The 72,089-nt window shown below is 37.8% G+C and overlaps 1 protein-coding gene across 1 annotated transcript; it reads left to right on the top strand.

Annotated features, from left to right (window-relative positions):
* Nucleotides 1-19,114: 19,114 nt before the first annotated feature.
* LOC147181174 (solute carrier family 22 member 23-like) lies at nucleotides 19,115-69,598 on the top strand. Its single transcript, XM_086081460.1, has 10 exons — nucleotides 19,115-19,975; nucleotides 35,831-35,934; nucleotides 36,017-36,171; nucleotides 51,979-52,147; nucleotides 53,698-53,825; nucleotides 56,773-56,875; nucleotides 59,203-59,438; nucleotides 60,735-60,767; nucleotides 61,419-61,542; nucleotides 64,401-69,598. The coding sequence occupies exons 1-10, from the start codon at nucleotides 19,268-19,270 to the stop codon at nucleotides 65,467-65,469; spliced, it is 2,829 nt and encodes a 942-aa protein (XP_085937586.1). The 5' UTR covers nucleotides 19,115-19,267; the 3' UTR covers nucleotides 65,470-69,598.
* The last annotated feature ends 2,491 nt before the right edge of the window (nucleotides 69,599-72,089 follow it).

Genomic DNA, 72,089 nt, shown 5'->3' with positions numbered 1-72,089 from the left:
AACTAGGGTTAGGGTTTCAAAGTAGGGTTTAAAATTAGGGTTAGGTTTTCAAAGTAGGGTTTAAAACTAGGGTTAGGGTTTCAAAGTAGGGGTTTAAACTAGGGTTAGGGTTTCAAAGTAGGGTTTTAAACTAGGATTAGGCTTTCAAAATAGGGTTTAAAACTAGGGTTAGGGTTTCAAATTAGGGTTTTAAACTAGGGTTCGGGTTTCAAATTAGGGTTTTAAACTAGGGTTAGGGTTTCAAATTAGGGTTTTAAACTAGGGTTAGGGTTTCAAATTAGGGTTTTAAACTAGGGTTAGGGTTTCAAAGTAGGGTTTTAAACTAGGGTTAGGGTTTCAAAGTAGGGTTTAAAACTAGGGTTAAGGTTTCAAAGTAGGGTTTAAAACTAGGGTTAGGGTTTCAAAGTAGGGGTTTAAACTAGGGTTAGGGTTTCAAAGTAGAGGTTTAAACTAGGGTTAGGCTTTCAAAATAGGGTTTAAAACTAGGGTTAGGGTTTCAAATTAGGGTTTTAAACTAGGGTTAGGGTTTCAAATTAGGGTTTTAAAGTAGGGTTAGGGTTTCAAAGTAGGGTTCAAAACAAGGGTTAGGCTTTCAAAATAGGGTTTAAAACTAGGGTTAGGGTTTCAAATTAGGGTTTTAAACTAGGGTTAGGGTTTCAAAGTAGGGTTTTAAACTAGGGTTAGGGTTTCAAAGTAGGGTTTAAAACTAGGGTTAGGGTTTCAAAGTAGGGTTTAAAACTAGGGTTAGGGTTTCAAAGTAGAGTTTTAAACTAGGGTTAGGGTTTCAAAGTAGGGTTTAAAACTAGGGTTATGGTTTCAAAGTAGGGTTTAAAACTAGGGTTAGGGTTTCAAAGTAGGGCTTTAAACTAGGGTTAGGGTTTCAAAGTAGGGTTTTAAACTAGGGTTAGGCTTTCAAAATAGGGTTTAAAACTAGGGTTAGGGTTTCAAATTAGGGTTTTAAACTAGGGTTAGGGTCTCAAAATAGGGTTTAAATCTAGGGTTAGGGTTTCCAAGTAGGGTTATAAACTAGGGTTAGGGTTTCAAAGTAGGGTTTAAAACTAGGGTTAGGGTTTCAAAGTAGGGTTTAAAACTAGGGTTAGGGTTTCAAAGTAGGGTTTAAAACTAGTGTTAGGGTTTCAAAGTAGGGTTTAAAACTAGGGTTAGGGTTTCAAAGTAGAGTTTTAAACTAGGGTTAGGGTTTCAAAGTAGGGTTTAAAACTAGGGTTAGGGTTTCAAAGTAGAGTTTTAAACTAGGGTTAGGGTTTCAAAGTAGGGTTTAAAACTAGGGTTAGGGTTTCAAAGTAGGGGTTTAAACTAGGGTTAGGGTTTCAAAGTAGGGTTTTAAACTAGGGTTAGGCTTTCAAAATAGGGTTTAAAACTAGGGTTAGGGTTTCAAAGTAGGGTTTAAAACTAGGGTTAGGTTTTCAAAGTAGGGTTTAAAACTAGGGTTAGGGTTTCAAAGTAGGGGTTTAAACTAGGGTTAGGGTTTCAAAGTAGGGTTTTAAACTAGGATTAGGCTTTCAAAATAGGGTTTAAAACTAGGGTTAGGGTTTCAAATTAGGGTTTTAAACTAGGGTTCGGGTTTCAAATTAGGGTTTTAAACTAGGGTTAGGGTTTCAAATTAGGGTTTTAAACTAGGGTTAGGGTTTCAAATTAGGGTTTTAAACTAGGGTTAGGGTTTCAAAGTAGGGTTTAAATTTAGGGTTAGGGTTTCAAAGTAGAGTTTTAAACTAGGGTTAGGGTTTCAAAGTAGGGGTTTAAAACTAGGGTTAGGGTTTCAGAGTAGGGTTTAAATCTAGCATTAGGGTTTTTAAAAGTAGGGGTTTAAACTAGGGTTAGGGTTTCAAAGTAGGGTTTAAAACTAGGGTTAGGGTTTCAAAGTAGGGTTTAAAACTAGGGTTAGGGTTTCAAAGTAGGGTTTAAAACTAGGGTTAGGGTTTCAAAGTAGGGGTTTAAACTAGGGTTAGGGTTTCAAAGTAGAGGTTTAAACTAGGGTTAGGCTTTCAAAATAGGGCTTTAAACTAGAGTTAGGGTTTCCAAGTAGTTTTTTAAACTAGGGTTTCAAAAGTAGGGTTTAAAACTAGGGTTAGGGCTTCAAAGTAGGGCTTTAAACTAGGGTTAGGGTTTCAAAGTAGGTTTTAAACAAGGGTTATGGTTTCAAAGTAAATGTTTAAACTAGGGTTAGGGTTTCAAAATCGGGTTTAAAACTAGGGTTAGTGTTTCAAAGTAGGGTTTAAAACTAGGGTTAGGGTTTCAAAGTAGGTTTTAAAACTAGGGTTAGGGTTTCAAAGTAGGGGTTTAAACTAGGGTTAGGGTTTCAAAGTAGGGGTTTAAACTAGGGTTAAGGTTTCAAAGACGTGTTTTAAACTAGGGTTAGGGTTTCAAAGTAGGGTTTAAAACTAGGGTTAGGGTATCAAAGTAGGGTTTTAAACTAGGGGTTTAAAACTAGGGTTAGGGTTTCAAAGTAGGGTTTCAAACTAGCGTTAGGGTTTTTAAAGTAGGGGTTTAAACTAGGGTTAGGGTTTAAAAGTAGGGGTTTAAACTAGGGTTAGGGTTTCAAAGTAGGGTTTAAAACTAAGGTTAGGGTTTCAAAGTACGGTTTAAAACTAGGGTTAGGGTTTCAAAGTAGGGCTTTAACCTAGGGTTAGGGTTTCAAAGTAGGGGTTTAAACTAGGGTTAGGGTTTCAAAGTAGGGTTTAAAACTAGGGTTAGGGTTTCAAATTAGGGTTTTAAACTAGGGTTAGGGTTTCAAAGTAGGATTTAAAACTAGGGTTAGGGTTTCAAAGTAGGGTGTTAAACTAGGGTTAGGCTTTCAAAATAGGGTTTAAAACTAGGGTTAGGGTTTCAAAGTAGGGCTTTAAATTAGGGTTAGGGTTTCAAAGTAGGGTTTTAAACTAGGGTTAGGGTTTTAAAGTAGGGGTTTAAACTAGGGTTAGGGTTTCAAAGTAGGGTTTTAAACTAGGGTTAGGGTTTCAAAGTAGGGTTTAAAACTAGGGTTAGGGTTTCAAAGTAGGGTTTAAAACTAGGGTTAGGGTTTCAAAGTAGGGTTTTAAACTAGGGTTAGGGTTTCAAAGTAGGGGTTTAAAACTAGGGTTAGGGTTTCAGAGTAGGGTTTAAAACTAGCATTAGTGTTTTTAAAGTTGGGGTTTAAACTAGGGTTAGGGTTTAAAAGTAGGGCTTTAAACTAGGGTTAGGGTTTCAATGTAGGGTTAAAACTAGGTTTAGGGTTTTAAACTAGGGTTTTAAACTAGGGTTAGGGTTTCAAATTAGGGTTTTAAACTAGGATTAGGGTTTCAAAGTAGGGTTTAAAACTAGGGTTAGGCTTTCAAAATAGGGTTTAAAACTAGGGTTAGGGTTTCAAAGTAGGGGTTTAAACTAGGGTTAGGAATTCAAAGTAGGGTTTAAAACTAGGGTTAGGGTTTCAAAGTAGGGAATTAAACTAGGGTTAGGGTTTCAAAGTAGGGTTTTAAACTAGGGTTAGGGTTTCAAAGTAGGGTTTAAAACTAGGGTTAAGGTTTCAAAGTAGGGATTAAAACTAGGGTTAGGAATTCAAAGTAGGGCTTTAAACTAGGGTTAGGGTTTCAAAGTAGGGTTTAAACTAGGGTTAGGGTTTCAAAGTAGGGAATTAAACTAGGGTTAGGGTTTCAAAGTAGGGTTTTAAACTAGGGTTAGGGTTTCAAAGTAGGGTTTAAAACTAGCGTTAGGGTTTTTAAAAAAGGGGTTTAAAGTAGTGTTAGGGTTTAAAAGTAGGGGTTTAAACTAGGGTTTCAAATTAGGGTTTTAAACTAGGATTAGGGTTTCAAAGTAGGGTTTAAAACTAGGGTTAGGCTTTCAAAATAGGGTTTAAAACTAGGGTTAGGGTTTCAAAGTAGGGGTTTAAACTAGGGTTAGGAATTCAAAGTAGGGTTTAAAACTAGGGTTAGGGTTTCAAAGTAGGGAATTAAACTAGGGTTAGGGTTTCAAAGTAGGGTTTTAAACTAGGGTTAGGGTTTCAAAGTAGGGTTTAAAACTAGGGTTAGGGTTTCAAAGTAGGGATTAAAACTAGGGTTAGGAATTCAAAGTAGGGCTTTAAACTAGGGTTAGGGTTTCAAAGTAGGGTTTAAACTAGGGTTAGGGTTTCAAAGTAGGGAATTAAACTAGGGTTAGGGTTTCAAAGTAGGGTTTTAAACTAGGGTTAGGGTTTCAAAGTAGGGTTTAAAACTAGCGTTAGGGTTTTTAAAAAAGGGGTTTAAAGTAGTGTTAGGGTTTAAAAGTAGGGGTTTAAACTAGGGTTAGGGTTTCAAAGTAGGGTGTAAAACTAAGGATAGGGTTTCAAAGTAGGGTTTTAAACTAGGGTTAGGGTTTCAAATTAGGGTTTTAAACTAGGGTTAGGGTTTCAAAGTAGGATTTAAAACTAGGGTTAGGGTTTCAAAGTAGGGTTTAAAACTAGGGTTAGGGTTTCAAAATAGGGTTTAAAACTAGGGTTAGGGTTTCAAAGTAGGGCTTTAAACTAGGGTTAGGGTCTCAAATTAGGGTTTTAAACTAGGGTTATGGTTTCAAAGTAGGGTTTAAAACTAGGGTTAGGGTTACAAAGAAGGGCTTTAAACTAGGGTTAGGGTTTCAAAGTAGGGTTTTAAACTAGGGTTAGGGTTTCAAAGTAGGGTTTTAAACGAGGGTTAGGGTTTCAAAGTAGGGTTTAAAACTAGGGTTAGGGTTTCCAAGAAGGGCTTTAAACTAGGGTTAGGGTTTCAAAGTAGGGTTTAAAACTAAGGTTAGGGCTTCAAAGTAGGGCTTTAAACTAGGGTTAGGGTTTCAAAGTGGGGCTTAAAAATAGGGTTAGGGTTTCAAAGTAAATGTTTAAACGAGGGTTAGGGTTTCAAAGTAGTGTTTAAAACTAGGATTAGGGTTTCAAAGTAGGGCTTTAAACTGGGGTTAGGGTTTCAATGTAGGGTTTTAAACTAGGGTTAGGGTTTCAAAGTAGGGTTTAAAACTAGGGTTAGGGTTTCAAAGTAGGGTTTAAAACTAGGGTTAGAGTTTCAAAATAGGGTTTAAAACTAGGGTTAGGGTTTCAAATTAGGGTTTTAAACTAGGGTTAGGGTTTCAAAGTAGGATTTAAAACTAGGGTAAGGGTTTCAAAGTAGGGTTTTAAACTAGGGTTAGGGTTTCAAAGTAGGGTTTAAAACTAGGGTTAGGGTTTCAAATTAGGGTTTTAAACTAGGGTTAGGGTTTCAAAGTAGGGTTTTAAACTAGGGTTAGGGTTTCAAAGTAGGGTTTAAAACTAGGGTTAAGGTTTCAAAGTAGGGTTTAAAACTAGGGTTAGGGTTTCAAAGTAGGTGTTTAAACTAGGGTTAGGGTTTCAAAGTAGAGGTTTAAACTAGGGTTAGGCTTTCAAAATAGGGTTTAAAACTAGGGTTAGGGTTTCAAATTAGGGTTTTAAACTAGGGTTAGGGTTTCAAATTAGGGTTTTAAAGTAGGGTTAGGGTTTCAAAGTAGGGTTCAAAACAAGGGTTAGGCTTTCAAAATAGGGTTTAAAACTAGGGTTAGGGTTTCAAATTAGGGTTTTAAACTAGGGTTAGGGTTTCAAAGTAGGGTTTTAAACTAGGGTTAGGGTTTCAAAGTAGGGTTTAAAACTAGGGTTAGGGTTTCAAAGTAGGGTTTAAAACTAGGGTTAGGGTTTCAAAGTAGAGTTTTAAACTAGGGTTAGGGTTTCAAAGTAGGGTTTAAAACTAGGGTTATGGTTTCAAAGTAGGGTTTAAAACTAGGGTTAGGGTTTCAAAGTAGGGCTTTAAACTAGGGTTTGGGTTTCAAAGTAGGGTTTAAAACTAGGGTTAGGGTTTCAAAGTAGGGTTCAAAACAAGGGTTAGGCTTTCAAAATAGGGTTTAAAACTAGGGTTAGGGTTTCAAATTAGGGTTTTAAACTAGGGTTAGGGTCTCAAAATAGGGTTTAAATCTAGGGTTAGGGTTTCCAAGTAGGGTTATAAACTAGGGTTAGGGTTTCAAAGTAGGGTTTAAAACTAGGGTTAGGGTTTCAAAGTAGGGTTTAAAACTAGGGTTAGGGTTTCAAAGTAGGGTTTAAAACTAGTGTTAGGGTTTCAAAGTAGGGTTTAAAACTAGGGTTAGGGTTTCAAAGTAGAGTTTTAAACTAGGGTTAGGGTTTCAAAGTAGGGTTTAAAACTAAGGTTAGGGTTTCAAAGTAGAGTTTTAAACTAGGGTTAGGGTTTAAAAGTAGGGTTTAAAACTAGGGTTAGGCTTTCAAAATAGGGTTTAAAACTAGGGTTAGGGTTTCAAAGTAGGGTTTAAAATTAGGGTTAGGTTTTCAAAGTAGGGTTCAAAACAAGGGTTAGGCTTTCAAAATAGGGTTTAAAACTAGGGTTAGGGTTTCAAATTAGGGTTTTAAACTAGGGTTAGGGTTTCAAAGTAGGGTTTTAAACTAGGGTTAGGGTTTCAAAGTAGGGTTTAAAACTAGGGTTAGGGTTTCAAAGTAGGGTTTAAAACTAGGGTTAGGGTTTCAAAGTAGAGTTTTAAACTAGGGTTAGGGTTTCAAAGTAGGGTATAAAACTAGGGTTATGGTTTCAAAGTAGGGTTTAAAACTAGGGTTAGGGTTTCAAAGTAGGGCTTTAAACTAGGGTTAGGGTTTCAAAGTAGGGTTTTAAACTAGGGTTAGGCTTTCAAAATAGGGTTTAAAACTAGGGTTAGGGTTTCAAATTAGGGTTTTAAACTAGGGTTAGGGTCTCAAAATAGGGTTTAAATCTAGGGTTAGGGTTTCCAAGTAGGGTTATAAACTAGGGTTAGGGTTTCAAAGTAGGGTTTAAAACTAGGGTTAGGGTTTCAAAGTAGGGTTTAAAACTAGGGTTAGGGTTTCAAAGTAGGGTTTAAAACTAGTGTTAGGGTTTCAAAGTAGGGTTTAAAACTAGGGTTAGGGTTTCAAAGTAGAGTTTTAAACTAGGGTTAGGGTTTCAAAGTAGGGTTTAAAACTAGGGTTAGGGTTTCAAAGTAGAGTTTTAAACTAGGGTTAGGGTTTCAAAGTAGGGTTTAAAACTAGGGTTAGGGTTTCAAAGTAGGGGTTTAAACTAGGGTTAGGGTTTCAAAGTAGGGTTTTAAACTAGGGTTAGGCTTTCAAAATAGGGTTTAAAACTAGGGTTAGGGTTTCAAAGTAGGGTTTAAAACTAGGGTTAGGTTTTCAAAGTAGGGTTTAAAACTAGGGTTAGGGTTTCAAAGTAGGGGTTTAAACTAGGGTTAGGGTTTCAAAGTAGGGTTTTAAACTAGGATTAGGCTTTCAAAATAGGGTTTAAAACTAGGGTTAGGGTTTCAAATTAGGGTTTTAAACTAGGGTTCGGGTTTCAAATAAGGGTTTTAAACTAGGGTTAGGGTTTCAAATTAGGGTTTTAAACTAGGGTTAGGGTTTCAAATTAGGGTTTTAAACTAGGGTTAGGGTTTCAAAGTAGGGTTTAAATTTAGGGTTAGGGTTTCAAAGTAGAGTTTTAAACTAGGGTTAGGGTTTCAAAGTAGGGGTTTAAAACTAGGGTTAGGGTTTCAGAGTAGGGTTTAAATCTAGCATTAGGGTTTTTAAAAGTAGGGGTTTAAACTAGGGTTAGGGTTTCAAAGTAAGGTTTAAAACTAGGGTTAGGGTTTCAAAGTAGGGTTTAAAACTAGGGTTAGGGTTTCAAAGTAGGGTTTAAAACTAGGGTTAGGGTTTCAAAGTAGGGGTTTAAACTAGGGTTAGGGTTTCAAAGTAGAGGTTTAAACTAGGGTTAGGCTTTCAAAATAGGGTTTAAAACTAGGGTTAGGGTTTCAAATTAGGGTTTTAAACTAGGGTTAGGGTTTCAAATTAGGGTTTTAAAGTAGGGTTAGGGTTTCAAAGTAGGGTTCAAAACAAGGGTTAGGCTTTCAAAATAGGGTTTAAAACTAGGGTTAGGGTTTCAAATTAGGGTTTTAAACTAGGGTTAGGCTTTCAAAATAGGGTTTAAAACTAGGGTTAGGGTTTCAAATTAGGGTTTTAAACTAGGGTTAAGGTTTCAAAGTAGGGTTTTAAACTAGGGTTAGGGTTTCAAAGTAGGGTTTAAAACTAGGGTTAGGGTTTCAAAGTAGGGTTTAAAACTAGGGTTAGAGTTTCAAAGTAGAGTTTTTAACTAGGGTTAGGGTTTCAAAGTAGGGTTTAAAACTAGGGTTAGGGTTTCAAAGTAGGGTTTTAAACTAGGGTTAGGCTTTCAAAATAGGGTTTAAAACTAGGGTTAGGGTTTCAAATTAGGGTTTTAAACTAGGGTTAGGGTTTCAAATTAGGGTTTTAAACTAGGGTTAGGGTTTCAAAGTAGGGTTTTAAACTAGGGTTAGGGTTTCAAAGTAGGGTTTAAAACTAGGGTTAGGGTTTCAAAGTAGGGTTTAAAACTAGGGTTAGGGTTTCAAAGTAGAGTTTTAAACTAGGGTTAGGGTTTCAAAGTAGGGTTTAAAACTAGGGTTATGGTTTCAAAGTAGGGTTTAAAACTAGGGTTAGGGTTTCAAAGTAGGGCTTTAAACTAGGGTTAGGGTTTCAAAGTAGGGTTTTAAACTAGGGTTAGGCTTTCAAAATAGGGTTTAAAACTAGGGTTAGGGTTTCAAATTAGGGTTTTAAACTAGGGTTAGGGTCTCAAAATAGGGTTTAAATCTAGGGTTAGGGTTTCCAAGTAGGGTTATAAACTAGGGTTAGGGTTTCAAAGTAGGGTTTAAAACTAGGGTTAGGCTTTCAAAATAGGGTTTAAAACTAGGGTAAGGTTTTCAAATTAGGGTTTTAAACTAGGGTTAGGGTTTCAAAGTTGGGTTTAAAACTAGAGTTAGGGTTTCAAAGTAGGGTTTAAAACTAGGGTTAGGGTTTCAAAGTAGAGTTTAAAACTAGGGTTAGGGTTTCAAAGTAGGGTTTAAAACTAGGGTTAGGGTTTCAAAGTAGGGTTTTAAACTAGTGTTAGGCTTTCAAAATAGGTTTTAAAACTAGGGTTAGGGTTTCAAAGTAGGGTTTTAAACTAGGGTTAGGGTTTCAAATTAGGGTTTTAAACTAGGGTTAGGGTTTCAAAGTAGGGTTTAAAACTAGGGTTATGGTTTCAAAGTAGGGTTTAAAATTAGGGTTAGGGTTTCAAAGTAGGGTTTAAAACTAGGGTTAGGGCTTCAAAGTAGGGCTTTAAACTAGTTAGGGTTTCAAAGTAGGGTTTAAAACTAGGGTTAGGGTTTCAAAGTAGGGCTTTAAACTAGGGTTAGGGTTTCAAAGTAAATGTTTAAACTAGGGTTAGGGTCTCAAATTAGGGTTTAAATCTAGGGTTAGGGTTTCCAAGTAGGTTTTTAAACTAGGGTTTCAAAAGTAGGGCTTTAAACTAGGGTTAGGGTTTTAAAGTAGGGTTTTAAACTAGGGTTAGTTTTTCAAAAGATGGTTTAAAACTATGGTTAGGGTTTCAAATTAGGGTTTTAAACTAGGGTTAGGGTTTCAAAGTAGGGTTTAAAACTAGGGTTAGGGTTTCAAAGTAGGGTTTAAAACTAGGGTTAGGGTTTCCAAGTAGGTTTTTAAACTAGGGTTTCAAAAGTAGGGTTTAAAACTAGCGTTAGGGTTTTTAAAGTAGGGGTTTAAACTAGTGTAGGGTTTCAAAGTAAATGTTTAAACTAAGGTTAGGGTTTCAAAGTAGGGGTTTAAACTTGGGTTAAGAATTGAAAGTAGGGCTTTAAACTAGGGTTTGGGTTGCAAAGTAGGGTTTAAAACTAGGGTTAGGGTTTCAAAGTAGGGAATTAAACTAGGGTTAGGGTTTCAAAGTAAATGTTTAAACTAAGGTTAGGGTTTCAAAGTAGGGGTTTAAACTAGGGTTAGGGTTTCAAATTAGGGGTTTAAACTAGGGTTAGGGTTTCAAAATAGGGTTTAAAACTAGGGTTAGGGTTTCAAAGTAGGGTTTAAAACTAGGGTTAGGGTTCCAAAGTAGGGTTTAAAACTTGGGTTTGGGTTTCAAAGTAGAGTTTTAAACTAGGGTTAGGGTTTAAAGTAGGGTTTAAAACTAGGGTTAGGGTTTCAAAGTAGGGTTTTAAACTAAGGTTAGGGTTTCAAAGTAGGGGTTTAAAACTAGGTTTAGGGTTTCAAAGTAGGGTTTAAAACTAGCATTAGGGTTTTTAAAGTAGGGCTTTAAACTAGGGTTAGGGTTTCAAAGTAGGGTTTAAAACTAGGGTTAGGGTTTCAAAGTAGGGAATTAAACTAGGGTTAGGGTTTCAAAGTAGGTTTTAAAACTAGGGTTAGGGTTTCAAAGTAGGTTTTAAAACTAGGGTTAGGGTTTCAAAGTAGGGGTTTAAACTAGGGTTAGGGTTTCAAAGTAGGGGTTTAAACTAGGGTTAAGGTTTCAAAGTAGGGTTTTAAACTAGGGTTAGGGTTTCAAAGTAGGTTTTAAAACTAGGGTTAGGGTTTCAAAGTAGGGTTTTAAACTAGGGTGAGGGTTTCAAAGTAGGGGTTTAAACTAGGGTTAGGGTTTCAAAGTAGGGTTTTAAACTAGGGTTAGGCTTTCAAAATAGGGATTAAAACTAGGGTTAGGGTTTAAAATTAGGGTTTTAAACTAGGGTTAGGGTTTCAAAGTAGGGTTTAAAACTAGGGTTAGGTTTTCAAAGTAGGGTTTTAAACTAGGGTTAGGCTTTCAAAATAGGGTTTAAAACTAGGATTTGGGTTTCAAATTAGGGTTTTAAACTAGGGTTAGGGTTTCAAAGTAGGGTTTTAAACTAGGGTTAGGGTTCAAAGTAGGGTTTAAAACTAGGGTTAGGGTTTCAAACTAGGGTTTTACATTAGGGTTAGGGTTTCAAAATAGGGTTTTATTTTAGGGTTTTACTTTATTGTTATGGTTTTAAACTATTGTTTCAAATTAGGGTTGGGGTTTCAAGCTAGGGTTTTACATTAGGGTTAGGGTTTCAAACCAGGGTTTCAAATTAGAGGTAGGGTTTCAAACTAGGGTTTCAAATTAGGGTTTCAAACTAGGGTATTACATTAGGGTTAGGGTTTCAAACTAGGGTTTCAAATTAAGGATAGGGTTTTTAAACTAGGGGTTTAAATTAGGGTTAGGGTTTCAAACTAGTTTTTCAAATTAGGGTTGGGGCTTCAAACTAGGGTTTTATATTAGTTTTTGGATTTCAAACTAGGGTTTTGCATTAGGGTTAGGGTTTCAAACTAGGTTTTTGCATTATGGTTAGGGTTTCAAATTAGGGTTTCAAATTAGGGTTAGGGTTTCAAAGTAGGGTTTTACTTTAGGCTTAGGGTTTCAAACTAGGGTTTTAAACTAGTTTTTCAAATTAGGGTTGAGGTTTCAAACTAGGGTTTTACATTAGGGTTAGGGTTTCAAACTAGGGTTTTACACTAGTGTTAGGTTTTCAAAGTAGTTTTTCAATATAGGGTTGGGGTTTCAAAATAGGGTTTTATATTAGGGTTAGGGTTTCGAATTAGATTTTCAAATTAGGGTTTGAGTTTCAATATAGGTTTTCAAATTAGGGTTGGGGTTTTAAACTAGGGTTTCAAATTAGGGTTTGGGTTTCAAACTAGAGTTTAAAATTAGGATTAGGGTTTCAAACTAGGTTTTTACATTAGGGTTAGGTTTTCAAAGTAGTTTTTCAATATAGGGTTGGGGTTTCAAAATAGGGTTTTATATTAGGGTTAGGGTTTCGAATTAGATTTTCAAATTAGGGTTTGAGTTTCAAACTAGGGTTTTACATTAGGGTTAGGTTTTCAAACTAGGGTTTTACATTAGGGTTAAGGTTTCAAACTAGATTTTTAAATTAGGGTTTGGGTTTTCAAACTAGGGTTATACATTAGGGTTAGGGTTTCAAATTACGGTTTCAAATTAGGGTTGGAAAATCAAACTAGGGTTTTACCTTAGGGTTAGGGTTTCAAACTTGGGTTTAACATTATGGTTAGGGTTTCAAACTAGGGTTTTACATTAGGGTAAGGGGTTCAAACTAGGGTTTTATATTAGGGTTTCCAAATAGGATTAGAGTTTAAAACTAGGGTTTAACATTAGGGTTAGGGTTTTAAACTAGGGTTTCAAATTAGGGATAGGGTTTTTAAACTAGGGGTTTAAATTAGGGTTAGGGTTTCAAACTAGTTTTTCAAATTAGGGTTGGGGCTTCAAACTAGGGTTTCAAATTTTGGTTAGGCTTTCAAACTAGGGTTTTACTTTAGGGTTAGGGTTTCAAACTAGGGTTTTACACTAGTGTTAGGGTATCAATATAGGTTTTCAAATTAGGGTTGGGGTTTCAAACTAGGGTTTCAAATTAGGGTTTGGGTTTCAAACTAGAGTTTAAAATTAGGGTTTCAAACTAGGGTTTTAAATTAGGGTTAGGGTTTCAAACTAGGGTTTTACTTTAGGGTTAGGGTTTCAAACTAGGTTTTTACATTAGGGTTAGGGTTTCAAAGTAGTTTTTCAATATAGGGTTGGGGTTTCAAACTAGGGTTATACATTAGGTTTAGGGTATCAATATATGTTTTAAAAAAAAAATTTGGGCTTTCAAACTAGCGTTTTACATTAGGGTAAGAGTTTCAAATTACGGTTTCAAATTAGGCTTGATGTTTCAAACTAGGGTTTTACATTAGGGTTAGGGTTTCAAACTAGAATTTCAAATTACAGTTAGGGTTTCAAACCAGGGTTTAACATTAGGGTTAGGGTTTTTAAACTAGGGTTTTACTTTATGGTTAGAGTTTCAAACTAGCGTTTCAAATTAAGGTTGGGGTTTCAAACTAAGTTTTCAAATTAGGGTTAGGGTTTCAAACTAGGGTTTTGCTTTAGGGTTAGGGTTTCAAACTAGGAATTCTAATTAGGGTTTGGGTTTCAAACTAGGGTTTTACATTAGGGTTAGGGTTTCAAATTACGGTTGGAGTTTCAAACTAGGGTTTTCCATTAGGGTTAGGGTTTCAAACTAGGGTTTAACATTAGGGTTAGGGTTTCAAACTAGGGTTTCAAATACGGGTTAGGGTTTCAAACTAGGGTTTTACATTAGGGTTTAGTTTGAAACCCTAATGTAAAACCCTAGTTTGGAACCCCAACCCTAATTTGAAACCCTAAATTGAAACCCTAGTTTGAAATCCTAACCCTTAAGTAAAAACCTATTTCGAAACCCTAATCCTCTTTGGAAACCGTAATATAAAACCCTAGTTTGAAACCCTAACCCTAATGTAAAAGCCTAGTTTGAAACCCCAACCCTAATTTGAATTCCTAGTTTGAAACCCCAACCCTATTGGAAAATACTAGTTTGAAACCCCAACACTAATTTGAAACCCTAGTTTGAAACCCTAACCCCAATTTGAAACCCTAGTTTGAAACCCCAACCCTAATTTTAAAAACTAGTTTGAAACCCTAACCCTAATGTAAAACCCTAGTTTGAAACCCTAATTTGAAACCCTAGTTTGAAACCCTAACCCTAATTTGAAACCCTAGTTTGAAATCTTAACCCTAATGTAAAACCCTAGTTTGAAACCCCAACCCTATTGGAAAATTACTAGTTTGAAACCCCAACCCTAATTTAAAACCCTAGTTTGAAACCATAACCCGAAAGTAAAACCCGAGTTTGAAACCCTAACCCTAAAGTAAAAACCCTAGTTTGAAACCCTAATCCTATTTGGAAACCGTAATATTAAACCCTAGTTCGAAACCCTAACCCTAATGTAAAAGCCTAGTTTGAAACCCTAACCCTCATGTTAAACCCTAGTTTAAAACCCTAACCCTAATGTAAAACCGTAGTTTGAATCCCTAACCCTAATATAAAACCCTAGTTTGAAACCTTAACCCTAAATTAAAACCCTAGTTTGAAACCCTAACCCTAATTTGAAACCCTAGTTTGAAACCCTAACCCTAATGTAAAACCCAAGTTTGAAACCCCAAACCTAATTTGAAACCGTAGTTTGAAACCCTAACCCTAATGTAAAACCCTAGTTTGATACCCCAACCCTAATTTGAAAAACTAGTTTGAAACCCTAACCCTAATGTAAAACCCTAGTTTGAAACCCTAACCCTAATGTAAAACCCTAGTTTGAAGCCCTAACCCTAATTTGAAACACTAGTTTGAAATCCTAACTCTAATGTAAAACCCTAATTTGAAAACCTAACCCTAATCTAAAACCCTAGTTTGAAACCCTAACCCTAATATAAACCCTAGTTTGAAACCCCAACCCTAATGTAAACCCCTAGTTTGAAACCCTTGTTTGAAACCCTAACCCTAAAATAAAACCCTAGTTTGAAGCCCTAATCCTAATTTCAAACCCTAGTTTGAAACCTTAACCCTATAGTAAAACCCTAGTCTGAAACCCTAACCTAATGTAAAACCCTAGTTTGAAACCCTAACCTAATGTAAAACCCTAGTTTGAAACCCCAACCCTAATTTGAAACCCTAACCCTAATGTAAAACCCTAATTTGAAACCCTAACCCTAATGTAAAACCCTAGTTTGAAACCCTTACTCACTGACTCCTGCAAACCAAATATTTGTATTGAATTTGTCTTCCTTTTATATAGCATTATCGTTTGTGAGATTAAAATTATTTTTTTTACTTCAGTTATCAATGGCACAATTTAACCCACTGAATTCTGACAAATGGCACAACCTACCCCGCACTGGGGGCAAGTTGTGCCACAAAACCACTTTTTGTCCCCCCCTAAAGCTATATTTCTCAAACAGTTTATTGAAGATCCAAAGTGATTGCTCCCAGGAATGCACAACATCCTAAACTTTATGAATATTATTTTAGGTGGAGGCATTCTTGTAATTCCCTTGCGTAAAAGATACTTTAAGGACAAGTTGATGTCTTCTTGTTCTTTGGTGAATGTCACACGTGTCTAAGAATTACAAAACAAATTTATGTCAAATTATGGTTCCCGTCCAGGTGACATATTTGGGGTCTTGTTGCTAGGCAAAACTCACTGAGCAATCAATGGTACACCAAATTCCGAAAAATGTCATTTGTCATGCTAACTGGGGCAGAGTAGACAAGAATAGCTCTTTAAGTAAAAAGGACACTCTGTAATGTACTTAAGTACAAAAGTCAAAATGAAATTTTACTGTCAATATATTAAATAGTAAATACCCATTTGAAAACAATATATTTTTTAAATCATGGGCTACAGTGGATATAAAAAGTCTACACACCTCTGTTCAAAGGAAAATAATGAGAACAAGGATAAATTCTTTTAGAACTTTTTTCCACCATGAACTCATTCACTCCCAGCCATTTTCACTGAAGCAACCCCCTTCGCTCCCGGCTGTTTTACTGGACTTAGACTGATTTTGCAAGGCCTACAGAATATTGTGTTTTATCCATCCATCCATCCATCTTCTTAACCGCTTATTACTCATTGCTATAAAAACATGGAACCTACGAAAAGAAAGATTCGAATCTCTTTTTTTCATCAGGAAAAAAAAGTATATTTATATCTGTTTCCGTTTTGCAGCAATTAGCATTAGAATATAGCTAAGTTTCATCATTATTCACAAATCTGTTTAAAACATTGGGGAAAGAGCTTTTTTGCAACATGGCCCAAGCTGCATCAAAGCGTTCTGTATGCGCTTGCATATAACCCACCCATTAAAATCGTGTCAATATACGTTTTTGGGACAATAGCCATATTTAAAATAGAACGTGTTTATATGTTTTTGGGAGCAAATTAGTTAATGTGACCTAACTTGTACAACTCAAATGAAATAATAATAATAATAATAATGTTAATAATAATAACAATAATAATAATAATAATAATAATGAGATGTTGCACAAGTGTGCACACCCTCTTATAACTAGGGATGTGGCTGTGTTCAAAATTAACAAGTCACATTCAATTTCATGCTAAATGGCAGTAAGGACACACATGCCAAAAATCATTAATCCTAAATAAAGTTAATATGTTCTAGTATGCTTTTCCTGCCATTTTAGTTATCCCATCTTACAGCCAACAACAGCACAAGGCATTTTTTCTTCAGAGAGCTTCTACAGTAAAACGGATTTCATTGCTCAACAGTATCAGTCAGGTTTTGCAATCAAAATGTGCGCTTGACTGACTTAAAAAACAAACAAAATTGAAGTAATAGCAACTGAAACAATACATTTGACCTGTACTTACAATGTTTTGTTGTTGTTCTTGTTTTACTTATCTTTTACTGCATGTACAGCACTTTGTATACAGCAATGCTTGTTTTAAAGTGTTTTATAAATAAAGTTGAGATTTTTGAACACCAGAAGCTGGCGGTTTTAGGGTGGCACAAGACACAACACAGTTGCCATCATTATTGTAGCTGACTCCAACCAAGAATTATCTTCAATAAGATCATGAATGGGGATAAGCTTGCTTCTCCAAATATGTTAGTGTCGTTAATGCTCCCTGATTCACTATCATTTGTGTCTTTTATTCTCTCCATTTGATAAGACCCCAACATTTCAATCAATACTTCAAAATTTCAACTGCAGTTGACTTGATCACTCTCTATTTACTATTACTGTATGTTTTTTGCATTACGTTGTCATCCGTGGCGGTTGAAAAAGTAACGAGCCGATTTTGACAAAGTAAGAAATAGAAAGTAAAAATATAAATGTGTTCAAATGTAGGGAAGATAAGTAAAAAGTCTTAAAATATGTATAAATATTTAGGTAAACAAATTATAAAAATACATACAAATATATATATATATATATATATATATATATATATATATATATATATATATATATATATACATACATACAAAAAAGTACAGTAACAAAGTATGGACGGCCTCCAGAAGCCTATTGGCTTGCGAGCTAGTGCCTCTTGTCGGAGGACATGGAAAGCCCCAGGATGACTCGGTGGAATATATTCCAACCCTAGGCTTTAAGCGGACATATTATCAAAGCTCATATGCGTAGGCATTAGAAAGATACTAGATGTTATTGAGAGAGATTTTTTTTAACCTCATTTCATATGCTTGGCAATTTTTTTTTTATCTTTCAAATTAGGAAGGGCTTTAAATAACATTCTTCTTTGTGGAGTGTCAAATTCATGATTATTTTCAGTTAACCCTCCTGTTATGTTGTGGGTCAAACTGACCCATTTGAAAGTTAAAGTAAATGTTGATAGTGCTTGGCTTTTTACGTATACTGGCATTCAACATATTCAATAAGAATTGAATTTGTGGACACTTTTGTTAAAGTATTTTTGTCACTTAAAATAAATATCGGAAATAAATCTCGGTAGCGTGATCTGTGAGAAAAAATACTGATTGAAATTGTTAGTGATGGCGTTAAAGAGAGATTTAAAAAAATTTGTTGAAATGTTTAAAATTTCAGATTTTTTAATATTTATAATTAAACAAAACCCAGGATTATTTTTGCTGTTCCGGAAAAAAATCAGTGCAAATGAAATATTGTCTTTGTTATTAGTAACACACACACAGACAAACGTTTCTGAAGTTTATTTAGGATAAATACGCCTCCGGGTCATTTTGACCCAGAAACATTATTGCTGTTCCTGAGATATGAACATAACACACTGGTTAAAATTAAGGAATGAATTTGGGTTATACACATTTCTGACACTTTTGGATGACTAAACATGGGTCAAAGTGACCCCGGGGCAACATTATTATTTATCCTCTCATAAAAACAAAACAGGAGGGTTAAATATGGCGTTCCTGATTAATATTGTGTTTGTGGAATATGAGTTAAGCAGCAAAATCCACTTAAAAAAAGAAAATTCTATCTCAGGGACGGCCAAGTTGCCATTTGTTGTAGACAGAAAATGACATCATAATTACTCAGGGCTTTGAAGTTGAGCTGCAATTGATTTTTACCTGAAACCTGAGCAGCTGTGATGCCATTTTCAGTCAACAGCAAGTGGCAAAATGGCCGCCTCCTGAGATGGATAAAAAAATATATATATATGGATTTTGCTGCTTAACTCATATTCCACAAACACAACATTAATCAGAAGGTAGTGTTTAGACTAATGGGGGCACATACAACGTATTGTAAAGCTACATTTTGGGTTGACTACACATTTTATTTTATGAATAATACCAACAAATACTTCTTCTAACATATCAAAATTTGCTTTATACTTGTGGGATGGAACAAATTAATTAAGTGGTAGCTCGACTTAAAAGTGACCTAACATAGGAATTTTTCGAGATACGATCTTAAATTCCTTTTTCTTTTTTTTTGTCTTGAGCAAAAATTTTAGTTACAAATAATACTCCCAGGAATATATTCTTGATCTTCTGCCCAAAAAATTACAATTACAACATCGTATGTTGCAGTTATGACTGTCTACAGTATGTATTTTGCTGCCCATCTGTTTCCCACAGATTTGAAATCTACATGGGTGGGTGGACTCCGGCGGGGGTGATGGGAGGGGGGTCTCAGTCCTGTTACTACGTCTCTTCGAGCCTCACGATCCACAAGTGAGTGACGGCAAACTAACGTTACATGTGGTATATCCTGTCGCGACACGTTTTTTTCTTTTTAAATATATTTTTAATAAATTTTCTAGAAAACTTCTTGGGTTGTGGCCAATTTACTTGGGTGGCCCGCCCAAGTATTAACATGATGTGGGAAATGCACCAGAACAAACAATTGAATCAATATCATGAATGATAAAAAAAAAAATCATTCTATTTCTCTTTTTTTATTACGTACAATACTGTATTTAGTGTGCTATTACTTTTCTATTAAAAATGTCGCGAAAAAAACGGTTGCCGTTTCATTTGGGGCTGGAACAGATTAATGGCATTTCCATTCATTTCAATGAGGAAAGGTGATTTTGAGACAAGTGTTTTGAATTACAAGCATGGTCATGGAATAACTAAATCCTAAATTAAGGAACAACTCTAAGTGGATCCCTGCAAACGAGTGGTTCGGCACCGACAGATTCACCTGTTCACTTTTTGTTCCTAATTGGGGGGGGGGGGGGGGGGTTAAAATAGGTAAATAAATACAGTAGTTTAAAAAATATACAGGTATTTTGAATGCATTTATAATGGGCGTCAGTTAGCCTATACCTAATACTAAATCAGTGCGTTTGTCGTTTGGTCTTAAACATTTAATTGTCATTATTTGGATTCTATTTGATGGTCATGAATAAGCATAAAGTATGCCAAGCGGATTTCGTTGATTGAAAGAGGACGTCCCTAGTTTGCGGCCATGTTAGGTAAGTCCGCCTCCACGCGCGGCTTTATGCTCAGGTGTGTAACTAGCCTCTCACTTCCGGGAGCTCAACTGCCTCCTACCACCGGCACCGACACAATGGACCGCACGACGGGAAGGAAGGTCGTTGTGTAGTTCGTGGACCGCAACGTGTATGTCGACGTTACAGTCGCGGCAGAGGAAAAAGTGTTTCCTGATAACGGAAGAGTCTTCCTTCCAGTCTACTTGGTGTGGCTCCCCCGCCGGAGCTGAGCGCATTGACGCATTGTGGAGTCGACAGGGTGGGAGGAGAGGAGGGGGCGGAGGAGGAGGGGGCGGAGAAAGAGGGGGTGGTGTTCGTAGTGGTGGTGGTGGTGGAGGGGGCGCGCACTGCAACCCCTCCTTCCCGAACACAACCGAGGAGGCATCTACCGGCGGAAGCGCGATGGCCGACACCGACGACCATCAACCGGAGAACGGCTTCGTGTCCCCCGAGAGCACGTCGTCGACGCCAGGTCCTCTGACGCGCATCGACGGCTCGGTCCTGCCTTTTCTCGGTGGCTTCGGGAAGTACCAGAAACAGCTGATCCTGCTCACATGGATCCCGGCGCTCTTCATCGGATTCAGTCAATACTCGGACAATTTCCTCCTCGCCCAGCCGAACAACACATGCATCCGGCCCTTGTCGAACGCCACCGTTTCCAGGTCCACCGCCGCCACGGCTACGAGCGGCGGCAACGTGACGTGGGCCGGCTCCTGGGCGTCGGGTGGCCCCCAGAACGAGAGCGGGCGGACTCTTGGCGTTCACAACGACACGGAGTGCATGTGCAACGCGTGGACCTTTGAGCTGCACACCGGCCTTGTGCAGAATGTTGTCACTAAGGTAAGCTGTTGTCTTATGTACATATTCATTCATTCATTCATTCTACACAAGAGGGAGGGGCAGGGGGATCCCCGTGGTGGGTTCTGTGCCAGACCACCTGCTTCATTTTTTGTTTTGTTCACTGAGTGCCCCCCCTAGCGTGTCATTGCTTCTGTTTTTACCCTCACCATGTCTATTCTGTCCTCTGACATTTGTTAGTCAAACCCTTGGTGTCACCTTAACTGACAGAACCAGTGGAATTTGCCGGTAATAGACAGGAGCCGTTCGATTTGGGGCAAAGGTCTTTAGTACGCACGCTCTAGAATAATGCAACTCCTGACCAAACATCACCCTCCCACCCCTGCCCACCGGCTGCCCCCGTGACCAAACAACATATTCCTGCACGGCTCATTCTGGGGGGGTTGCTTTTTTCATGTGGCGTCATGTTGTTGATGGAATAAACTAGCATCGCTGTAATTTTCTCGTATCTGCACAACAATTAAAAACCTGGCCTATTTGTGTGTAAAATGACCATGATTGGATAACGTAATCAAATCTTCAACACGCGCCCGACAAGAAGAATCAATGGAGATGAAAGTGCAATTTGATTAGCTCGCAGCTGCCGGCAAACAAGAGGAACGTATCCAGATTCTGCAAATGAATGCCGGTTGAGTTTTGCGTGCTTATCAGCACACACGCAGTCTGATGTTAAGCCAAGCTTTGAAGCGTCTCGGCACTAATGGTGGTTGGGGCAGCCTGGGTTTGTGTTCACTACTGTGCCAACAGCCCATCTGCTTATCTCCCAATAATGTCCGATTTAAATATAGCAAACAAACCGCAGCGATCCAGGACGAAAGTAGGCAGGAGTTGATTAAATATTCTGGTCAGAATGATTGATTGATTTATAACGTAGGAGTTGTTTTATGGCTTAAACAAAACATACTGTTTTTTCATATAACCAATTTTTAAAATGTGAAGGACCACCATAAATCTGTTCTGCCCCTCATACATGGTGTCCTTAAAGTCTGGTGGGCCGGCCTCTTTTGGGGCTGATGCTGTGCTTTTGAATGATTATTTTCCTACATTTTACCACAAGAGACTGACCCACATTTTACCAGTCCATGAAGCCATTTAGAATATAGATAGCAAACTGAAACGTCATCAATAAACTTCAGTGGCAGAAATACATGTTTGGCAAAAGTCGGGCTGAGCTGGTGGGCCTAAGTCAGTGGTGGGCAAACTCGGTCCTCGAGGGCCGACGTCCTGCAGGTTTTGGAGGTTTCCCTGCTGATTCCAATCAACAGGATCGTTACCAAGCTTATGCAAACCTTGCTGATGAGCTGATCATTTATCAGTCATAAGTCAAAATGCCAGGGCCAATTTTCTTTTCATTTTTCTTTTTTTGTCAGTCCAAATTTTATTTGTCGTGTGAAGTACATCAACCTTTGCATCACAATTATTTGTTGTTATTCCAATTGAAAATACACTTTTCGTCCCGAGTCTCCTTCCCCCTCCTTTCGTGGTACCAAGATTGACCTGTGAGAGGCAGCGTGGTGCCAAAAATCGCAAAGAAGATAATAGAAGAAGAAATGGAAGAGGCTAGGTAAATTGTTAGCTTAACTGGTAACTACATCTCATTTGCAAACTCGGAGTCTGGAATTGACTGCTTGATTGTGATGGCTAATATCGGAGATTTTGAATATATATCGATATAATTAGATACTGTTTGTTACCTCGAGAGTCTAAGAAGAAGAAAAAAAAACACCCTACAGTGGATGATCTTGGGTTGATATTTTGAGACGTCTGACGATCAAAAAGGAGACAAAATGGCCAAATTTCATTTAGTTGACCAAGTTCTGAAATATCTTGCGAGTAATCGTGTGGATCCACGCCGTGTTTGATTCTTGCAATATTAAACGCCAGCTCATCCTCTCATGCTGGTGTCACCCTTGCCCATTCTGTATTTGTGTTGCCTTTGCATACACAATGAGAATGTCATGTTGGTGCCACTGCATGCTTGAATGGTCACTAAGAGCCTCAACCATGCATGTCAACCTTGTAACAAGGTCATTATGGGGAGAGATTAAATCAGTGGTAGCACCGACCTTGTACTGTACGTATGCTTTCTATGCATTTTACGACACCACTCTGGTCATATTGCACTTTCCTTGCTAGCCAGAATTTCTAGAGCACGATCACGTGTGCCTTTTGATAAAAGAGACATTTAGCATTTATTTATACGAGGTATATTGGTAAATGGTACAGTGTACTTGTGTATGCCAGCCAACATCACTGGCCTGTTTGAATGACATTTGACTGGAAGTGAGCAGGAACAGGTACCCTAAGAAAACTGCCCGAGAAAGCACAAGAATTATGAGACTAGTTTGTGTCAAATTCTTGTTCCTGGTCATGTCATGCAATTTTACTGTATGACTTCTTGTTGCTAGGCAAAATTTGTGCAGCAATAATTGTTACCCATCGGAGGAAATAAATGTAACATGCAAGCCTACGACAGTTGTCTAGGTAACAGCGGACAGATGGTTAGCAGGAATATGAAAATTAAGCAAAGAACCCGGGGGGGGGGGGGGGGGGGGATATCTGTGGAGCTATGATTTGGGCCCTGGCCTAACAAACTACACACAAACGCACACACTAAAAGACACATGGCAGTTTTGCCAACTGGGCTACTTGACAGAAAGTCAGCAGGAACAGGACCAGTGAATGCATCTTCCCCAGATAAGTCTTTCGTCTGCATATTTATTTCACAATAAAACCCATGAGAATGACGCTTTGGCTGCTTCTTCTTCTGCGTAGAGTGCGGCCCCTCTAAAGCGAGGAGCCTCTCTCTCCCACTTGCGCCCCACCTTGCGTGCGTGGCCACATGTTCATGTCTCCAAGTAGATCAAATAGGATGTGGCACAGCAGCAGGAACTGATGACTCTGCATTTGTGCCTGTGTTTGAACTGTGTGGTCACAATTGGGTTCAGCTATCCGTGACACTGTGTAAGTAAGGCAAGTGTCAACACTGGCCTCGCACACGCATACGCACTCGCGCCCCATGTGACTGGACCCTTATGATCATGTGTGAACAACTACAGGCCACACTGTGCTAACTCTTCAGCTGGGAGAAAATTGGCTTGAAACATTCAGGCAGTTAAGTGCTGAAATGACATCATTCAAACAGAATTCAGTTTATTTATTTATTAATTTAAAAGGAAAAAAATGAAAGGGGTGGAAAGTCAAACTTAGATCGGCCCCTTGTTAACACAAAATGGATGACAGCTAAAGTCAAGGCACAAATAACAGTTTTACAAAACAATAAAATAATTCAAAATCATAAATTCTTGCTATGTAGCAATATCATATTTTTCTTCAGTTAATTGCGCTTTTACACACTTCTTCTAAATACAAATGGACTGAGACAGTTTAATTACACAGTCAAGATTGTTCCACAGACTGACATAATGCATATTTCCTTTTGTTTTGTTCTATATTCCGGTCTAGAAGAAAATTCAGTTCCTTTATTTAGATCAAGTTGTTTGGTAAAATTTGGTGACGATCTTTAAGTAAATAATTTTGTGAGTGATTCGTTCTTTGAAGCATTAAAGAGGAAGTCAACCTTAAATATTTCTTGACAATAATATATGTGACCTCACTATAGTCTAAACATGACATTCTGATTAATATTACATTTGTGGAATATGAGTTTTGAAGCAAAATCCAGCCATTTTTATCCATTTCAGGGGGCGGCCATTTTGCCACTTGCTGTCGACTGAAGTTGACATCAATGTTGCTCAATCACAGCTCACCTGTTTTCTGAAGCTGAGCTGTGATTGGTTGTTACTTGATACACGAGTGAGCAACATTGATGTCATCTTTAGCCGACAGCAAGTGACAAAATGGCCGCCTCCTGAGATGGATGATAAAGGCTGGATTTTGCTTCATAACTTATTCAACTAACACAATATTAAGAAAAATACCATATTTAGACTAGCGGGGCTGCATAGAACATATTGTCACAAAAAATAATTGGGTTGACTTTCCTTTTAGAATACGCAACGTTAGCTTACCCTGTTGCTGTTCCAGTCCACTCTCCTTGTTGCTGCAGAGGTCGGTTCTCTCGCTGTCCACAGACTGTTGTTCAATAAAATAGATGAGGCTCCTTACTGAGAAGGATGCAAAGGAGATCATCGGTCTCCTCCAAATTGTTTGCGTTGTTCGTTCTGACTGATGCCTTTTAATGTGCTGTGGTTTTTGCAGTATCTTGCTATACTATTTGAATATGGAAAACAGACTCTCCTTATTTGAACTGTGTGACATTTAAAAATGGTGTGTTTATGACAATAGAAGTTTACAAATGGCACGGAATAAAGTAATTTGTTCGCCATGCTCACTGTTTTTAATTTGATTGTTTTATGTTATTGGCCCATATGTGTTTTTCATACAAATATTTAAATGTTATGACTTTACTATTATGTGATGTCACGGATGTAGAAACAAACCTCCTCCGCCATCTTATGTAGGACACCACCTAAATGTAATTAAGGTTTATCCCAACAATGTCCTTGACCACGTTGTGTTGAATTGTCAAATGTTATTTGAAATGCATAGCTTTATTCCTTTGGTGGCTTTACCACTTGACGTACTTGCCATGTTACATGAACGCCGCTTGCTATGCTTAAGTTCCCTCCTCACTGGCACTGAAAGTAGCATTTACAAGAGGTGGCGAAGGATCCAAAGTGGTTCATGTGGAGACCCGCTCTAATTGAGTCCAAGCCATCCTCAGGGTCCATCTTAATTGGAATGAGCCTCTGAAATGAGAATGTATCATTACTCTCGCGTGTAACTGACCTTTCTCGGCTCACAGTTGGTTTCTGAAACATTAGAGCGAGACCCAAGAGCATTGCAGGTCCGACTACGGTGTGGGTGGATGTGATAAGGGAGACCGTTACAAAAAAAGCAGCCAGGGCCTCAGATGTGAAAGATGATACTGTAGGATGAACACCCATGACGTGAGGAGGCCCTCACTGCACTAGTCTGTTTCCATTACATTCTGTTTAGCCAGCTGCTCCCCCCACCCCCCCAACCCTCCTGCTGATCAGTGTGGGACACTTTGAAACACACTCAGCTGTCAAAAGGAGGTGACCCCCGCCCACTCACCCAACCACCCACCAGTGCAGCCACTCAGGGCGCACACACGAGCGTCACCCGGCAGTGTCAACGGGGACGAAAGATGCCGGTGTTAGCCACAGATAGATGAACACCCTGCGCGCTAGCTTTGTTTCTGATAAGTGCAGTGAACATTTGGGGAGGCGGGGTTACATTACATCACGCATCGCTACAGTTTGGCGCTTGGGGTGGGATACATCAATATCACAGATTTGTCATTGCCACATCATTGCAACGCTTGTTTGTTTAATTTCAGGATACACGACTTGTAATGAGAACTCTACATGCTTATTGTTTGCTAGCTATGTAGATGAGCCAATTTAAAATATGAGAAACCCAACCCAAAAATAGACATGCATACTTTTTAGGGGTGTGAATTGCCTAGTACCTTTCGATTCGTATCACGATTCATAGGTCACGATTCGATTCGATACCGATTAATCCCGATACTAATCTATAAATTGATTATTGCGATTTTTATTTTTTTAAACTCAAATTTAGAAAATACAAATCAGTAAACTTATACATGTACAATGTAAGATTTTTATGAGAATGTATTTATTTATCTGAAAATTCTGGCTTATAACCGAGCCACTGCATTTAACCAACAGGTTGCAGTCTGTTTCATGTTTGAACAGCACTGAAATAAAATGTTAAGGCTTAATGTTCCATTAATATAACATTCTTCCATGCTTAATGTGTGAATCCTAACCCTAAGTAAGGAAGATGTTTTGTTGAATATTCCCATAAAAAATGTATGTTTAAAAATCGATTCGGCCGCATATCGAATCGATTCGAGAATTGCGCGCTGTAATATCGCGATATATTGCTGAATCGATTTTTTTCTAACACTCCTAATACTTTTACTGTCCTTATATTGTGTAGTGTACTTGAGCGGACCAACACAGCAAACGACACACCTAAACGTATCGCCTCACCTTCCCCAGTATGTATTTGCAATAACACATTTTGTTTCTTTCCTGGTGGGCTGACTTAAAGTTGGCAGGGTAAAAGGGATAGTTTGGGATTTTTGACCTGAATCTGTATGGCACCGTCATCTACAGTGGTTTACAATCAGCACTGACTTACCGCTGACAGCGTCCTGTGACCCGAGATCTGGTCCGGTTTTGGTCGAGACGAAAGTAGTCCGGCTAGGTGGCTGGGGTCACGGAAATAAAGCGTTTTCTTCAAAAAACAAAGTGTGTTCAAAAGAGTGATACATTTGCATCACAAAACCGCAAATTAGAAAAAAGTCCGACTCCATTACCACTGGGCACTATTTTTCTGTTCGTATCACTGCGCGGCACACTGCAAAACCGAACCAAATCTCGGGTGACAGGACGCTGTTAGCGGTAAGTCAGTGTTGATGCACACCACTGTAGGTGACGATGCCATACAGATCCATGTCAAAAATCCCGAACTATTACTTTAAGGTTAAAAAAAAAAACAGTTTGGGAAGGACTAGACTAGAGCTCCTTTTTTTGCATGTACCTTTATATTGTAGTGCTATCACTATAGAATCTTTCTAAAATTGATTATCCTATCAATTATTCCAATGATTAATCATTTAATCGCCCCTCCCCCATTTTTTGTTTGTTAAAAAAAAAAAAAATGTTGTTGTTAATCCACTAAGATTGGATTTAAGTTAAATTGAGTAGATATAAGTACTCCTAATGTATTATCTTCTACACATATGCAAACACCAACAACATTAGTCTATGCTAAATGGTTAGTAATTGTGATTAGCATCAGCGCGCTAGCTACGAACACTTAAGGTAAACAAACACTAACTACCATTTAGTTCCCACATACATCATTATATCCACATGAAATAGCGTCTTAAAAGTCACTTACAGACGATGCTTCAACATTATCCCATGAGGGTAGACTAGAGCTAGCTGTTAGCTACATGAGGTCAATAACTTCCTGTTCCTGTCTTCTTCTGGGGAAGTTTAGTGCAGGAGTACCCTCTACTGGTGAAGCGATGAACACCTAAAACCGAGTGGGAAGTTATATTTTGGAATAACAAGTACAGCCCAAGTGCTTTTTTTGGATGTTCAGAATTTCCTTTCCTGTGTTTTAGGGAAGCTCAATGTGCTGCGTTGTCTTTAATAAAAATAAAAAAGCACTAAGTACTGAGACTACATTTTTCCCCACAGCCCTAGTATCTTGTCAAAAGAGGAGAAGGCTAACAAAACAACTATTCTGTGTCCCTATTTGCTTCTCTACTTTGAACTACCAACCTAGTGTTATTGCCACTGCCAGGCTCGACACACTGCAGTTTGCTGATTGGTTGATAGAGAACCGTCACTTGCTTGTGACAGCAGGAATGGAATGAGGAGAAGACATAAGGTGTCTGAAACAAAGCTTGTCTTCTCGTTGTAATAAACATCATCCGCATGGCAAGAAGAAAGAACATGCCATGCTCCTCTTCTTTTGTTGAATTCATTGTTTGTACACTGTCACGCTGCTGTGAAGTCAGATCGGGGTTTGCCATGACAAACTGTACCGCGGTAAACTTAACTGAACTATAAAATAGTGTGAAAAATAGTTTTTGTCTTTTTGCGTATTGATTATGCAGGATGGTGGTGTAGTGGTTAGCATGACTGCCTCACAGTTAAGATGACTCTTAATTGTCTATAGTTGTATGAGTGAATGGTCGTTTGTTATGTGCCGTCTTTTGCTTGAAAGTTACCTGGGATATACTCCATCTAATGAGGACAAGCGCAATCAAAAATGGATGGATGGGTTAATTTCTAGCTTTTGTTTATGCCACATTAGTTGGCTAGAATTTTGTGACGTCGTAGTGAACGACTGCAAGTCAAACTGTCATAGTAAGTTAACAACTCAAATTGAAATAATAGAAGAAATAAGCTGTCTTTTATATTAATTAATGTTTCATTTGCCTTTATTTTTGTCTAACTTATAAAACCAAAACATTTACTACTTAATAAATTACATACATGTTGTTTGTAGTACAGATGAATTTATTCCTTGAAAAATATATTAGAAGAGGACCTTGAAGAATGTCAAATCGCGTCAAATCAATTTATTAAATCACAATATTAATTAGGGATGCACGATAATATCGGTGGCCGATAATTATCGGCAATTATCGACTAATTTGACGTCAAACAGATAAACCATTAATGAAGAAATCCGCCGATAATTATCGGCAATTATCAACCACTTTGACATCCTACAGATAAACCAGATAATAAAGAAATGTTTGTATTTTTTAAACATGGCTGTTTTGTTTTGGCAAACTCAAAATGAGTTACTAGTTTTCTTTGAAGCAGACATATCAATAAAATTTAGCTTCATGGCGCTTTACACAATGTCCACATGCATTTGTCCATGTTAGCGTTATAGTAGGACTCAAAAGTGTATTTGTATTCAAGTTAATTTTGCAAAAAATTATCGGCTGACTTATCGGTTATCGACATCGGCACTTTCTAAATGATTGTTTTTTCCGTATCGGTTGAAAATAGCATTATCGTGCATCCCTAATATTAATTATAATTATATGTGAATGCGTGAGGGGGGGGTTAGCATTTACATTATTTTTCAAAATAGTTCAGCCTTGCGTGCATGTTAGTTTCACTGAAGATGTTTGTTTGTGTCCTGTGATTGACTGGCGACCAGTCCAGGGTGTCCATTGCCTTTCCCATCACTGGTTAGGCTCCAGCTCAACCGTGAGCCTGTTTGCTAAGAAATGTTAAAGAAAATAATTGGATAGATTGTGCAGGTAATGAAGTGACCAATGACCAACAAAGTTTTTTTTTTTATCACTGCAGCCGTGCTATGCAAGCAAAATGAAGCACAAATTCTCATACACGTGTTTGCGTTCCTTTTTGCCTTGATGTTGTCTTTAACCCCCACTCTGTACGCCCACCACTTCACAGTATTTTCCACCCATGGGTGAGGTAAAACTTGGAAGGTTCTGATTATCACTGTTGCTAGGCAGTAACTATGCAGCAGCCTCTCTCCTTCTCTCTCTTGCGCTCTTTATATTATCTTTCTCAGTGTGCTTCTTTCTACCTTCTCTTCTCCTCAAAACTGTTTTCTTCTTGCGATTTATTCGTTTTATCTACGCATTCCTCTTCTTGTTAAAATCTTCTGCTCACATGTGCTGCATTATATTACATTGTATTATTATTGTTCTTTCAGCCTTTGTGACTTGTTCTAGTGTTTCTTGCTCTCCCCACTCCACACCCTTTGAACCACCCCACCCACGACTTAAAAGTTCCGCAGGTTCAGAAACGAGCCGCTCCAATTGCAAAGCACTGACTGATCATTGATGTGCTCTTTTATTATGACTTTGATCATTTATTCATCATGGCCGTTTTTCTGCTTCGTGTTACGAGCCAATGTTTTAGATACAAGTGAGCTGCTGGAGTGAAGTGAAACCTAAATAAATCCAAATGTGGGCCGTCGAGCCACCGTGGCTGATGAACTTTCCAAATGAGAGCATTCGCAAAGACCTGCTGTAGGCCACAACTCGCTCTCAAATGCTCACACGCAGACGAACTGGCCAACCCAACACCACATCCAGATGTCAATTATTAGGCCACACCCTTTAAAAGCGAATTTCAACCCAAGAAAACTACAGTGCATACAGTAATAATGATACTTTCTAAAACAAATTTTGTCTATATTGTATTTTATATTATTTTCTCTATAGGCAATACAGTGATAATTATTTGTATAAAAAAGTCATAAAACATTTGTTTTGTTTCGTTGGGGGTCCACAAACATTTAACAGTAATATTTTAGTAGTAGTAAATAAAAAGATAATTAAAATGCTGTTAATATTAAGATGTAAATAGTCATACTGCAGCAAGTGTCAAAAGTGAACCACTATTGATATGATATGGGAACAAAAAGTCTTAACTGAAACAATGATTTAAAAGGATTCTTGATTCATTGAGCCATTTGCAGCAGTAAGAAGATCATATTTTGCCAATAATTAATGTGATTACTTCGTAATTGTTATGAAGAATTAATACCTTTAAAAACGAACTCCCCTGTTTTCTGGGTTTGGTCAGCACACGGAGCCATGATCGGTCGTTAGTTACCTACTTCCTCAGCACAGGTGTGTGTGATGTCATCTTCAGTCGACAGCAAGTGGAAAAATTTGTTTTTAAGGTATTAGTCGTACATGAAAATAATGAGGTTATCAAATTTATTATAGACAAAATATTATCATCTTACTGTTGAAAATAGCTCAATGAGTCTAGTATCCAGAGTGACAGATGTGTTTTAAGCAGCTCGTTATTTTTTTCAGTCAGAATTTGTGATAGACCGATATGGTTTTTCCAGGGCTGATACTGATACCGATTATTATTAGTAAAGGAGGCCGATAACCGATATTTCAAAGTGATATTCATTTGCAGTAAAATAGAACATTTTAGCATTCAAACCTAAAAATAATAGACAACTTTGTTTAAAAATTAACCAAAAATAACAAACAAAAAATAATATATATTTTTTTAGAAATAAAAAGTGTATGAAGTTCCCAGCGTCAGCATCATCTTTTATTAAATGGAAATTTAAATAATTCCATAAATGAAAAGTTCCCCTGTCTCACTGAGCAACAAATGCCTGCGAAATTGTGAACGTAGCTAATTTGGGGTTTTCGTAAAAGGTTTCAAAAGGTCTTCACAGAGAGTAAACATTTTTTTGAAATGTCTTTACGACAAGTAAAAACTGTCTGTGAACATCTTACAAATCTTGATGAAAACCCTAAATTCGCAAGCATTCACCGCTCTGTGAGATACCAGCTTTATCGGCCTTCCGATTTGTAAAAAAAAAAAGAAAGAAAAAAAAAAGCCCAGCCGATAATCGGTCTATCCCTATGCATGTACAAGTAAGTTAACAAAAAAACAACAATCAAACAAGTAACTGCATGCTTAGGGAGGCTAGTCCGACTCTCGTTCTTCTCTCACTACCTACTTTGTTGCCAAGCAAAAATCAAATTGCATGCTCCGATGCTCACTGAATTAAGGTGTTAGTTGAATTCCAGCATACGGGGGCATTTGACTTTAGGGAATCCGCAGTAGTTTATTCGCCAGATCACACCTCATCACAACAACACTCTGTTAGCCCCATTCAAAAACATTTATTCACACAGTAAAGGGCTCAATTGAGCATCATGAATTCCACGGTATGTGTATGACATAACCATTGTTCCACTGCAGTCGCAGTCATTTAAGAGAAGTCAGCAGACGCTTCGAGGATTTTGACGGATTTTCTTTCTCCCCTCCCCGCTCTGCCGCCTCTTCGCGCTTCACATTTCTGTCGGCTAATAGGTTTATATATACGCGTCTCGCCCAACTCTGCACACTGCCTTCTATTCATTATTCTCTAATGAGCAACACAATAGCAAAGCAACAGAACACAGGGATAATGGGCTGCATAGCGGACAAGTCGCGCATGATGGGACTTGGACTAAACCGGATTGTTTGGAATTTTTGCTGAGAGTCTATCCATATTCATATAGTATGATCTTTAAAGGAAGAATCTCTACGTGCGACTGTATGGACGTTTGATTGACTTTCAGAAATTTCCTATTTCTTCCTTTATTGGCTGTCCGAGCACTGTTTTAAGCAACATTATATTGTTGGCATAAAATAATTACCAAAAGCGAACCAACCAATATTGATCCATTAAAGCAGTAAGACACTCTCTTAAGTCCAATGGATGATGAGGTGTAATGCTGTGCTTCGCCCGGCTGATGTAATTTAATATCTTGATCATGATGTAGGCCTATATCCCACTACAGTGTTTTTTCCTTTACATATTGTCCATTTTCTCTTAGCTTTTGTCCATTTATTAATAAAACAAATGTTATATCGAAAGAACGATAAGTATTTTAACTGCCTTGCACTTTAACATACCCAGTCAGTCAGATAAAATAAAATAAAACACACAATTTCCAGCAGCATTTAAACAGCCTTAAGATGACAGTCGATGTTGTGGTTTCTAAACAGAAAACATTTAAGCTGTTGATATTTCATTTGGCATTTTTAAAGCATTGAATCTGTCCCTGTTTACACAAAAGATACAGTAAGTAATCACTTTTTTTGCCAAATGTAAATAAACTGAACCATGACCTTAAAACCTTGCTATGCATCAGACGTTTTTGTTGTTATAACTTGAACCCTAACGATTATACACTTTTGTCTTTTCACCATTAAAATCATTCCCCTGAGTGCAACAATATCTTGGTGCATAGAGGAAAAAACGTTTGACATCCTTGTAGTAGGATTGGGCAATTAATTGAAACAATTTTGGCTACTCTTGATCTTTGAAATGGTATAATAGAAGAAAAATGATCAACCTTGCTTATGATTACCTTGATTGTGTAGCAAGCATGTGACGTGTATGTGTTTAAAATTCTAACGTCCCTGAGCGTGATTTAAGCTGTTGAATGACACCCCAGTTGAACTTTAGAGTTCAAAGTTCTAAAGTTTTAAAGCTAAACACAGAACAAAAATAATTACATTCATTGTATATGTAAATAAGACTTTGCTTTTAAAAGATTGCTAGCATTGATGTTAAAGTCAACGTAAAATCCCATTAAACACGCGAACGGGAAATTAGCATCGACTTTGGGATTGATATTAAATCCAATAACGGATATTCATGCACAAATCATGCGAAAACAGACACACAGGTAGCAGAAAAATACTCATACTATTATTTCTATTACTCCTTTTGTGAAAAAGGATTTACATTAATAGAGCTCAGTAGCAACTTTCTACTAGTACTTTCTTACTAATTCATTTTCTCGTTGTCCCTTTCAAGTTATATTAAAAGTCGAGCTTTCAAGGATTAAATGAATTTTACTTTGCTCAAAATTCAAGGATACCAAGATCTACTATGGTAATTTTGTCTTCTATAGAAATTCAGGTTCCACCGCTGCCGTTAGAGAAACGCTGTCATACAATCATGTAAATATTTATTAGACTACCTTGTTTTCTTTCTTATTTATTTAAATGTATGGTACCACTTAAAGGTGTATCATGACTAAGAGAGAAAATAAAACATGGAATGCCTTAAAGCACTTTTTTTTTGGCAGTACATTGCCATAGCTATTGATGTAAGAACTTAAGTAATTTTTGTTCACAGAAAACATGGAAAATGGCTTATATCAGCTCTTAAAGCAACACTAAGGAACTTTCAGTTTACGTTGATTATGGCGGTGCCATATGTTCAAAAGCGGTAATGTTATGCCTGAAGGAAGACCATATTTCCCAATACAAGCCCATTGTATCGTTTTTGAGCTCACGCCAGTGAGCGAAAGCCAGGCCAATGTGGATCCTTGATTGTCCTTTTATCTGCTTATAGCTTCCTTTTTTCTTTTTTGTCTCCTCAGACAAAACGTTTCAGTTGTTTTGCAGCTTCTGCCAGGAAAGCGGTAATCTTGCGTCAACATTCAAATTGACTTCTGCCTTTGTAACGAATGGGGAAAGGGTGAAGTGACGTATGCCATAAAGCAGTCAGCACATTTGTAGTTTTTTTGTGTGGCAGTGTTCCTACCATCCTCCTCGAAGTTGCTGAGTGCTAGTAAAAATGATTCAGACCTCCTCAGGCCATGGCAAATATACAATTCAACTAGTTTGAAGTCGATGTTTCATCAGAAGAGTTATGAAAATATTTTATTAAGGTTGAAATGTTCCTTAGTGCTACTTTAAGTTAAACTATTCTGAGCTATTTTTGTTGTCATTATTAATATATTCATTCAAACAAATGTACCTTTAGTTGTACCTGGCATTTAAAATAAATAAGAAATTGCAGAAACAAGGATGCGCTAATATTTTCTCCATGTCTGTGTATATACTACTTGTTTTTGCTAGCGCAGGCGGCAAGCACGATTCGCAGCATGTAGTTCCCATCAAATAATTCACAAGCTTGGTCAGTGAGAGACCTAGTTAATAATACATGTGTATTGACAAATGCTTCTACAAAAAGTCGCCCTAATGACATGTTGACAAGCACAACCTCCCCCAATCTGTCTGCTGTACATTTTCTCCACACTTCAACACTTGTGTCGCGTTGTGGCTTCGCCTCCATGTGACTTTAAACACTCTGTGTCGCAACACTGGTCATCGAGCTGTGGTAGGCCTCTGCGGTGTTTTCAAGCACTACAAAGCAGCTCATCCAGCTTCTGATTCGTCTCAATTTGCGGAGTCACTTTGTTTTCTTTCTGTTTTCATTCCGTCTCTCAGCTGTAAAGTGATTGCACAAGAGGAACTTGTTTTGTGTCCCTGTGTGCTTTTTCTTCGTCTGACATCGATACCAAAAGCATGAATGAGTAGCATTCCTGGATCATGTGATGACTAGGTGGTTCTGCGTAATCCTGGAGCGTTCCATTCAAAGCGGGTCACTGCGATAGAGGTCAAGCCAGGTTAAAGCGAGTGCCCCAACATGATATTGTTTATAGAATGTTTATATTATTTAGCAAAATTGAGAATGGGTACCATTTTGCAATATGTCTTTCTACTGATACTGAATTATATAATGTATACATTATCTCAAATATAGCACTAGCAGCTACAGTGGAACCATAATGATTGAACACAATCAATTGCTGACACTATGTTTCCAAATTACTTTTCTACCCATTGAAAAAATATATAAACAAAAAGGATCAGTTCAGTTCACTTTTGCCATCATGAAGTCTTTATGCAATGTACAGGCAATACTTAAATTAACTTTTCTTTACTAGCATGCTTGTGAAAATAAAATTCAAATTAACCACCGTAATATTATTAGGTTAAGACAAATTATCTTAACATAAATGATGGTTGATGAGGAGCACGTAATTAAAATGGTGGCTTATTTATCTAATTTTTCAACATTAACTGTCACAGTATGAACAATTCCGAGCTTGCGTCACAATTACGTCACAAGTCAAAATGGGGGGTCTAATGCTAAGTCGGTGAAGTAAGGTGCGTTGAATTGCGGAACTGCGCGGATGTTTGGAATTGTCCATAGTAGCAAAGATATAAAATAGTTATACACTAATGTAAAAAATTTCTTATTATAGTAGTTATGGTAGTAGCTAGTATAGTAGCTAGCCTAGTTTGTGCTAGCAGCTAATCCTCTATGCTAGCTAAACTGAGACCATGTGGTGTCACTTGTTTGTTTCAGAATTCTACAATGTTTCTTAACTGGCACGTGTACTGTAAAAAAAGATGGCACTTATGACATTTTAAAACAAATAATAAAATGTGCTTGAGCTGTTATGCTAGCTGCTACTAGTTGTAGAGTGACCAGATGTCCAGATTTGACTGGGTATGTTCACCTTTTAGTGCCAAAAAATAACAACCGGCCAAGATTTGAAAATAATCCGGTGTTTGCATATTTTTAGTTAAGAAAGTTTAACAAAATAGAAGCAAAAGTAGTACATAATTATGATACGCATGGCAAACATTCCTTCACTCGTCGTGCCGCCATCCTGTTCAAGTCTTGATCGTGATTGGTCAGCATTTCAGTCACTGCTTGTGCAATCATTCAACAGTCTCATATGTCAATCATGATAGTGCCGCTTATCTCCTAATGGCAAATTTTCCATCTAAGTCTGTCAAAAATGCAACACACAAGCTTTCATTTTACAATTAATTGACAAGACTGAATATAACATGTTGACATGTTTGACTTGGCATGCATTTCTAACAGCTGCGTTTATTGTCTCTTCAGTGGAGTCTGGTGTGCAACTCTGCATGGAAAGTCCACATTGCAAAATTCTCACTCTTGGTGGGATCCATCTTCGGATACCTGGTGTTCGGAATCCTCGCTGACTGGTAAGACATCCCCAGAATTCTACAGTCACATTAATATTCTTACATTACAGTAAATATATTGACATTGTGTGTCATTGTGTAGGTTTGGCCGTCACCCTGTGCTGATCATATCTGTGCTGTTCATGCTGGTGTTCGGCCTCACCGTGGCCTTTTCAGTCAACGTTCCCATGTTCAGCACACTGCGATTCTTTGAAGGCTTTTGCTTGTCTGGCATCACACTGTCACTCTACGTCCTCAGTAAGTTCTCCCTCTCAGGTTTTATTTATTTGGTTTTTAGAACTGCATGGAGGGCCAGATAAAATGCTTTTGCGGGCTCTGTTTCCAAACCTCTGCTTGACATTGGCAAAAAAAATAATTAGGAGTTGCAATAGTCATAATTTGACTGAGATATTAAAGGCAAAAATATATGCTTCCAATTTTGTGGTAACAGTTTGGCAAAGGTTCTTTTTCCCAATTGCACAAAGCAAATTCCAAATCCCCTGAATGGATGAATTTGGTGTGAAGAAAATCCTATCAAAAAAACTCTCAGGACCAACATCACTGACGTCTCACCTCACTCACAATCAAAGCCCATTTATAGCCAATTAATCATGATTAATTATGCATGCAGTTGGGGAATCCCCGTTATAGAGGGAATGTCCATATTGAACCTTTCTGAACAGCAGCAATGTAAATGTGTAAGTATTATGCCAACTCTCCCCTTTTTTTTAATCGTGTGCACCACAGTTTGGTTAGACAAAATCTTTTTGTAATTGTCCAAAATTTTCTTCTCAGGATTTTGAAAATTGTTAAAGCTATAAACAGTGTATAATATTGTCATATATTTTGGTTAATAATGGTATAAAAAGCTTTCTTGATGCCCATATGTTGTAGTTTAAAATGAGAGAAAAGCGCTATTATTGTTGAGATTAACCCTCAAAATTCAGTATGAAGCACACCTGCACAGCGTTGTTAAACCTTTTTTTGTAAATATTTGTATGGGCTTTTGTCTTTTCCATGTGGGCCTACCTGTATTTCTGATGTGTTTTTGTGTGACACTTGATATTTACCCTGGAGCCAATCTGTATTGACAAAACTCCGCGAGCGCTCTGAGACTAAGGGACGGTCATTCAATAACACATTAGCAGCTCGAATCAATCCTGTCTGACCTCCAAGCATTCTCTTTTAAGCATTTGCTTAAAAACTAACATGGACAGTGCCCATAAACAACACAGTTTGAAAAAAATACAAATAAAAATTATATGAAGTTTAGGCCAGGAACAAAATGTGACCTTCTTTTTGTGGTTGGATTTGTTTGCGCACTCCCAGCATTGGTTTGTGCGCAGTGGAGATGTTACATTAATCCCCTTCCTTCCATGATCATCAATCCACGTGCAGTTAAATCTCCTTCATGTATAATGCTGTACTTTATCCTTTTACGTCATCCTAAACAGACAGTGAGTATTTAGGGCATGAGCCATGCGGTGCTTTCGGAGGGCCTTAAACATGCTCTCCAAAAAGCTGTTCAGTGATATCCACCTCAAAGTCGGGGGGCAAAAAAATATATCCTCGACAAAAGTATGTCCAGTAGATGGGGAAATCAGATAGATGTGTTTGTCAAAACAAGACACACTGAAATGTCTTAAGAAGCCATGCTTGAAAAGAAACAGGAAAAGAGCCATTTTAGTTTGAGCGGACATACTCTTAATGGGCCAATTGGCATTTGTGTATTTCACTTTGGAAGATTTTTCAGAGACCAAATTTGATCCAAATACAAGAAAGTTTAGCACAGCGTCAAAGTTTGCATTGCTAAGACGCACAGAAATCTATTAACACAATTTCACAAGGTCAGATCTCGACCTAACCCAAACCCTCAAGTGGGATTCAAAATAGCAGGAAGCTGTTGGGTGTGTCCTGCCTAAAACCCAAGAATCTGTTGCTTAAAGTGTTATAATCAGGGGTGCATATAAGTGGTGTGTTGGTGCGCATAAGGAGTGGAAATTGAATATTGCACCCCAGTTTAACTCTGTTCCCGTGGATATATCGGTGCATCTGAAAGACGTGAAAATTGTGGATATATTTGCATGAATAATTTTGAGACAAATATATCCATATGATTGGACCTGCATTAATAGGGACTTCCTATAACTCAAGCACAAGGTCTGATCTTGACCAAACATCTTGAAGAAATTCATGTACCGCCTACCTTAATTTGTCACACTGCTAGTGCTGATTGGAAATATTTATGTTTGTTAGCGCGCTAATGCTAACCGTAATGGAATTGTGTTGAAACATTGTCTGTAAGTGACTTTTAAGGCACTATTACATGTGTAATGTAAATATACTGATGTATGTGTGAGTGAAATGGTAGTTAATGTTTACCTTAAGTGGTAATCGCTGGCGCGCTAAAGCTAATCACGATTAGCATAGGCTAATTTTGTTGGTGTTTAATAATGCATATGTAAAGGAAAATAGTAAATTACGAGTATTTTTATCTACTCTATTCAATTTATGTTCACTTTAGTGGATTAATAACGTTAACCTTTTTTTTTTTTTTGTGTTTTTTTTATTTTATTCAATTAATCGATGGAATAATCAAGTTTAAGTAGATTGGATAGTGTGACAGTGTGTGATTTGTTATAACACATTCAAAAAATACCATTAACTCATTATGTCTGGTGGTTTAAAAAAAAAAAAAAAAAAGCAGCTACAGGACAATGTGCACACATTCATTGCGCCCGAGTTGACTGCCCTGTTGAGGCTTTAGAGCGGGTTCAAACATCGCTGATAGGATGTGACACTTGTTCAGCTACTGACGCTATCTGCCACACAGGGACACTGAAAAGTAAAAAGGAAAAAGGAAAGAGGAAAGGAAGAACATAGGAAACCAGGCAAGCAGCTTTTTGAATGAAGTGTGTATGAAGAGCTGACAGGGTTTCTCACTTGTAATTTGCACTGATTTTGTTTATTAAATGTCATGCTTTTACGACACTGATTTGCAGTATGTTGGTTGCAAGGAAACAGCAGTCATTTATTATACAAATTCATTTGATGCAAGCTTTATTTTCTTTTTACCCTGAACCACCGATGTGTGCTAGGCTAAGCAGCCAGCCAGCGAAGTATACGGGCTCTCCTCAGACCCACCATTAGAGCGCTTCCACCTGTGGACAGATTTATTGGCGTCATCCATCGTTTGAATAAGCACTTCACATCCCCCGCCCCGTATGCAAATTAAACACAGATTTACATGTGAACATGTGCGAGCTTCTGCAAATATAGTTTCCATGAATGGCCGACCGTCAGACCAAAATGCGGCTTCAAGCAAGATTTAATTAAAAAAAAAAATGTTTTGTTGATGGGGGTGGGGTTCAAATGTAACTGTTCTTGTTTACTCATTTAGCATGTCTACTTTTTTTTTATGGCGTTTTGAAGTGTTAAAAAAAAAAGTTGTCGATGGAAAGAAATTCACCCCCAAATTTTGTAGCATAGTTATTATTTTTCGGAATGTATTATTTTTGTAATAGGGCATGGCTCGGTGGTGGAATGGTCATCTCCCAATGTGCGAGTGCCGCTAGCAGGTATCTATCAGTGCTTTATATTAAGGTATCGGTACTTGCAACAGTGGCCGATACCAGTATGGACGTTTTACGATCAGGACTAGAAATAAGAAAAATAGAGAATTGCCATTAATATCAGAAAAAAAAGCTATATTGGGATGTATATGTCTTTCTTTCAAATGACCTGTCATTGTTTTGGGGGGAATTGTATGTACTAGTGGTATCGGTATTTGATTTGATGTGTTTGATGTTTAGTACTCATACTGGTATCAGTCTGAAAAAAATTGGTATCAAACATCCCTGAATTGTATTTTTTTTGTAAGAAAAACATTTTTATTCTCATGTAGAAATTCACTTCTAAAGTTTCCTATTTTCTTCTTACAATCTTGCTTTTTACTTTTATTCTCATACCATATTACAACATAAATCTCGTAATGCTCTGACAGAAGAAAAAAGACAAAAGTTTCATCATTTGGTAAAATATTGTTTTTAGTTAATATTCTCTCAAAAACCTAGATTCATCCCACTTAACATCACCCCGTTCTCGTAAAGATATTTTTAATTTAAATTTAGCTATTACCAACATAGAGTTGTGCTCAAAGTTGACGTTCACCTGCTAAAATTCTAATTTTACGTATCGCACCAGTGTTTCTTGGGTGGATGCGATGCATAGCAGAGAATGAACAGTTAGTCGAATAATTCATGGTTTAGGCATGACTTAGCTCCGTATAAATGTAATCAAAGGGCCTCCAACCGGATGATGATCCATTTACTGCTCAGATTGCGCTAGTGGGCCTGTGCGTGATAAACGCTTCATTATATAAGCAAAAAGACACTTGTTTATCATGTTTACTCGCTGTGAGCAGTCTTTGTAGTCACTCGACCGCCAGGAGCTATATTTTTTTCTCCTCGGCTGTTGTACGCGTCCGATTGGGCATGCTAGTGCACGTCACACACACTCATAGGCAGGAGAAGGAGGCGGAAAATGCAGGCAACATCGCGGCAATGTGTCATGAGGGATTGTCTGTTTTCAGACATATTGCGCAATGTTTGCTTTTAAGAATAGATGGTTGTTGTTAAGTGCCGTCTAATAAATTAAGACTAAAATTAATTGTTAAATAGTGAGTCCTTCCATCAGGTTCTCCTATATATCCACATGTGGGTATTTGCACCTTGTCTGGTTAGTTAGCTTGGGGCCATCCCGGCCGAGATGTTTTCCATTTGGTACCCTCACTCACAACGGTGAGGCTTCATGTTTGTCCTCACAAGTAGTGTCCTTTGTGTTTGCTGAATGAGTGCAGACAGGTGATGATATGTACTCTTATTAGTTTGGTTAATTAAGCTACACGAGTAGGCGGAAATCATCTGTAACACCTGTTCAAACATGTTCACATTGTGTGCGTTTACAGCACCGCTTAAGAACAACATTTTTAGGGATGAAGCGAGAGCAAGTTGTAAAAATCAGATGATACAAACAGATTGGGATATTATGCAGCCATCTCGATGATGTATTTTTTTATTTCTCTTATCTTATCTAGTTCTTGCTAGCTGGTAGCTAGCTAGCCAGCCACGTGTGCTCGCCACTAATGCAGGCTCCTCGTCGGGCATGCTCGCCGTTGGTAGCCAGGCCTGCTCACTCCCTCCCTACAGATTTGTGATTTTGTTGCTCATCTCAAATGTACAAAGAAGAGTGCGCTGGTCATCATAGTCGAAGATCCTTACAAGCCTCTTGCGAACAATAAACCATCTTAGTCTTCTCAGAAGAAACGGGTTCAGCTCAAAAGCCAAATTTGGGCCTCCTTAAGCTAATGATGTCGATCTGCTCTAGCCTGTCATCTTCATCCAACGTCACACTCGACTTTGGTGTTCTCTGTCCCAACTTGGACTCAGTCTTCTCCTTGTAGTTGTTCTTGGCCTCACTCAGTTTTCTTTGTAGTTCCTTTTGGACTGCCCTGAGCTCCTAATGGTCCTTTGCCATAAAGGCCTTGTTCTTTCTGTTGAGAAGGCTTTTGGTTGGTTGCCGTGATTGGTTGTTAGCTGAGCTCTTAGTCGCTGTGCATTTTTAAAGGTGTTAGTTGTACATGGAATAAAAATGATATGATCAGATTAATGAGTGTCCCTTTTAAAAGGAACCCTGACTGTCATGACAGGTTTTCTCTATATTATTTATTTGGTTGTTACTAACATAACAATGAGATTCATTTGTCAAAAATAATTTCCAGTTTAATACATTTTGTAGAAAGTTTATTTGGACGTATGCCGCAATTGTTATTTACGTCGCAACGCATTTAGTGCGTAGTGACGTAAAATGGCGGCGGCTCTCTGCCGAGCAATGTGAAACGCCTATAAAGAAAGTAAGGTAAGCCTCGTAGCGTTCCTAAAGAAACAACATGCGATCGGGAGAATCACCCTCCCCCACGCCGTGCTCACGTCATTCACCAGACGCATTCAAGAGTTTTAGGAACGCTACGTAGACTTACCTTGCTTTCTTTGTAGACGTTTCACCATGGTCGGGTGAAAGCCTGCCGCCATTCTATGTTACTACGCACTGAATGCGTTGCGACGTAAATAATGATGGCGGCGTACGTCCAAATAAACTTTCTATAAAATGTATTAAACTAGAAATGATTTTTCAAAAATGAATCTCATAGTTATGTTAGTAACAACCAAATAAATTATATAGCACAAACTTGTCATTACAGTCGCGGTTTCGTTTAAGTAAAATGTGAATGCTCTAAAATGGATGATACGATATTTGGAGAATCTGGCTTGGGTTAGGCCCTGTATTTTTCACACGGAAATAGTATTTTTCAATTATCTGCAATACAGTTTGCCATGTCCTTGACCTCGCCCCCATCTACAATCTCTCTTCAGTCGTCATCTTGATAAATGGGTAAAGGTGCAGATTTCTCTCTATCGAGGAGGGTTAAAGTTCCCTTCCGTGCAACCTTTTGGCCCGTGCATGCTCAGCAAAGCCGCTTCTGCTATGACTCTACTTCACATTCTGTCTATCTAGCTGGAAAAAATAAACACTTCCCTATTTGGGAGAGTTTGACATATAATAATAACCTCAAGCTATCTCCAAAATTCAGGAGTGAAGTCCAGTGATTGTCAAAATGAAGGAATTCATGTCTGAGTTTACATTGTGAAATTATTTCTCTTGGCTTGTTTTTGTGATTGAGCGTGTGTTTGGGGGGGAGGAAAGGGTGTAACAGGGATGTGATTTTTCCGCTAATTCGCGGAATTCCGCTTTTTTTATCTCCAAAAATAAAATGTTACAATTTTTAAAGTGGTAAAAAATCCGATTTCGTCTCAACAGCATTCCATTTTAGTGTTTCCGTAACTGAAATGAAACTGATCTTGCGATTGGCTGAAGTCTCCGTGTTGACCAATAAACGCGCTTGTTATAAAGGCATAGGCATATGCCAGTGTTTGTTGACCAATAAACGCGCTTGTTATAAAGGCATAGGAGTATGCCATTGTTCATTTCTCAGACGTTTTTGCCGGGTGTTTAAAGAAAGATGTCCGTGATCGAACGCAAAGATGCTCCGCGAGTTAAGGAAATTGACAAGATCGCAAAAAACAAGTTTCGATGGGACTGGTTAGAGAAGGATATATCTACAAATGTTGGAAAGAAGACTGTGACGAATTTGTTCAGTGACTTTATTCGGAAGATCGATCGTGCCGGGAAAGCGCTTTGCATTTGGTGCCGTGATACCGTTGACGATGGTGCGAGAGGTTTCAAAGCTCTTGAAAGTCACGCAAAGAGCAAAAAACACGTGAAAGAACTCCAGTCAAGAACAACAAATTATTCCATCGCTGGAAGTTTCGGTGCCCAAACGAAAACTCCAAAACTTTACGGCCTCCATCCCTTATTGACATCACAATCGGAAGCGGTAATAGAGAGACGTGATCCACCCCAACAACCTGTACAAGTTGTTGACAGAGTCGTGAATTTTGAGGTCGGTGGTAAACTTTTCAAATTAATCGAAATCAAATTTTAGAAAATATTATAACGTAATAAAAATGGCCATAAATATTTAACATGGTTAATCATTGACACAAACTCAAATGAATGCTGCATGTTTGCACTTTTCAGGTTTCAATATGTTGACTGTCTTGATGTATGCAGTTACAGAGATGATCTTAGTCAATCATGCATTCGACGAATGCATGATTGTGTTTTTACCAGAGCTTGCTGCGTGAGGTATTTTATGTTTTTGTTATGCATTATGTATTAAATTAAGAATGATTGATTAAATGATTTATTGCATGGTAAATATATATGATGATATTCTCAGTGATAGTTTTTAAAAGCAAAGGCAGTCCAATGTTTTTGAATGTGACTGATTTTGAGTTGACTAAAACTGCAATTTTATATGGGATAGTTCAATATACATTGAAAATTTATGCTGTTGTTTTGTCTATTTCTTTGTCATCTGAGTGCATTGAAAGTACTTAAAAACACGGAAAACCCATGAGCTCTGGACCTAGCTGAGTGCCCGCGGCCCCCAGACCCCCGGCTAAATTTTCAGATAATTTCACTTTGGTCAAATCACATCCCTGGTGTAAGGTCAAAATAGACAAATACACTCAAAAGGAAACACTCACCCAAGCTGTGTTTTACTTCACTTTTTTAAATAGCTCACACTTTCAAGCACATGAATTAAAAAGGTGGTGACCTGCGGCTTTTTGGCAGTCTCTCACGTCTGCGATCAATGGCTATGACCTTATTAATCGTCAATAGCTCTCTTTCATTGCTCCTCGGTATTGACAGTGCCTCGAGTTATTTGTGTGCCGAGTCTAAAGGAGTCACCCATTTGTATAATCAAGGAAGGTTGTAGAAAAGCCCTTCAAATAGTTATTGGACAGAATAAGTCCCATTTAGATGATTTATGACGCATGCGCAATGAACAGCTATTAACAGGCTTTCCCAAGGTGGCAAACTGTTAAACTGTCATCATCTTTCACATCAGCTAGGCAATTAATTGAACATGTAATCGTGATTTCGATTTTGGCTTCTTGCCATCTTAAAAAAACATTCTAATCAAAGCGAAGCGATTAATGTGCTGAACGGCGAGGTGGATATGCAAGTTCCTGATGTTGTGAAAGTACCCTGAATGCACCATGTTTCTTGTGCAGCAAGCTTGTGACGTGTATGTGCTTCTGCTCTCCCTGAGCATGCTTCAAGCTGTGCATTGGCACACCAATCGGTGTTAAACCATAAAACTAAACACACAGCAAAAATAATTACACACATTGTATGAACTTTAATCCAAGACATGCTTAATTTAAAAACATCCCCAGTTTCAATGCTAAAGTCAATGTAAAATCCCATTGACATGCTAACTGGAAATTAGCAATCACTTCTGGCAGTAATATTCCTTCAAGTAACAATTAAACACACACAAACGCAGAAGGAACACACGCGCACACACACACACGTACACACGTAATTTAACAATACTCAACAGCAGTTAATCTTCCTAATCTGTGAAAAACAAGTTATCTTAATACCTAGGTTGTTTTAGTTAACGAAAACTAACGAATAGACTAATGCTAAAATTCAGAAAACTATTTCGTTAATGAAATCAAATAAAAACGAAAATGCTTTTTAAAAAACGAAACTACATTTTATTTTTACAAAACTAAAACTAACTATAATTCTAGCAAAATCCGAAATACCATTATTACTTTAATGCATGAGCCTTTGGTGATGATTTTAAATGTGATTTTAAGTATATTTATATTGATGTTAACCGGAATAAGGACGTTTGAAAGTGCGTCACACAGAAGTGAGGTCATCAAGCAGCAGCCCGCTAGGTAAGAAATGTGTTACTTTTCATTTTACCATGGTCTTTATTAAATATTGCGCACAAATAATACACTGAAAAAAAACTAATAGTGAAACTAACTAAACTAAAATGTTGCATTTTTTTTAAATAACTAAAACTAATAAAAACTAACAGAACCACTCTGAAAACTAATTAAAACTAACTAAATTTAAAAAAAAAACTGGAGCCTATCCCAGCTGGCTTTGGGCAGTAGGCGGGGTACACCCTGAAGTGGTTGAGCAATCAAAATAATTTATAGCCCAGCCCAAGTTTAAGTCTTTATCAACTGTACAAGCCCTGTAGTGCAACTGTCGTAAACGTGTAAAAATTAGTTTGCCACTGTTAAACATAAAAACAATATTTAAAACGAGCAATATATTTTGTTCCCAGGATTATGGGGTGTTTGACTTTAAATGTCTTTTGTTAGGGAAATAGCCCCCATGTTGGTATAAACCTGTACATTACACGTTTAATTTCTATATCTCATGTTGATTTTAATTCTTTATTGCACACTATGGCTGCTTTCAATTTAAATGCAGGAGGTCATTGGTTTATGATAGACTTCTGTTACTATAATGGTGACCTGACCCATATTTTTACATTAGTTGGAATGTGTTGTAGTCTGTCACTAATCTACAGTAAGCATGGCTGTTACATTGCTGCACAAACTAGTTTATTGGGTATTTTTGTAATCTCCAAATGTCGTATGTTGTGACCATCGTAGTGTTAATTTCGTCAATGAAAACTAAACAAAAATATTTGGTCAACACACATTATTCATTGGACAAAAACGAGACGAGCAAACAATAACTGAGACTAAATCAGTATGCATTTTCGTCGACTAATGAAACGAGACGAAAATATACTTCACTTAATAAAACCTAGACTAAAACCTATGGATATTTTAATTCATGAACAAAAACAAGATGAAATTGATATGATTTTGTAAAACCAAATTTTACAATCTCATTTACCGCAATTATAGGGTGCTGAAAATGTTTCAAACTTGGAACAGAAAAGGGCCTTCCCCCGAGCCATACCCACAAAAGTTGACAGCAGTGAAGGGTGCAAAGTGTCTTGATAAGATGAAGAATTAAGATTTCCGGGAGAACTAAGTCTTCATACTTGATGTAATTTAAATTATCAGTGGCTAAAAGTGACCTACAGTTATGCGCGAACGCTCTCCCCCCCTTCGCACTGACAAAGCACTTTTCCTTGCTCGCACAAAAGCTCCTCCATCTGTAGGAAGACCAGTCTAGCAGCAAGCCTGGCTGGCTGCAGATCAGGAATAGGCTCAGTGCTGACAATGCTGCACTGGCCTGTCACTCACAAGCAGCCGAAACTCATCAGCAGCTTTGCACATAGCTGAGCTCGCTTTGGTCCAGACGAGCATTTCCTTAAATTACTTCAGCTTTATGGAGAGGAGTCGGTCTTTAATCTTGGCTCTATAACAGAATATAAATTACAATATTTTACACATTTTCAGTTTATACTTGACTTAGAAAAGTGATCAAATGTCACTTTGGGGGATTGTTATTTTTAATCATGCACATCTGCTTAATTAGATTATCTTATTTTCCTGTTTAATTCATGTCTCTTGTTATGATACCTTCTTAACTCATTCACCGCTATTGACGGCTATAGACTATTTCGATTAATTTCACATTTTTTCCCACTTTTGTTAACAAGAGTATGAAAACCTAGATTTTTTTTTATTGTACATTAAGGACAGATATAACATTTTTGATTAATTGTGAGTGACTATTGAAGTCATGCGATTAATTACAATTAAAAATGTTAATTGTCTGACGCCCCTAATTTTTTATAATCTTTTCTTTTTTATTACGGGCATCAGGCGATTACAATTTTTAATTGTAATCAATCACATGACTTCACTAGTTAACTCACAATTAATCAGGAATTTAATATCTGTTCTAAATATACAATAATTTTTTTCTAGGTTTTCATACTCAAAAAGTGGGGGGAAAATATGAAACTAATGGAAATAGTTCAAACGAATTTTTGACGTCTATAGCCGTCAATGGCAGTGAATGAGTTAAGTTCCATTTTGGTTTAGGTAATGGATTTTAGCTATGTTACATTGTGTTTTATGTCATATATGTTTAGTTATGTTATTCTCTACATGTAATAGCTACTTTGCATAACAGACAGAACAATTTGTGTGTTTATTTGCGCTTAATAATTGACTAATGTGCATTTTAGAGGACAAACATTTGTGATCAAACAAAAGGCAAGCTGGAATGATTCAACAAGCTGTGGCTAGCTAATAGTAACAGTGCCCAACCCTTAAAAGCTTCACTGTTTGAGCTGCTGAATGTGTACACATGCCAGTGTTTTGCTTTCAAGGCAAGGCAAGACACAGGAGGACAACTGTTATTTTTCTGTTTTCTCATTTTATCTCAGAGGCCCACAAGAAGGTCTGTGACTCAAGATAAGGACACATATCTGTGCAAACATTTGTAGCAAAGACCAAAAAGTCCTGTTGGATGAACGGACCTGACGCACTGCATGGCCAGAAGGACGTGATGTGAGCAGTTAAAGGTTACTGTGGGTACAGGAAGTGGTTGCACTGAGTGCCTGTTGTGGTCAAGTGAGTAAAACAATAAGCCTCGTCGGCTGAGTTGCGCTAGATGTCTGCTGTGGCTGGTATCCGATTCATTTTCCGCTTTGGCCACTCAGCAAAGCAGTCAAAGCTTCTTTTGGGATTATTGTCGTTGCTAATTGGCTCTAGAGTAGAATTGATTACATCACTGTTGGACGGAAAAGTACAGGGCAGCGGAACTAGGAACGTTGAAGACGTGGATGTCCCAGAAGACGGTTTTCTGATTCGGAATTGCTTGCTTCTGCGATCATAAAACATTTAGTATCGATACCACTTTTTTTCATACTAGTACAAATACTCAACTCTTGAATAGTCATCAATATCAAGTACCAATACACAAGTGGTTTTGAGTTTTGATTGGTTACATTATATATAATTTCCCCCCCAAAAAAACAATGACAGCTGATTTGAAAAGAAAGACGTATATCCCAACATAGCATTTTTTTTCTCCATAAAATTGCATGAAATAAATAGCAATTTTCGAGCCCTGACTTCAATTCAACTGAGGGACTTTACTTGCCTTACTTGGTGCTGCTGTTTTGGTTAGCAACAGAGTTTAATTGACTCAACGGATATGTGTAGTGTCCATTCTATTTTCCTAATAGTTTAAAGGGAAACTATAAATAAATATAAATACACATAAAAATACAGTAGACTGACGAGGTGTTCACTTTGGTTGTATTTTGCACCATCACCACTTTTTATTTGCAGGAGCTAAAAGTCAGTCCGACAACTTTATTTAATCAGAAAGTTTCCTTCCTTTCTACTCTACATAGAAGCAATTAGATTAAGCTTGATCTTGAGACATTTTCATCAATTTCTTGAATGCACCGTAACTGGGCAGAGTGCACTCGTAGTTGTATTATTGATTGGTTTGTCATTCCGGAGAACTTGGCAGCAACAGTTTTGACTTTGCGGTGTGTGATATAGTATTGGTTTGCAGAAGATTTATGTCAGTTGGGCACTAGATCAAGCTCAGCATTGTGCGAATGCTGATGAGGGTCAACGTGAAGTGGAAGGAGGTCAAGGCTGCTTTTGTTTTCACTATTCTTTTAGTTGTCGTTTTAACCCTTGGTCATCATTGTGCCCTTTTATAGCAAGCAGCATCTGTTTTCTTGCATCTGTATGAACTCTCTGAGACTCCCCGGTAACGGCTGACTGGCCCGTTTCTTGCTCACCGTGCCGTCCACCAAGATGAGGAATTCTAATCCCATGCAATCCGCGAGCAGTGAACCGTGTCGCAACCAGTTGAGTCGGGTCAGACTCAGCGGGTCCTGCACCCATTGGCCCGCTCTCAACTCATTGGCCCTGTCGTTCTCGCTGTGACGCTGTCCGCCAACAGGGAGCATAATTCATGCCCGCTGTCCTAATTGAAATTCCAGTCTTTTTCTGCTGGAATGGAGCGGGAGCGCTCTCCCCGACACCCACCCCATTATGCTGGCCTCTGTCACCTTGAAAAGCCCATTTTGGAGAGAGTTCACATTTTGGTGCAGCAGTGAATGTGACGTTGAAAAAGATGGATGAACAATGTGCGAATCGCTCTGATACTATGGTGTAGTGTTCACCCTCCGGGCTGTGATGTGAAGCCATCCCACTGTGGCCACTAAAGGACTTCACTGTCTGTGGTGGCTGGCAGCCTGTGTGGTGTGAATGCTAATGTCGGAATGAATCGGTGCCATTCTAATAGTGGACAAATGAGCACAAGAGTGTGGGAGTTTTTTTTCACTCTCGCTCTTCCCTCACAACTGCACACTGTGCTGCTATGCTCAGTTTCACAATAACAGCAGCTGTAGATTTATTGGAGGTCTTCAAAATGTTCACGTCCTATTGTTGACTTCAGGGCAATTTGGCTAAGGTTGTCCTTTCTCAGCTTCAAGGTCGGGTTCAATCGTCCAGTTTGATAGATTCAGACCTATATTTAAAAAAACAAAACAAAAAAAAAACAAAGTAATACATGGGCTAGCACTGTGATTAGAGCTAGTTATCGAGACAAAATTCCCGAATCGATTCGATTTTAATTCATAAGAGTTCAATTTGATTTTGATGTCCAATTTAATCCGTTATCGATTAATATAAATGTATTTATGCAACATAAATTTTTCTTAAATATCAAACACATGATAAAAAGGACTCCACAAACATTAAAATCCCATTTAAAGGTCCATTGTACCGTTTAATAATATGAAAGCTTTTTCTACATCATGCATGCTCCACCATTGCCCAAATGAGTACGAAGAGCCCTGACTGTTTTACCCTGACTAGGGGTGTTAAAAAAAAATTTATTCGGCAATATATCACAATATTACAGCGCACAATTCTCGCATCGATTCAATATGCGGCCGATTTAAATATCAATTTTTGATGGAAATATTCAACGTCCTACTTAGGTTTGGGGTTAACACTTTAAGCATGGAAGAACGTTATATTAATGGTACATTTAGCCATAATATTTTATTTAAATGCTGTTCAAACATGAAACAGATTGCAACCTGTTTGTTAAATACAGTGGCTCACATTTATAAGCCTGATGTTTCAGATAAATAAATACATTCTCATTAAAATTTTACCAGTGTACATGTATAAGTTTACCGAATAGTATTTTCTAAATTTCAGTTTAGGAAAAATCGCAATAATCGATTTATCGATTTGTGTCTTGATTAATCGGTATTGAATCGAATCGTGACTTATGAATCGTGATACGGATCAAATCGTCATATACTAGGCAATTCACACCCCTAACTGACTGCACCTATCAGCTTTATCTTTGCTTTATAGTAGAGTATGCGGACCTACGCACGCCAGAGTTTCTTTGAGGAGGGGAGGGGAGAGGCGGAGTTGTTCTTACCTCATTTGAAGTCATGTCTTCGTTTGTCAGCTGTGGCTGTCGCTTTAAGATTGCGCACGTACTCGCACGTGCACCATAAACGAGCCTGACAAAGATGCTGCAGTTTCGCATTGGGCCAGAGGTGGCAGTCGCGAGTAAAAAAAATGACAAACTGCACAAAGATCCTTTAAGTTATGCAGAGGCAGTAAACTGATCAAATGATTTGTTTTAATTTTCATTAATGAGAGTAACACATCTATAATCATTTAAGTGTTACATAAACACTGACATCAGCAAAAATCAGATGAAAATATTTTCATAATTGCGAATTAATTCAATAAAAGTAAAAAGATTCTGAATTGTCTTAAGTCAGGACTTTTGTCAACGTAGGAAAATACTTTTAAATTCCTGTGAAAATAAAAATATTTAGGTCTTTAAAATTCAATTTAGTCATGTATTAAAATAATCGATTTATGGTTATATAAAAATTGCTTTAAAAAATTTTTTTTTTAACCTAGCCATACCTGTTATTGGCCCATCTCTTGCTCAACATCAGCTGAGATAGGGTCCAACTTACTCGGAAGACAAACACTATAGAAAATAAAATGGATGCACAAATGTATGGGGGGTGAGTACAATATGTTTCTCATCCTAACGAGAAACTTTCTTGTTCTAACCTGTACCTGCGAGCTATAGCTTATTTAGCAGACTACAAGAATTGAGATGCTTTAAAGGTCTCTGACACAACATAATAGTGGCCGACTACTTTCTTATCCTAAGAAACTTCCTCATCAAAAATTTCTTGTCCTAATGCAAAAGTTTCTTGTTAGAAAAATAGTTTTCTCGACCCAATAAGAACAATATTTCTTTTTTTTCCCCCACCCATGTCACTTTAGGGAATCCATATATACTGTACGTATATATTTTGTTTTGAAAACTAGGGTATGTGCTAGTTTTTTTTACAAATGCAGATAATCCCTTGTAGTCATGGTAACAACACAGTAGAAGGTGTAACAACGGCCAGAGGCATTGAATGTCTCATCACTTCAATTTACAGGCGTTTTCCTAAGAATGACATCACCTTAAAAAATCATGTCACTACCTGTGAGCCTCCGATGATCACCGGTGTTGTTTTTCTGTTTTGGAACATGACTCATGAACCTTAGCTGATGGTTACCATTCTCTGTTTTACTCACTCACATATTTACCGTGTCCCCCCCCTACTAGGGATCGAGCTGTGCCTGCCAGGTTGGCGCTTCTCCATGACCATGGTGGCCAGTTTTGTGATGCTGGGCGGCCAGCTGCTGATGCCAGGTGTGGCTTACCTGTGCCGTGATTGGCAGGTGCTCCAGGCTGTCATCATATGCCCCCTGCTGCTCATGCTGTCCTACATATGGTAAGTTGCGACCCAGGGAAAAATTATTCAGTTCAATTTGTTGCCATCATTTTAGAAGCGAAAAACCTATAGCCGCCGGGAGCTGTGAGAAACGATATAGAGTAAATTATGTGTTCATTTTAATTCACTTTTCCAGTGACCTTGCCTGAGACTGGAGTCGCCATCTATAAAGGCACTCCGTCTCGCACTGTACACTGCTGAGGTGGACAAACTCACTGGGAATTAGATTTTATTGCTGTCTGTGTGCTGGAGTTTGGCGTTCCTCCAAGGCCTACCTGTGCAACTAAAGGTGGTTACGCTCAGCAGCAACTCTTGAAAGGGCTAATCTGATCAAATATCAATAATGGAGATATAATACACACGCGTGGGCTCGACTGATTGATGGGGCTTTCCAATTCAGTGGAAAGATGATGTAGTGCCGGCATCAGGTCTGGTCTGTTAGTCCATTGGTGCGCCGGCCACTTAAGGCAAATAAACGCCTCCCTGCAATTGGAGGCTCCCTATACGAGTCATTGATGAAAAGGTCATTATTTCAGTTTATAAACACTACTTATTTGAACTGTTTCTAACCAAAACAGCAGCACTCCCAAGGCATTTCAACAGTCACAAATTAGGTCCCTGTACAATATAAAAAATGGATCTTGTGTCATATAGCGATTCGCATAGCAGTTCACAAGTAAAAATAAGGACAGAAAAAATCTATATAGTAAATAAATAAATTAATCTATAAATAAATACAAGTAAAAAGGAATTTAGAAAAAACCTTATTCAAAAATAAGTATAGAAATATATGTGGAAATAAATACAAAATATAAAAATGTAATTAAAATGAATAAATAAATAAGTGCTCTATTTATATTATATTTAAATGTATTTTTATATATTTTCACATGTGTATTTTTTTAATCTGGTTTTTATTTTTATATTATATTTTACTTGTGTACATATATTTCCATTTATATCAATTTTTTTTAAATGTCATTTCTCAATTATATTTTTATATCCTTATTAAGAAGAATTAAAACGGTAGAATGTTGTCATTTATTTATTGAAACTTTAACATGATACATGTTTCTTCTGTACCAAGTATTCTGTATTTTGTTTAAAAATAAAATTTAGTTTTAATACTGTGATACCGCTAGAATCTAATATTGGTCCATTCCTAAAAAATGACAATGAATATATATATTTATTATTATTATTATTTATTTGTTTTTGTACATTCTGGATGTAACAATAACAGCAACTCCTGCTTGCACTGCACATTAGTCATATGTAGTTTAAACCAGACATGGCAGCTAAAAGCAGAAAGATGGAGTAGAAAGGACAGAAGCATGCTTGCAAAATGTTCTCTAATTTAGCATACTATGAAAGATTTCCTCCTGCATTTCATTTTGAACCAAATGTGGCACTGCAGATATGAAAATTGAGGTTTAACAGTCCATACTCTCGGTGAGTAACCTCATCCAGCTTGAAAATGAGATTTGATTCCATGCGGACTCATTTGTCACGACTGATGAGCGAGGACTTCCCTCTTGTCTGCTTGTCAGGATCTTCCCTGAGTCATTGCGTTGGCTGCTGGCCACGCAGCAGTACTGCCGCTCCAAATGGATCATGGGACACATCGCTAAGAAGAACTGCGTCAATATGCAGCAGGATCCGGACAACATCCTCCCAGGTAACCAAAAATAAATAACAGAAATTAGCAGCAAGTTGGCACTTTCCTGCAAAAAGGCGCAATCGACACCATTAGATCAGTTTCCTGTCTGGTTGCCACGGTAATAGGCCTCTCTTGAGGTAGCTGTGAGGCGCTGAACACCACATTATTGGCACGCTAGGACTTCATTCATTTTATTGCAGCACGAGTGGGTGGTTATGACTTGAGATGGGTGCACAGACGGGTGACGGCTAGAACCCTTGAACCCACTTCAGCAACAAGTGTGCTGTCGCCGTTACATACTTCATTGCTAGTTCACAGCTTATTTTGATGCAGCAGTTATTGACTCTATGGTTAAACCAACACTAAGTATCCATATTTTTGCTGTCTGACATCCGACTGTGGTAAGTCCTCGTTTTACCGCGGACCAGATATTTCGAGGTTACGAGGTGTTTTTTTGTTTGTTTGTTTTCCGGGGCCGGTTTGAAACCAAAGATAACCTATACAGTATTTGGAGCATAAAAATGCAACTCAAAGTGCTGTGTACAATTTAAAAAAAAAAAACACCCCTTCCCCCAACATCCCTCTGAGCATGCCCACACTCACACACGCAAGCACACACACTATGTGAACTATGTAAAAAGACATGGCGGGGCACAGAAAAACCATGTAAGGAAAAGTACCCAAAGGAAAAAGAAAATATTGGTGTCAAAATAAAAAACACAACATCTCTTAACTTGGTCGAAATTCCATTAAGCATGTTTTTCAAAGTAACTTATTCAATTTGTGTACATGTAGTTGGTTTGACATTGAATTTTAGAGACAGAAAATAGACAACTTTGTTTGAAAATTTTAACAAAAAGTGCAGGAAGCCATCAGGGTCATCCGTATGTCTCATCTTAAGTGAAAACATAAAGAAGTAAATAGCTCCCTAAAAGTTTTCTACAGTCAAGAAAGTGTTTCAAAATTTCAATCTTACTGAAATGTTACTTTTTATTATCATTATTATTATTTCCAATAAAAACAAAAAGCTTCCAGTGTCAGCTGCATCTCTTATAAAGTTAAAATGAAAAGGAAAAAAAAATCCCAGTTTTAAATAGATTTTTTATATCCACCCAGCCGATAGTTTTTAACTCATTCACTACCATTGACGGCTATAGACGTCATAAATTAATTAACTATTTCTATTAGTTTAACTTTTTTTTTCGCTTTTGTTAACAAGAGTATGAGAACCTAGATATATTTTTTTAAGTTTAGACCAGATATAAAATGTGGGATTAATCGTGAGTTAACTAGAGAAGTCATGCGAATAAATACAATTACAAAAATTGAATTGCCTGACGTCCCTCATTTTAAAAAATGTTTTCTTTTTAAAGAAAATAAAGAAAATAATTTTAATATATTTTTTTAAAGAAAAGATTATAAAAAATTAGGGGCGTCAGGCGATTACAATTTGTAATCGTAATTAATCGCATGACTTCACTAGTTACCTCACGATTAATCACAACTTTTATATCTGTTCTAATACAATAAAACATTCTAGGTTTTCATACTCTTGTTAACAAAAGTGGGGAAACTGTTAAACTAATATAAATAGTTCAAATGAATTTTTTTACTTCTATAGCCGTCAATGGCAGTGAATGAGTTAATACCAACTTCAACTTACTGTATTTATGACTTTATTATTGTTTTGGTGTGGGTCAGTGGTTCTCAAACTTAGTACTAGCTAAAAAATAAATAAAAATACCGCAAGTTCCACCATCGTCATGACCAACTAAACTACTAAACTACAGTAGCATAACACGACTCGGGTTTAATTCCTGGAAAGTTCAATATTATGGTAAGAGTTTGAACATTTAGGCTGTGCCTAAATACTGTACATAAAAATTAAAACAAAAACAAAAAAACTGTAGAAACTTATCACAGTTATGGTGAGTATCAGGAGCATTTCTAAGAAAATTTCTCTTTGAACACTGCATTTTATTGTACTGTAGCTTTTTAAAAAGCTCCAAAGCAGACGCATGCGGAGCAACCAATTGAAGAGTGAACTCAATGCCACACCAATCTTTAGCCTTGAGCGTTTCGCTCGGAACTTTGCGGCTTGGCCAGGAGATCAATGTAAAAGCGCAGCGATCCGGTCAGCACGGGATGTGGAATGCTGTCACATGCTCGAGTTCACGTGGAAACACCGACGCGCTAACAGTGAGGCATGTTTCACCGGCAACCGGCTCGTCAGGCACCAAACAACACATCCATACTGTAGGTGTCGTTTCTCCTTTAATGGGCCCTCCTGGGTGGTAGAAACTGTTGAGTGAAATATCGCACCTGCCTCTGAAAGTAGCACAGTTTAAGCACACATACTCGTTTTGTCAAGTTTGTATGGAGCGCTTCTCACTTCAAATCAAGAGGTGGTGTTGGCAACAATGCTAGCTTTCTCAGTAGGAGCTAAAAGTGCAACGAGGAGAACCCTCAAACTGTGAGATATCTTTAAAAGTATATGTGTATATTATCAGCCATTTTGTCTGTGTTGAGTGACTAAAGGTCCAATTTGTCAGACGAGACACATTTAAAAAATGTCATCTCTGTTCATTGATGTCTTCTAAATTGTCAGTTATAAAATCTCATGAGTAATTCTTTGCAGTATTTTAAAATTTGAGGATCCACAGCTTGAAACAAAATAAATAAATACACATGCTAATTTCATAGAATGCTGCAGCATGATACTCTGTAGTCTCCACTTTGCTGCAGTGGCCTTTTTCTTGCAGCCTTCAGTAGCCTCACGGGGAAATTGTCTTTTATTGTAGATCCTTTTTTCTTCTTTTTTTTTGCAGTTTCTTATGACTCCAATCTAAATAGAAACGAGTGAGCCAGTGCAGTGAAATTAGCGTAACTTTTCAGTTCTAAATGTTGATTTGAAGTGTCAAGATTCCCTCGGACTGCTTTGTGAATTGAACTTTTGTGTTCCCAGAATTGCAGAGAGCTCTTCAACGCAAGCCCAAAAAGACGTGCATCGTGAAAATGGCCCGGACGAGGAACCTGTGGAAGAATATAGTTGTGCTCTGCGTCAACTCGTAAGTGTGCTTAGGGTAGATTTTCACCGCAAATTCAACATCACAATTAACTATGTAGAAGCCATATCCAATTTTTTTTAATTATTATTTTTTATTAATTATTATTATTATTTTTTTTATATATATATATTTTTCGTTTTTTGTTTGTATTTAGGTGGGGAGATACTGTGTATGTCCATGCATTTCAAGTGACCCGTATCCAATAAGGCTGTTTACCTTCAATACATACAAACGTTAAGCGCGGAAGCAATAATGCACGTAATAATGTACATACATAATGTAAATATTATTTCATGTTACATTGCATTTATTTGATCTGGACTGACTCTTCCCTACCATGTATTTAAATGAGTGGTAACCAACCACATGACTCAACTCCCTATGGTCGGCAATCATTTTACTTATATAATGATGGACACGCCACTAATATGGCAAATTTTGGCCATATTTAACAGTGTATGCTTTTTCTATAGTCATATTGATCGGTCCTCAGTTCTTTCCCAACCAAGCTATTTTGTCTTTTAGTCAGAGTGCCCTGTTCCATTTTTATCCTGCACTCCCCATTTCCCTCGATACCTGACCTGCTCTTTAGCACGTACAGACACTCACCACGGCGGATCGCGTCACTGACTCCTGAAGTCGGCGTAAATTTGACATGAGCGGCCATCTTTATGAAACGTTAGCGACACACGCACACGGCGTTAGCTTGGCTTCTACTTTTTGTGTATCTTAGTGCAGAGGGTGTGTGTGCGCTTGTGTGTCAACATGTGCGTGTTGACAGAGTACATTGTGGATTGCTTTGGATTACACGACAGCACAGTGGACTTTGAAATGTCCTTTTAGTAGATAGGGTTGAATCAACATTCTCACCTAAACTACTTTATTATGCACTCCTACTTGATCTCAGATTTTGATTGACGCTTCCACAAATGGATTAATTTAAAACAATGATTATCTTTGTGGTTAAAGTTTGGTCTACAGCTGGACCATACGAGAATACTTGATCATGTTTTATTTTTGTGTGACATTACCGAGCAACAGGAGGGCATCAAAATATTAGAATCCGCTCCCAGTGTGATGCAGTGCAGTTTTATAACTGTAAACTAGAACCAATAAAATCATATTAATGACATTTCCAGTAGAGCCTCCGAGGTGAAACGCAATTGTCAACTCCCATAGGAAATAATGGAACTTAAATTAATCAATTTCTGATTTATAAAACCTTCATCATAAAACCTTTGTTTATTGGTAAAGGCAAGCGTATTGCATTCACTTGAAAAAAAAATCCAGTTTTTCTGACACATTTTTTGGGGTAGCTTTGTTTTTCTGTGTATTTTTTTTTACTTTCTGTTTTTCAGAATATTTTTTTCTGTTTTACTGAGTATTTTTTCTGTTTAAAATATATATATTTCCCCAGTTTTTCTGAATGTTTTTTTTCTGTTCTTCTGAGTAATTTTTCCATGTTTTATGAAATATATATTTATTTTTTTTCTGATTTTTTTTTAAACTACTATTAGCGAGTCTGTGTAAAAACAAAACACAAATTACTCACCAGCTCTGTTTTAAAATATTTTTTTCCTGTTTTTTTTTTTTTTACATCACCACCCTCCCCCCATGCTTTTCTGAATATTTTTTATGAAAGATTTTTTTGGGGGTTAAAACAGAAAATTAAAACAACTTACTCAAAAAACAAAACAAATTGTAATAATTAATATTAATAGTATTATATTCAATTATTTAAGTAATAATGCTTAGTTTATGTGTTTTAAATTTAATTCATATTTGTATTTTTTTATGTAGGACTCAATGATGAATTACAAAATTATTAGAAAAATATATTTAAATTGTAAAAGCAATAATGATGATGATGATCACGCTAATAATGTTTTACGTAACCGTATAACTGCCATACAAGCACAAAATAAGTTAACCACACTTGAGATAAAGCTAAATTTGTTGTGCTTTCATGTGATGTGCGCATCAAATGCTTGGGAAGGGAGTCTCGTCACTTAATAAAAGTTGAGCACAGTTTATTTTCCTGCGTATGTTCCATCATTATTATTATTCAATTAGTCAATTTAGCCATGTTAATACTTGGAGAGTAAGTTTTGTAGTAGTCTGCTGGTGTACGTAGAGCTCATTCATAATATCTCATCTATGTAATATACATTTAGCGCAATTTTCAATCTGTATTTATTTTTTTAGAAAGATTTATATAGATTTTTCTTAAAATTTTACAACATTCAAATGTAGAGGCTCTAATAGATTTATTTTAATTTTTTTTTTTATCAATGTCTATTTATTTTCTTATGCCATGTTGTGTGCAGGCTAACAGGCTACGGGATCCACCACTGCTTCGCCCGCAGCATGATGGACCCCGAGGCCCAGGAAACCACCATGTTTCACGACTTCTACGCCGACTATTACACCATGGCGGGCATCGCGGTGGCGTCCTGCCTGGCGCTGTGCCCGGCGGTGGGCCTGATGGGCCGGCGCGGCGGCCTCCTCATGTTCATGATCATCACCGCGTTGGCGTCGTTGCTGCAACTGGGCCTGCCCAATTGTAAGTTCTCACTGGTGATCACTTTTACCTTCAATCTCCACAATTATAAAATAAGAGTGATTAATAAAGGTGCATAGCAACTGACAACATCACATTATCACCACAAGGGGCATAGTAACAGCATAAGCGACTGACAAGATCGACATAACACAATGATCCCATGACCCAACCCAAAACACAATCATGACAGTGAGATCCAAAATAAGGGCTTGTACATTATTAGAATAGAGAACAATTAGTTAATCAATTGCAGAAAGTGTTATTAGCTAGTGTCTATTGGTAGTAAAAACTTCAGTGAGAGGCCTTTATTTGAAAAAAAGCAAGAAAAAAAAGCACTTTTGTAATATTGATGTTAGAGGGTTGTTGTTTTTTTACCCAATTAATGACATTGAAAATACATGAAATTTGATTTTTTGGGGGGGGACAAATGATAATTATATGTAGATTTTAATTTTAATTCCTGTTTTTTTGCCTATTTTATTTATTTAATTTTAATTCTTGTAGTTTTTGCCTATGAAGCCCCAAAAAGTTTTTAATTTCATGTAAAGAGTGAATTAAAAATACAAATGTAAAGATAAAATCTAATCTATTTGTTATTGTCCAATTAAAACCACACATTTTATTCAAATTATGACTTCTTTTTTAATTCATTGTTTAAATTATAAAGCAAGAAACTCACAAAATGTTATTTGGAATTTAATTTGAATTGGCCACAAGGATATTACAATGAAATAATATGTAGTAGTACAGTATATGGAACAGTATATTCTATATTTCCAGACAGATTATTGTACTCTATATTCTCTTATGGCCTCTGTCAGGCTATTTGTCAAATAATTCATAATTACTTATCATTTCTCTTTTTGAGAATGTCTGGTCTTTTTTTTTTATGGTTGTAATTCATTAGCTTGTAGCTATCCCATTTTGAAGTGGTTGAATATTGTCAAATTGTGATTAGGGAGGCATACGTAATGAATTGTCCAGCGCTTGCACATTGAGGTGTGTCCTGCGCTCATGTCAGCTGTTCCTAATGGAGAGTTTGGACATGTCCGCAAACGGCCATGATGGTCAATGTGTACCAACAAAACATGAGTTGGTTTATTCAGTTACCGGCGACTTAATGTTTAACTTGTGTCAACATAATAACACAAGGTGTTGCGTTCACATTGCACTTTGTGTTGACGAGCTTTTGTCTTGTTTGATTTGTATATTTAATTGTTAATCGTGAGGGAGTTGTGTTTTTATTTCCTTCTCGTTCACATCTGACACACCCTTTTCTTCTGATTTCTTTTTCAGTGCTGGGAAAGTATAGTACACATCTCAATATAGGTAAGCTTATTGCATGACTATAATCTTTTTGTGGTTTGGGGTATGTACTCAGGAGTTTCCGTAGGTCATTAAAAAGCCAAAAAGTAATTAATTAGGTTTTATCAAAAGGCATTAAGAAGCATTAAATGTGATTTTGCGAGGCATTGAAAATGTATATACAGTTGTTGCTCATGCTTTATTTTACATATAACATTTGAAAAGAAAAATGTAGCGTTCTGTCATGTCCAACATGAAACAGAAAATGACCTCAACACAAAACTATGACTCAGTTTCACACTCCTAGCTAGAGCTGTCAAAATTAATTGATGAATCAACAAGTAATCGATTATCTAATTCATCAATAATTATTCTAATAACCAAGTAATCGTTTGCAGCCATTTTTTTATTTAAAATGGTCCAAATCCTCTGAGGGGGGGTAGGGGTTGGGGGGTAGGTTACCGAATGAACAATAAATACTGAGCTCTTAAAAAAAAAAAAATGGTACTGTATGATGGCAAACATTAAGCAACAGCTCCCAGTATAAAAATATACTACAGTACTGTACTGTGCAATATATGCCAAAAATTATGTAGTTATCTTTTTAAGTTGCAATGATACATTTAAAATATTATTTGAGACCAAATGAATCCAGGTGCTGATGTTTGTGTGTAGATAGCTCAAGCACACTCAAGAAGAACTTCTCCATCGCCTTCTCCATCATCGGGATGTTCTCCTCCCACGCCGTCAGCAACCTGAGCATCTTCTTCTGTGCTGAGATCACACCCACCGTCATCAGGTAAAAGCCTTACATGATATTTTCCCAAATATCTCTTTGGCCCTCCGAGGATTTGCCGCATTCCCACTTACATACAAAGTAGTCAATACTAGTGACTCCATCTCATTGACATAGATTTGTTGCTCCACCTCCTCTCCAAGATGGAAGAATGGAACATATGCCAGAGACTCGGCTTTTGTCGCCATCACTTTCTGACAAAGGCGCAGCTTGTGCAAATCAGCTTGACTGTATGTAGCCTTACGCAAGGTGCGCTCAGCTGCTGTGTGCAAAGCGCTTGAAGGGCGCCACCTGCTGGATTGCAAGTAGTGCCGGCTGGGAAATGAAGTGGCGCTGCAGCGCTCTCTGCTGTCCAAAAACAGGCACTCCGTAACATACTGAAATATGCTGCAACACACCAAATGGGTGAATTTGTAAATGACAAAGAAATGTACAATCTCAGTTGTTTATTGAGTATGTGAGCAGAATTTAATTTCCTGACTTTTGTTTCACTTCCCTCATCAGGTTTTCTGTTGTTTGAGGTCTGTAGACTGGCAAGGCCACTTCATGATCTTAATATGTTTCCTCTTGAGCCACTCCTTGCAAATACGCTTTGGGCCATTTTTATTTTTATCGATTTTTTTTTTTTTTGAGGGAGAGCTTTGGGCCATTGTCGTGCTAGATGCCCCATCATGTTCTTGTTGAGGAAAGCAGGTGTGACTGTGTTCACTGGTCTCGCATTGCGGTCACCTTTTAACAGAAAAGCAGCCACAAAATGTCTTTGTCCAACGTTATTCTTGACTGAGGATGGTAGTCTATTAAAAAATATATATATATTTATTTATTTATGTATTTATTTATTGTCATCATACAAACACTGGTTGAGTTAGTCAAGTCCCAAAAAATTATTTGGGTGGATTTTGCTGCTTACTTCATAGTCCACAAAAACAATATTTATCAGAATAGTGTAAGATCATAATTGTTTTTATTTGAATGCACCGCGTTGCGTGTGCAGCAAGCATATAACATGTACGTTTAATGACACCCAAGATGGAGTTGACCTTAACCAAACAAACAACAAAACAGATTATGCAAATTGCATGTTTAAATACAAGTAGTTCTGGTTAGAAACACGTTTGTGTGCTCATGCTAGCAGCCAATGTAAAATCCCATTGACATGCTAATAGAAAATTGGCATAGAGTTCCAGGAGCGCTATTCGTTCAAATAACGAATATTCACACAAGTATGCTGTAGGAACACATACAGACACGTATTATAACAATATTCAAAGGCACGTATACAGAATATGTGCCTTTTAATGATATATTAAAAACAAGTTCTATCATTAATAAAGCTCAATCCAGACTTTCTTCTACTCTTCTTATCTTAATGTAATGTGTACTCCATGCACACTGCCCCCAAGAGGCCAAGGCTTGCAGAGCAATAGCAGCTGGTTTTATTTGTATTAAATGTTTTTATTGCTTTTATTTTTATTATATGCCATTTTATTACTAAATTTTGTTTTATATGGGAAATTATTATAATTTGTTATGTTCTGGTTATATTTAGTTAATGTTTGGTAGAATAAATATTTTTTATTGTGTGTTTTATGTGAAATGTGTATTTTATGAAGACATTTATAAAACATGCAGAATTATTTTGTGTTAACAAACAAGGTGATTATTATTATTATTATTATTTTGAAAAACATACTTTTGTTTAAAAGAAAGTCATGCTGTTACAACAATCGTTCCAATTTTTAAGGCATTTTTTTGGTTTAACACATTTGCTCCTAAAAATATATAAATACGTTCTATTTTAAATATTACCATGCTCCCAAAGACATATTTATATTTAAAAGTTTTTTTTTAATCTACTCAAGCGAATAGTTGAAGCAATGGTAGTTATTACAAAAACGGCCAGCAGGTGGGAGCAGAGTATAAGAGATCAACCAGGGCCATGTTGCAAAAAGTTCTTTCCCCCACTGTTTTAAACAGATTTGTGAATAATGATGAAACTTAGCTATATTCTAATGCTAATTGCTGCAAAACGGAAACAGATGGAAATATACTTGATTTTCCTGATGAAAGAAGAGACTCTAATCTTTCTTTCGGTAGGTTCCATGTTTTTATAGCAACAGAACATAATATTCTGTGGGCCTTGCAAAATCACTCAAAATCCAGTAAAACAGCCAGGAGCGAAGGGGGTTGCTTCAGTGAAAATGGCTGGAAGTGAATGAGTTAAATTTGATTTAATTTTAAATTATTATAATTTGTTATTTATTTTCCGGGTATATTTGGAGTTGAATTTTGATTGGGATTTTTTCTTTTATAAGTGTGTTTTATGTGAAATATGTATTTTATGGAGAAATGTATAACTGCTGTTTAAAAAAAACAATGTGATTTTTTTTTATTAAATGCCGAAATATATACTTCTAAGAAAGTTATGTTGTTAAAACAATTGGAATTTTTTTAAATAACTAAAAAAAGTATAGTTTGAAGAAAAAAAAAGTAGTTTTAAGGAAAAACTGTTAATATACTATACATACTAGGGATGGGCGAGTGAGTACCGGTATCGGGCCAATGCACCGCATGGCCTTATTTGAAGGTATTGGTACTCATCCCCTCTTGTAGATCAATTAGGATCTAAGAATGAGAAATTACAATAATAGCAAATTGTCATTAATTTCATGTACCGTTAAGGAATAATGCTATTTTGGGGAATATATATATGTCTTTAAAATTTGAAACATCAAAAGTTCTGGTGGTATCGGTACTTGGTATCAGTGACTATTGAGTTGAGTACTCGTGCTGGTATCGGTCTGAAAAAAAGTGTTATCATATTTTCTCTAATCAGTCATCCCTAATCTGCATTGTGACAGGGGCGGCGGCCTGGGCCTGGTCCTGGCGAGCGCGGGCTTCGGCATGCTGACGGCGCCCATCATGGAGCTGCACAACCAGAAGGGCTACTTCCTGCATCACATCATCTTCGCCTGCTGCACGCTCATCTGCATCATCTGCATCCTGCTGCTGCCCGAGACGCGCTACCACCCGCTGCCCGAGACGCTGGCCGACGGCGAGAGCTACACGCGCCAGCCGCTGCTGCCGCCGCGCAAGCTGCTGCCGCCCTCCGAGAGCGCCCGGGACTACACGCGCGTGCATGACACGCCGCTGCACGAGGTGGCCGCCACCGCCATCTCCACCATGGACTCGGCCGCCGATTGCATGGACCTCGCCGAACCCGAGCTGCCCGCCGACGAGACCGACGACGCGCTGACGAAAGATGACATCGTACACGCCAGCCAAGAACGCCTCCTGTCTTCCACGCCTGCGCACTTGCACCCGCTGTTGTCCGACCAGGACAAACCTTCAGAAGTGATCCTTGCTTCTATCGAACCACACGCCGTCGTCCTCCAAACGGACGACAGCCCACATCCGTCCCCTACGCAGGAAGTGCTTCACGATTTGGAACCCAGCAACCGTCTGGACACTACGTCCAAGGAATCGGGTCCAACATCACCAGAGGGCGATTTAACCGCTCCCCCCTCCCCTCTCTGCTCAGACATCCACTTAGAAATAGAGGACCAATCAACGCCACCGTTGCCTCCACCCTGCGGCGACGATCCTTCTCCCCCTCCATCCCCCGTTCCAGACTTGGTTTTGCCCTCATCCGGCCAATCCCCTCCCCCGCTTCCTCCGCCCGACGCCCCTCCCTCGCTTCCTCCGCCCGATGCCCCTCCCATCACAGAACCAACCGTCGCCATGGCGACCACATTGACTGATCATCCTTTACCGGATTCTCTAGACTCTGACTCAGATTCTAGCCCTTCAGGAGCGTCTCCCCCCTCTCTAATGGTCTGTACAGTTTCCTCCCCCATAGACTCCGGCGTGCTGTCAATCAGCGCCAGCACAGAAAGCAACGCCCTCAACGGCGTGGCGTCGTCGTCATGATGATGATGACGGCGGTGGCGGACGTTTGGCAGCAAATAAATCCCCTTCAAAAAGAAAGCCGTCCCAGCCTGGAGTTGGGTGGTCTTAAAACACCATCCCCTCCCTCTTCCTCTTCCTGCCCAAGAGACTGCTTTGTGACAGCGTTGTTTTCGTTGTTTTTGAATGTTGGTGAACAGGAAAACGGAAAAGAAAAAAAAATCACCAGCCTTGAAACTGCATCAAAAAACTTTGGAAGAGTCAATCAGAAACGAGCGCCATGCAGAAGGTGAGGAGGCCAAATGAATTTTGTTTGTCAGGCATGCAGTGCTTAACGCATTTATTAGGCCAGTTTCCTGCAAAGAGTTGACCACAAAAAACACATCAGCAAAATTAAATGCAGTGAAATAGCGAAAATCCGCAATGGCGGCAAAGCACTACTTGGTCAAGTGGAATTCCCCAACTCATGTCAACATGCTTCTTTGACACCAATATGCCACCACATGGTGCCAAAACTCTACTCTTATTGTTTTTGGCATAAGCACAAAAACAGCAAATAGGTTGATGAGTGAATGGCAGAGGATGGGTTCCAAAAAAACAAAAAATTGACACCTTCTTAAAGGGGAAGTCAACCCCCAAATTTGTTTTTTGACATAAACATTTGTTACAAGCAGCCCCACTAATCTAAATATGGTATTCTGGTTAATATTGTGTTAGTGGAATATGAGTTAAGCAGCAAAATCCAGCCATTTTTATCCATCTCAGGGAAGATGACATCAATGTTACGCAGGTCTCAGATAACAACCAATCAGCGCAACTTCAGAAAACAGGTGATCTGTGATTGGTTGTTGCCTGACCCCTCAGCAACTGTGATGTCATCTTCAGTCGACAGCAAGTGGCAAAATGGCCGCCCCCTGACATGATAAAAATAGCTGGATTTTGCTTCATAACTCTTATTCCACAAATGTAATATTAATCAGAATGTCATGTTTAGACTAGTGACATATAACATATTATTGTCAAGAAATGTTTCAAAATAATCACCTACGTCATTTTTTCTGATTTTTTAACATAGAAAATTAACTATTTGCATCATGAAAAGATAATTTAGGCACAAAATTGCCAAAATTTGCAAATCTGTGGGCTGTCACCGTGTTCCGAAACATTGGTAATTGTCAGTCACTGCACGTCGCTAGCATAGAGAGAAGAGAAAGATACATTATTTGTAGCAAATTCATCATAATTTTCAGACCAATAAATTAGATCACTCGTTGCATTTTTTTCTTAATTTCCAGGGGGCTCCACTGAGTCATTTAGTGGTCCTTGTTAATTTATCTATGACGGAAAAGTAAACAATTATTTTGGCAATTACCAAAGCCATCGTAAACTGGTCTACTGGATTTCTCATGCACTGTATGGAAGAACGAGACTTGTTTTTGGGCCAATATTCAAGTAAACTATCTCAAAAAACAGCACAAAATAAACGCAACTCCCATAAAAACCAAAATGCAAATGTTAAAATGGTGCCAAAAATGAGTATTGCATGCATTTTGGGGGGCTTGTTTTGCGCAGCCCCCCGCCATAGACTGAATGTGGATGGAGTGAATCGGATCAACGCAGGAGATTAAATGCCATCGGAATGTTTTTTCATAGGAGCTGCATACAAAAGTGTATTTTTTTTTCTTAACAGTGGGTACAAATATGGTAATATTGTATTGATATTGTCAGCAAGTGCATAATTGTGTGTGAACCAAATTGAAAACTGATTGACCTGATTAATGTACAAAGCTTCATCCTTGCAATATTGGCACACAAAACAGTCGGCAAAGACAAAAAGCTTCTTTTTTATTTTAATGGATGCATTGTACTTTTTTTTTTCTTTTTCTTTTTTACATCCGCACACAACTAAACTGCTTTATAAAAGACAGGACTCTCCCGTCTATACTTGACACATGCAGTCGTCTTGCCGAGATGTTTACAACCATGCTCAGAAAGCGAAATAAGCGCCATTACTCATTATTGTCAAACTCAAAAGCCAGACAGATTTTTAGTTTTGTTTGCAAAATGTGACTCAAGGTTCCCGCCCTTGTTGTATTCCGTGGAATTTGCCCAGGGAGGAACAGAAAGTAGAGAGAGAGAGAGAGAGAGAGAGAGAGAGAGCGAGAGAGAGCTCCTGTCGCAATCTTGTGGTGCGTTCATGAAAATACTCCCCCCCCCAAAAATCACAGGTACTTTCCAACAATGTTCTTCCTCCATGTGCACTGACGACAAGATTGTGCTTGGTTGTTTTTTTTCCTTCCTTCCTGTGAATGTTGCAATGCAACTTAAATCAAAGTATAATAGTGTTTTTGTTGTTGTTGTTGTTTTTTGAGGTGGCAATCCTTGTTTGATGATCAAGTTGTGAAATATTCATGCCAATGTCTGATGCTGCTACACGCCTCAAAGCACAAATTCCCTGCAATCATGTGACGTCACATTGGCCGAGTATTAGAGCCACACGGAAACAAAAGTCGACAATACAGTCAAGCGGGACACAAATTTGACTTTACCAAAATCAAATCTAAAGTTGCGAGAAGAAAATAGATTGTTATGAGAAAATACTCAACTTTTAGGATTTTAATAAACAATTGTAAGAAAATGCCAGAAAATTCAGAAGAAAACCGGGTATTCAGGGGCGTGCACATGGGGGGGTTCGACAGGGCATTACATTTTTATTTTATTTTATTTTTAACGTTCTCAGCCCCCCCGCCCCAAATCTCACAGAAAAAAATGTGTTTTGGTTGCTTTTAAAAAACAGTCAAGCATTTAGCGAGTTTGCCATAAAACAAATTTTATGGCAAATACTATACCATAATTTTAGTTATTGTATTTGTACAAAAAAAATCCTCTTAGAAAAGAATCAAGCTATATGATTAAATCCATATTTACATAGAAATAAAGTCGTAATTTCATCACAAAAAAATTCAACTATTTTGTTTTATTAAAGTTCTAACTCCAGGACCAAGTTTTAATTTTACCAGAACATTTTTTGAAAAAGAAAAGACTAAAAATTCTAAAATGAAATGTGTTTGAGTTTACTTGTTATAATTTGACTTCATTCTGGTAACATAGATTTGTTCAATCTTGTAAATGTAAATTTCAAATTTAATCTTGTAGCATTATGACTTTAACCTTTAAATCCACTTCTCTTGAAATTCTCAAGAATACTTTTTTTGCTTTCTTTTTTTTTACAAAAATAGTATATCCATCTTGGAAAATTCCCCCAAACATTTTTTTTTCATGTCATATAACGACTTAATCTACATTGTAGCTTTTTTCATAATGTATTTTTTGAATTTTTGCTCATCATGAAGAATTTTAAAGGAAACAATAAACCTGAGATTTTGTTCTCATAAATTGATCCCTATTATTATAACATTGGCTATATATATATATATATATATATTCTCATAAAAATAAATGTTCTTACATCATCTTGTATTAAGACCTAATACATTATCTTACCGTAAAATGACTTCTCTTTACCACTCTAATTTTCAGCGTTCAGTATGGCCCTAATACTTGGTTCATTCAATAGATCTTTTCCCAAATAGAAAACAAATAACAATAGAAAAGGGAAGGGAGGAGCTTTATTTGAACAATTGATGGTGCAGACTTTAACAGTGGAAAGGGTGACATCTGCTGCAGACATTTTGCTTTAGCTTGGCTTCCTTCCGTTTGGTGTGTGTGTGTGTGCGTGCGTGTGTGTGTTTGTGTCGCCAACACAGCGGCCATATTAAAACGATAAACAAGACACTCGTGTCACATCTCATCAAGCTTTTGCACGGTGCTGACTGAAGCATCCGCAATCTGTTGAGTACAATTTAGCACCAGTGGAAGCATTGAACGAACAGTATACAAATGGTTTATGTGGCGTACTATTGGAACCGTGAATGTAAACATGAAGGATTAAAGGATAAACGTGTGAAAGGCGATCAAGTGTTCAGTTTCTGCTTCCTTCCACTCTTGAAGGGAGATTTGAATGAATGTTAAAAAAAAACTAAAAAAAAACGATTGTACCAGTTATGATTTCTGAATGTTTGTTTTCAAATTCTTACACGCACTTGTATATAAGCCATACCTGTTGTCAAAATAAACCACTATTTATTGATCAGATGTGCATTTTGTTTTTACAAAGATTGCATGTGGGAAAGTGTGTTATGGTCAAAAAAGCAAAGTTGAACTGAGGGTGTGTATACTTGTGCAACTACTCAGCAGTTTGTTTTTACTCACCCCCCCCCCCCCAAAAAGTACATTTGAACATATTTAAACATTTTGAAACTTATTTGCATACACCTTCAATTGTACTTGCAAATACGTTTAAACGTGTTTAAATACGATCAAGTGTATTTGCAAGTATGTTCGTATATAAATGTATGTATATATATATATATACTAGGGGTGGTGTGTCTCACGATTCGATTCCGATTTTTGGGTCTGCGATTCGATTCAGAATCGATTTTCGATTAAGAACCATTTTTGATTCAAAATGATTTGATTGACAATGATTTTTGCTTCAATTTATAGATGTGCAAAGAATCGTAATGATCTACTCCAGTCTGACTCGCTAATGCTAATTAGCGTGCTACTCGCGGCACTATTATCACTCACACAGAACGGCTCCACGGTGAAAGAAAAAAAACTGATTAGAATAACTTGATCATGATTTTTCCTTCTACTCTCTAATGTGGTTACAACTTAACAGTGTATTAGACCACGTGGAACCACACTGCCCCTAAGTGGCCAAATCGGGTACAACATGAACAGCGCTCCACACAAGCAAAGGGAAGACAGTATAAAATAATTAAAATAAAATCTATTTTGGGACATGTAAAATCGATTCTGAATCGTGCTAAATGAGAATCGATTTTTTTGGGCACACCCCTAAAATATATATATGTGTGTGTGTTGCCTTGCTGCAGCAGCATGGCGCAGTACGAATGAGTTGGCCTCTGACTGTGTGACTCCGTGTAACAAAATCCTGCTACAAACTCTAAATCCTGTCCCGACAATTTCCTAGCAGGCGATACAATCAAGTTGCTTGGCAACTGGCGACCATGCAGGAAGAATGCCCCCACTGTTAACATGCCCCGTCTTTATGCTGTCCACGATAGTCGCCTCCTGGCTTCAGCTTTATGTATATTTCAGCAGCGCCATCAATCGTCTTCAAGCTATACGCACACACACACGATTAAGACTTCCCTCAAAATGCAACAACAGGATTTAGATCACCGCCAAAGGCAACCTCTGCTTGCCTCGTAGGCTACGGGACAAAGGGCAGTTTAATGAATAGCTCGCTGGGACAGTAAAAACAGTAACAGAGCAGTGTGTGTGTGTGTGTGTGGGGGAAGAAAGAGCATAGAGTGAACACGCTTTGAAGGCCGCCATTTAATCTCCAGCCAAACAGGATGTTAGACAAAAGGAGAACCTTCACTTGAATCTCCCACTTTCGTATCAACCACTTGTTATTATTAAAGTTGGTATAAAGGCAGCACGGTGACCTAGTGGTTAGCAGGCCTGAGGTTTGGGATTCAAATCTTGGCCTTCCTGTGTAGGGTTAGCAAAAAAACAGCTCTTGTGGATTTGCATTCAAGGAAAAGTGTAAAGTCAGGCTTTTCCGAGTTCAAGCCGTAAAGTGAGTACGGAAACTCGGAAAATTCCACTTGTGAAGTCGAGAGAAAAAAAGGACCCCGACTTCATCGACGGACTACAAGTGACGTTACTCTACAATGGCGACCCCTTTGGAAACACAGGCTGTGAATGGTAAAACACAATTTACTCGAGTAGGAAACGAGATAGCTTTCTTCATTCATAAATATTCGACATAACTTAACGTGACATAACGTACGTGATAGTGTCGCTTTCTCCCTGCATGAAATTATACGGTGAAATAAGATAAATACAATAAATGAAGCAACATTACAAAAAGGCAAGTTTGCTGGCGGTCAAAATGAGTTTTGAGGACCAAAATAAAAACAAAACAATTCATCACTATCCGCCATTTGGGTTGTTTACTTTCACCTCGAACGCTTTCAGGTCATGGGAAATTCCGAGTTTTGACCTTCCTTGAATGCAGCATACTGTAAGTGCCATGGCGCAGATGCACCATCCACGAAAATAGAACCCATAATGTTGAACTGTTTTAACCATTTCAGGTTTCTGGATTTTTGGACCGTGTTCGGGCATCTAGCATGAGTCAGAGAAGGATAGAGCGAGAAGGATAGAGCGAGAGAGCGAACGAACTGACTAGTCGTGTCCTCCACACGCGGGCATTTTGAAAAAGCTTCACGGACGGGAGGAGGAAATGGCGACCAGTATTTACTGGAACTTACTCGGAGCGAAAGTTTGAGCTGAGAGTCCAGCGGCATGCTACGCGCTGTAGCTTCTTGCTAGCCTTCAACCATAATGTAAGTTACACCTTCCAAACAAATCTTCCTCCCACCAATTCACTAATTAAACATCATGCACAACATATACACGGCTAAACATGCTTTTTAATTACACAAGGATTTTTGCTGTTTGTAGGCTGCCCGGGTCCTTATCACCCGCAAATAGCTGGGGCACATTGTATAGAATATATATTGTGGTGATATTTATTTTTATTT

The sequence above is a fragment of the Leptonotus elevatus genome, chromosome 1, assembly GCF_054856555.1.
Source record: "Leptonotus elevatus isolate MCC_2025b chromosome 1, RoL_Lele_1.0, whole genome shotgun sequence".
In the NCBI taxonomy this organism is placed as follows: domain Eukaryota; kingdom Metazoa; phylum Chordata; class Actinopteri; order Syngnathiformes; family Syngnathidae; genus Leptonotus; species Leptonotus elevatus.
This window is presented reverse-complemented; position numbering and strand designations above follow the sequence as displayed.

Bases quoted from the DNA above. Each gene is read 5' to 3' on its own strand.
- LOC147181174 (XM_086081460.1), top strand. From the start codon at position 19,268: ATGTCGACGTTACAGTCGCGGCAGAGGAAAAAGTGTTTCCTGATAACG. The intron at 19,976-35,830 runs GTAAGCTGTTGT...TTGTCTCTTCAG, and splicing joins TGCAGAATGTTGTCACTAAG to TGGAGTCTGGTGTGCAACTC. The intron at 35,935-36,016 runs GTAAGACATCCC...GTCATTGTGTAG, and splicing joins TTCGGAATCCTCGCTGACTG to GTTTGGCCGTCACCCTGTGC.